The following is a 72089-nucleotide window of genomic DNA, read 5'->3' on the forward strand; positions in this document are numbered from 1 at the left end:
AACATATGCATGCATCATTGGACTATGTGAATTGTGTGTTTGTGCATCCCCATCCCCTCACTGGCTCAGTGGAGAGCTAACCCCCTCGTGTACATAATTTTTAGATTATGATGCAGGTACGGAGGAGTCAGAAACTGTGTTAGAGGAACATGGCAACGGGTGTCCTTGTGACAATTGTGCCTACGGGCCGTGAGAATTCTAGGGACTTGTTCCCCTTTTGTTTATTTTAGGGCGTAGGCCCATGTATAAACATTTACTGTTATACCCTTGTTGGTCATTATTAGATGGTAATGAAAAATGGATTAACTACAGTATTTATCATCTAGGCTTTGATCATCTTGTAACTATTTGATTTTATACGCTTCCGCAAAACTATTGATCTTTTGGAATGTAATATTTCCCTTTTCGCACTCTGATATTATATTGTTTTCATATTGATTATGACTGTGCGTTTGGACACTGTGTCAGTGATCCTGGCAGATTAGTAGGATGACACGCGTCGTTCTAGTCACCCCTTATAATGTATTTTATCCCTTGTCTGGGATGGGGGCGTGACAATAGCACTTATAAAATATGGAGATTTTAATTATTTATTTTTGTTATTAGTGGCCACTAACACCAAACCCATCACTTACGCTTCAAATTGCATCATCTTATTAATTTCTAGTAAAATTTTTACTAAAACATTCATTTTAGGTTAACCTAAACTTGAACAATTTTAGTGGGCTTGTCCAACAATAAAGACTTTGGATATTTATAGCCAGGCCTTTGGATTGAAGGAAATGCTTACCTGATGCTCCTGTGATTCATAGAGAATAGCATTCCCCTTGGTATGGGTGTCAATCGGTTGGTTTGAATTGGTTTTGGTTGAGCTTAATTGGTCTTTCAGTTTCAATTCGACTAAATAAAATCCATTATTATTTGAAAAGGAGCAATTTCAGTCTGTTAACTGAACCCAGGATGGACCCGGGTTCGAGGTGCCCACATGGGGCTGCCACGCACTAGGTGTGACCTGCTGGGAGGTCGGCCACTTTAAGTGGCCTTCCTCCTCCTGTGTCCTACTTTGAATAGGATACTGCATGGGGTCGAATTATTTAAAGACCTAATCCAACACCACCGAAACCCTGTCATAAAATTCTCTCTCTCATTCTTGTTGTCCAAGTCTTTTTGTTCTCTATTGGATTTCATCTCTTCTCAAGGATTTGAGGTGTTGATTTCTATGTGGAGAAGCTTTCCAAGATATTCAAGAAGTAGACAAATTATTCGTGGTCTAGTAATCAAAAGTTTGGTTCTTGATATCTTACATTGCCATCTCATCTCCGTTTAAGTAAGACCCGAACTGTATCTATGGGCTTCATTATTTCTTAACATTGGTATCAAAGCCAAAGGTTTTTTGTTCGCTCTAGTGATGGGAAGAGAGGTTTCTTTGTGAGGAATCAGAGTTTATTTTTTTAGGGCTTCCATTAATGGGAATTGAAAACAATGGCGGAGCATCGCTGCCACTACCACAAGGGCGTTGTCAAGGTTGTGCAGCTCCTGCCCCTTCCTCTCCTTCTTCCTCTCTCTCTTCCCTTCTCTCTCCCTCTCCTGCAGCGTTGCTACCTTAAGCAAAGCAGTGGCAACAGAAGGCCATGGACTTCGACTGCCACGGTTGTGCGCAGCTAGGCCGCGCGCAACAATAGGCCATGGCTTGCAGCTACAGTGACTGTGTGCAACTTGGCTGCAAGGGCAGTTGCGGGTATGGCCGCGGCCCGCGGTTGCTGCAGCTATACCATGATCAAAATAAAAAAAAATGGGGGAGGTAGAGAAAAGAAAAGTAAAACATAAAAAAAATAAAATGATTTGGTTAGGTTTGCATTATGTTTATTTTACAATATGTCTATGTTTGCAATATTAATATGTATGAATTGATGATTCTTGTTTGGGGGTTTCTTGAAACAACCCTTTCAAGAAGAAAATATCTCTTGTTTGGGGTTTCTTAAAACAACCACATTCCAGACACATGGTTGTTTTTTTCTTGTTATGGGTGCATCCCTTTTTCTTTTCTTTTTTTTTTTGGGATTTTTTCCTTTATGGTTTGATGTACATTAACAATGAAAAGTTTGACAAGAAGAAGTTTTCTTGCCATGGGAAAGAACATGAGAGATAGGGATTTATCAATCTCTTCCCATATTTTTTCCATATGTTTTAACAATGAAAGTAATACTGACAAGAAAAGATAAATAACTTATTACGAGAAATAAAATGAGAGAAAGGGATCTTTCCCATCTCATCCCATATTCTTCACATATGCTTTGGGGGATTTTATTGAGACGATCCCAAACAATTGAGATGTTAATAATACCTTTCCGTGCTGGTATTGATTTTACTTGAATCGTTCCATTAGGGATGGGTTGTCAATCTCCACCCATACAACCCATATTGTGAATTTGTATCTTTATGGGATGGAGATATTCTTTTTGGTACTTGTGTAAGAGATACTTTTTTTTTTTTTTTAATGTACGTGTGTTAGAGTTAATATTCGAGTGTGATGCAAAGTGCGACACTCCCTAGTAGTGATGTAGTAGGAATTTGAGATGAAAAATATTGTAATTTTAAATTTTACTTTTAGAAGCCTTGTAAAGGGAAGCCTCCGCATTGCATTTGACATTCTTATATTGACTCGATGTGTTACTTTAAGTACCAAAACTGGGTTCCTTCAATGGAATCCTTGCACAACCGTTGTATGACACATTCCTTTATGTTTGGTTTGGAGATGCCCTTTCCTCCATATGTATCATTTGAAATCGATTAAAATCATATGTCCCCACCCCACACACCAGTGAGATTTGATTACTAAGCATAGCAAAGTTCTTGATCTCACCATGTGGAATAAGGGACCATTAATTTTAATCAGGATTTCTTGAACGAGTCCTAGATGTGTATTAAATGTCCCCTTGTACATGTTGAATGTAGTGATGACCGCCAAGTCTATTGTTGTTGACCTTATCAATGGTTAAAAGTTGTATGGATCAAACATGTGGCATCTCAAAATACAATACTCGCTAAATGAATAGGATTACCTATATAATTTTTTTATTAATGAAATGACTAGACTTGAAAAGGGTACGACTGTCCGACACTGTCAAGAAAGATAAACTTATGATGCATAATTCAAAAACGATCGTAATACGTGCTTTTATCTTGTTAAAACGCATGCACGACGACCTGATTGGTACATAAGAAAAATGTATCACATCTAAGTCCTTGTGAGACTAGTTAAAGATAGACTTTGGAGGTACATCGACCATAAGGTTAGGGCCATGACCTTGAAATTTGAGACGTACCATAAAAACCCCAAGCACATCATGACTGAACACCTTAAGGTTGTGAAGAACATGATAAGAAAATTAGAGGATCCTAGGTGTAAACTTACTGATGAGCAGCAAGTCCAAATTGTCATAAGGACTCTCTGTCTGATTCCTGGGGCCCTGTAAAGCTCAATTTTACACATAACGAGGTATCAAAACTTTTGCTGATATCGTTCAACATGTGGAGTTGGAAGCAGAGCACTAAAAGGTGAACTAAGTATCTGCCTTTGTCGCTAAAACGGGGCAGCGCAAGACATCTGGGTCTAAGTGCAAAAGACGAGGCAAACTAGGAAATTGAGGTGGGGCTAAGAACTAGGCACCAACAAAAGGAAATTACTAAGCGCAAATGTGGCAAGTGTGGCGGAAAGAAAGATATATCCTACGTGAAATGCTACAACAGCTAGAACTTGGGACACTTCGCTCATGATTGCACTTAGCCGAAGAGGGTACCATATCTATCCCACTCTCCTAGTGCCTTAATGTGTACTCTTTTGTTTTGGTTACCCATACCCGGTCTGATTAGATTGTGGATTCTCTACATCTAGTTTTGCCTCGTTGTTGTCACCCTTTGTATGCTTCATATGTTGTAGCTTTTATTTTCTTTACTTTATGTACACTAACCCTTACCATGCAACCAAGCTTCCAAGTATGTCTCCTTATCTTCCCTTGAATTTTACTTTTATCTCTTTTTTTTTGTTCTGTAATTTACATTTACTCCCCAAAAGTATGTTATAATCCCACCCAACCAAGTAATAGAAGATCGGCAAGTCATTCACCCAAAAAAAGAAGATCAGCAAGTCCAGGAGGACTGGGGTGCCTAATACCTTCCCTGGATCGTAACTTGACCAGTACCAAAACCAATGGATCGATTAGCCCCCAAAAGGACGTTATAAGAGAGTCATTACATTTACACTTCGGGTCCTAAACCCTCATTTAGGTGGTAACTTCCAACATTCAATTCACCCCTTCTCTCTTCTCCCCAAAGAAGGATGACGTGGAGTATACATGGCGATCCCCTGCCATGAAGTCATATATCGTCACAATCGCTGCCCCTTTTCTCCTCCACTTGCGGGTCTTCAGTAGACCTGCAACCTTAAAAAGAAAAAAAAACCTTGAAACAAGGGTGGGCGATGGCTGTTGGGGAAGAAAGGGGCGGGAGGGCATGGTGGAGGTGATGTTGGGGGAGGGTAAGGTACAGAAGAGGGGCGGGTGTGGGGGAGAGGGGTGGAAGGAAGAAGAAGGGATGTGTTTGGTTCTTTTATTTGAAAGGGTAGTCCATACACTAATAATGGCAGAATTGTCTTTTAAAAAAATTAACCTGTTGACATCACTATTTAACAGTTCTTGACTAACGATAGGGGGTATGTGTGTAATTTTTTTTCTCTGAATCAGGGAACCATTAATAAGTTCTAGACTTTGTGTGGGTGCCTTAAAATATTGGCAAACCTCAAGGGGTGGCGCTGATAATTTTCAAAAATTAATGCGTAAGCAAAAATTAGGGCTGGATTGAAGGCACCAACTGGGCCAACAAAAATCCAGGTCCATGTTGAATCCATGTACAGCGAAGTATAGGCCCATTTACAAGACTCAATAAGATTTACTGGAAGGCCCAGGTCTCGATGAACCAAAATCGAATAGGCTGTTCCGTCCCAGAAGTAAGCCCCGGATGGATCATTGAATGCTGAAATAGAAATAGAAAAACCGTCAGATGAAGAAAGCGACACGCAGAGCCTGAGGGGTTTGCTCTGTTTGGTTGTAACTTTTAAGGCGAGGGATGACTGAGGAGAGCATTGTTTCTCTCAGGAGCAGAAGCTGCGGTGGAGTTTTATGGTCAGGATGAAGCCAGGAGGTGGAGGAGGAGCTCAAGAAACTCCTAAAACCCAGGAGGTATGCTTCCCTTACAATGTCTTCTCGTCCTTAGTATTCCTTACACAAATTTGTTAAATTTATGGCATAAAAGAAATCATGAAATTCCCCAAATTTAGGCCTTCAATCCATTTTCAACGTATGAACCTGATCTTGATATTCCCCAAATTTCAATTCTTGAGAGCATGTTTAAAATCAGAACTGCGTATGAAGAAACTTAGGAGTTCTACATGCATATCCTTATTCCTTCCCCATTTCTTTTCTAGGGATAAATCATTGGGCTGATTTAAACATATTTCTGTTTAAACAACTTAACTTGTAAAAACTTGACAATTTGAGTAAGTAGATACAAATCTCATTATTGTCTTGTGACACTACTAAGCGCTCCAAAACCATAATGATTAACAATCTCTATCCAAACCCACCTCCTACTTTTTCTGCTAATCTTAAGAACCGCCTCCCTTTCCCTTCCCCTTCCCCCTCCCAAGAGTCTGCATGTAAGTAATTCATGACAAAATGATTAAGGGTAGCAACAGTTGGACTATACTGACGGATAAATGATTATGGTAAAATTGGTTATGGTGTGGATGTATCTGTCTTGGTTATGGAGACTAGGTAGCCGACTGATGCCATTATGGAGAATGAATGGATAAACTTAGATGGCATTTCTAGTGTTTTTGCTACTAATATCAGCAATTAAAAAGTGACTGTTAGTGAACTTGATTGATAGAAGGACCCTTTTATTTCTGTAATTTTGCTGAAAAATGAGGACATTCACTTCCATAAAACTTTTACTGTTGAAGGATTCAAGCCCTTTTTCTGTTAGATATCATCGATATAAACTCTGAATGATTTCTAACAGTACCTCAGATAACTTGGAAATGGTACAAACCTTGCTTTATTTGTTCGTTCTCTATGATTTTATTTGAGGTATATATTTTAACTTGTTTCTATTTTTGTTTTCCTTTATGTAGTATTAAATTTTATTCTTTTGGCCTCATAACTTGGAAGTAATAAAAAAAAAAAAGAAGTATTTTATTTTGTAGTATCAAGGTATATATGTGATTTTCTTATTGACACCTCTAAGGTGTCAATAGATTTGGACGACTTCAAACTTTGGTATTTGGGAGATCTTAGTAATAGAAGCGGAGTGGGCATAATTATGACAAAGATCTAAAGAATGATGTAGTGGAGGTCAAAAGATTGGGAGATAGGATTATATCTACCAAATTGGTATTGGAGAAAAAGGTTGTCAATATTGTTTGCGCTTATGCACCCCAAGTAGGATTAGATGCAAGTAGTAAGCGCCAATTTTGGGAACACATGGACGAATTAGTGTAGAGTTTTGACCAAGATGAATCAATTATTATTGGAGGTGACCTGAACAGACATGTTGGGAGTGATCGTAGAGGATATGAAAGTGTCCATGACGGTTATGGGGTTGGGGAGAGGAATGAGGAGGGGAACTCAATCCTAGGCTTTGCTGTAGCTTATGATTTTTTTATTGTTAACACTTCCTTTGAAAAAAGAGAGGAGCACCTAATTACCTATAAAAGTGGGAATCATACTAGCCAAATAGATTTCTTCTTAACAAGAAGGGAAGACTTAATGTGTGTGTTAGGACTTTAAGGTTCTCTACCAAAAAAAAAAAAAAGAGTAAGGACTGTAAGGTTATCCTTGGGGAAAGCCTAACCACCCAACATAGACTAGTGGTCCTGGATATGTGCCTTAGTACACAAAAACGTAAGAGGAGGGAACCTAGGTATCCTAAGATATGGTGGTGGAGGTTAAAAGGTGAGTCCCTAAGGACATTTACTAATAATGTGGCCAAATAAGGAAAGTGGGACTTTGAGGGGGATACCAATGCGATGTGGATCAAGGTGATGACTTGTATTAAGAGGGTTGCCAAAGAGGTGCTAGGGGAAACGAAGGGTAGTCGTCAAGCTTCTAAGGAGACTTGGTGGTGGAACAATGAGGTCCAAGCAACCTTTAAGACCAAGAAAGATTGCTTTAAGACATGACAAATAACTAAAGAAACAAAGGAGAAAAAGAGGTATAATGATGCAAGAAACAAAGCTAGGAAGCTTGTGGGGATGGTTAGGGTGAAGAAATATGAGGATCTCTATTTCAACCTAAGCACCAAAGATGGCGAAAAAGCTATCTATAAGATAGCAAAGATGTGAGAAAGGAAGAGTATTGATTTCGATCAGGTGAGGTGTATTAAGGGTGATGATGGAAGAGTGTTGGTAAGGGATGAGGACATTGTGAAGAGATGGGATGACTATATTTGTGACCTATTAAATGCAGATAAGTTGAGTAGAAATGACCCGGATGAGTACATTATGCATCAAGACACCACACAGCATAGGTACGTATGAAAGGTTAGTGTGGCGGAAGTTAAAGAAGCCTTAAGAAAGATGAAAGCTGGCAAAACACCAGGCCCAAATGAGATCTCGATTGAAGTGTGGAAAACCCTAGGAGGTTGTGGGGTATATTGGTTAACCAATTTGTTTACCCGATGTACAAAATAAAGATGATATCTACAGCTACAATAATTATAGGAGCATAAAGCTAATGAGCTACACTATGAAACTTTGGGAGAAGGTTATTGAAACCCGTTTGAGAAGAGAGACCTATATGTCAGTGAACCAATTTGGCTTTATGTCAGGAAGATCCACGACATAAGCTATCTACTTATTGAGGAGGCTTATGGAAAGGTATAGAGATAGCAAGAAGGATCTCTGTAGTCCAAATGGCCTTTATTGACCTGGAAAAAGCCCATGACCGAGTTCCTAGAGATTTAATCCGGTATGTCCTAATGAAGTAATGCAGACCCGGGGTTTAGAAGACCCAAATTGGATCGCTTGTGAGCCCACTCAAACATGCAATAGCCCAATAGTAAGGTTTGATGGCAAATCTGTAATTATGTGGAAGTTTATATAACCAATTGCAGAATTGTAAATAAAGAGAAGTGTATAATAGGATGGCAGTATCGTAAGTTAAATGAAAGTCAAGTGAATGGGATACAACATATTAGTGAAAGGGTAAACTAGGAATTAAAAGAAAAATATGGACAAAGGAGAATATGGGAGAAAGGTAGGGGTATAAAGGTAAACTAAGGGATTAAAATAAGGAAGGAAGAAGAAATTGTGATGGAGGGATTATCTTCAACCTCCAAACTCAACCAGAACCCAGCAGAAAGGAGGGCTAGTTGCAGACTCAAGATCTTCTTCATGAGGAACGCAATCAACCTGAAACTGGGGGTGAAGAATCGCAACCTCTTTCTCTAATAGAAGCAAACGATATCAATCTCAACAGATGGCTAACTGAAGTCTAAATATTCTGCAACCCTTGGCCTGGTGGACAGATTCAGGGACTCCCTGGTTGCAGGTCTGATTCTCAAGGTTGGAGGAACTCTAGGGTCTGATTTTCTGGGGTTTGATTCTCTCTATTATGAGGAACAAACAAGCTAGATCTGAGAAGGAAAAGGGAAAGAACAGGGAGATCAAAACAGTCTTTCCAGGTTGCTGTTACCGCAAGAACAGAATAGGGAAAAAATGAGATAACAGAAATTGCAGGGACAGGGAGAGGAGGAAAAGAAGAAGAGAGAGAGGGAGAGATCACACAGGATGTGCGGGGGGGGGGGGGGAGATGGTCACACAACCATTGTTCGTACCAATCTGGTAGCAAAACAGCTCAAACATTCATTTATTCAAATCTGCCCAACGAATTGGGTTACAAGCACATTTATATAAAAAGGAAATTAAGTTTCCTAATTGAAGTCTAAAACAGAAATAGAATTAAAATCTACTTCCTAATTACTTCCTAAAACGTAGACTAACTAAAACAGAAGCTCGATAAAACTCAAATTGGTAAATCCCTAATTGCTACCCAAATTAAAAGATTACATGTATCTCCCGAATAAAATAATTCCTAAATATCCTACTGAACCTAAAATCCACTTGGACCCGTGATATAGATTCTGGCCAGAGGAAGAGACAAAAGACCAGGCCCCTTTTTGGGTCAGAGATGGGCCAGCTCGAGCCAGCTCAGCAGGGCCAACTCGAGCCAGCTCAGCAGGGCCAACTCGAGCCAGCTAGACAGGGGTCTATCTTACCCCACGATTGTGTTAAGGGTCCCCCTTGACCAGTCAAAGATGCTCCACGATTTTGCTAGGATCCTCCTTTGACTAGTCAGCTAGATTTGGTTTGGTGCACTTAAGTAGTTTCTATATTTATTAGTTTCTAATTTGTGGCTGAATTATAAAGCCAAGTAGTTTTAATTCAGTTAATTTCTCTCTAGTTAGGATTTAGTAGTTTCTATTTTAGATTAGTTTTATTTTTGGGAAGTTTCTATTCTATTGTAAGCTTGCCTAAGCTATTAAAAGGCATCACTTCTTAATGAAAATATAGAATTTTAGAGAAAAGAATCTTCTGGCCAATTTAGCCATCAAGTTTGGGAGTTCCTCCTTTGCTGCAACAGCTGAGATTGCCACTCCCCCTACCTCCTTCTTCTATCTCCTCTTTTCTCCTACCCCTGCTCAAACTCCATTACTGCTTCTGTTTGTGTTTACAACAACTCATTAAGAACTCAACTTAAAGATCAGAATCCATCCTCCATTGATCCCAAGACTGCTATTGCTGCCACCAATCGAACCAGGACTGTTGTTTGGTCATCCCTCTGCCCAGAGGGTCATTCAAGTGCTGCTGCTGCCATTGCTGGAGATCCCCTCTCAAGGCTGGAGTCATCTGCTACCTCAGTGTGATTGTGTTGCTGAGAAGACCATCGAGTGAAGCTGCTATTTACCTCTGGAACTTTTCTAACCGAACCTTCTATTTCCATATCACGTTTAAATCACCACCTACCTTGCTGGGATTTGAAACTCAGTTTCCCCCTCCCATTATCTCCACTTGATCCTCACTGCCTTCCCATTCCGCTGCCTGAATCTTCCCTGAATTCCATACTTTCTATTTTCATTCTCACCCTTCCATCTCCAGTTCTAACCATCAGAATTGACCCAAAGTTGCAGACCAGGCTTCATTTACCAAGCCTGACATTCGGCTGCTGCTGGAAGCCCAGAACAGCTTGTTTTGGGAGGTTTCTTCAAACCTTCTATTTTGGTAAATCCTTGATATCTCTACATCAGATCATCAGAATTTAATCTACTTTGGAGACAAGTTTTTCCCTACTGTTCTCTACACTCGATCCAAGCGTGGTTACCATCACTTGGCTGGTTTGATCATAAACCCTAGGTTTCTAATTCTGGTTCTATTCTTTATTTGGATTTTTGTGGGCTTTTGGGACTGGGATTTCAGTCATACATTAACCCGATTCATCTTCATATGGGTCCCCCAACGGGTTTAGCCTGGTCCAAGAAATTGCTCCTGCATCAACTTCCCCAATGTTGAGAAAAACTCGACCTCGAGTTTTATAAAATGAAAGGATCAGCACCACTCGATTAGCAAGTTAGAAACTAGGTATGGATCGATTCTACCAAAGGAACAAGGATTAACAACTAGGGAAAGAAGAAGAGGAAGGAAAAGAGAGAAAAAAGAAGAAAAAGAGAGAAAAAACAAGACGAGTTGAGAGAAATCGTGAGTTAGGAGAATAGACTCCACCCACCTATTTTTTTCATTAACAACTTCATGAAATTACATATGCCTCCTTGGGTAGTTAAAAGATAAAAAGAACAAAAGATAAAATTACAACTTAACATGACTTCTAATAAGCCAGTGATAAAAATACCCTTAACAGCATAAACTCTAACACTCCCCCTCAAGCTGGAGTATAAATGTCATGCATTCCCAGCTTGTACAAGAGGGTATTGAACTGGTTAGGAATGAGACCTTTGTTGAAGATATCTGCCACTTGATCACCTGTCTTCACAAAAAGGGTACAAATGTAACCAAAATCCAATTTTTCTTTGATGAAGTGCCTATCAACCTCAATGTGTTTTATTCGGTCATGTTGCACGGGATTATGAGCAATACTTATAACCTTGTTATCACAATAGAGCCGCATAGGTCGCTCAAAGTCAAAACCCAACTCTTGAATCTATCGCCTCAGCCATATGAGTTCACACGCTCCATGAGCCATGGCTCTAAATTCTGCCTCTGCGTTGGATCTAGCTACAACTGGTTGTTTCTTACTCCTCCATGTAACTAGATTACCACCCACAATGGTACAATAACCAGATGTAGATCGTCTGTTAGAAACAGGACCAATGCAATCGACATCAGTGTGGCCCTCTATCCTCAAATGATGATGCCTGCCTTTCCCTGGAGAAGATTTCAAGTACCTAATGATGTGATAAACAACATCCAAGTGCCTACTCTTGGGAGCATGCATTAATTGGCTCACCACTCCAACTGCATAAGTAATGTCTGCTGAGTCAAAGAGAGGTAGATTAGTTTTCCAACCAATCTCTGATATTTTCCTGCATCTGTAAGAGGAGGACCACAATCTTCGCTAAGTTTGTGATTTTGATCAATTAGAGAGTTTGCTGGTTTCAACTCGACATTCTTGTTTCTTTCAACAAGTCTAGCACAAACTTTCTTTGGCAAATATTGATTCCTTTCTTTGATCTAGACACTTCAATTCCCAAGAAGTACTTCAAGAGTCCAAGATCTTTAATCTCAAACTGTTGGGCCAAGTATGACTTCAATCTACTTATCTTGGCTTGGTCATTCCCAATTACTACAATGTCATCAACATAAACAATAAGGGCTGTAACAATACCATTACCTCTCTGGATAAATAAGGTCTGATCAGCCTGACTCTGGGAATACCCATTCCATAAAATGGCCTGCCTAAACCACTCAAACCAAGCCTTAGAAGACTGCTTGAGACCATAAAGTGCTTTTTTCAAGAGGCACACCTTTCCTTCAGCTGAGGAAAATTTAAAACCAGGTGGAGGCTGCATATACACTTCTTCTTCTAGGTCACCATGGAGAAAGGCATTCTTTACATCTAACTGATACAACGACTAGTGTCTATTGGCTGCCATTGATAGGAGAACTCTGATTGAGTTGTGCTTGGCCACAAGAGCAAATGTCTCTTGGTACCATAGTTATCAAGGCGGGAAGGCGACCATGGCGTTTTAGAGGGTAAAAAAACAAGGTGATACCGCCATGGCGGCAAGGCGCCCGCCATGGCCCAAGGCATCCAAGGTGACCAAGGAGTCTGGACGCTATGGCGACGCCTTGATAACTATGCTTGGTACTCAATGCCGTACACCTGATTGTACCCTTTGGCTACCAATTGAGCCTTATATCTTTCCACAGTACCATCTGATCAATACTTAATTGTATAGACCCACCAACATCCAACTGGAACTTTCCCTTTGGGAAGATCTACAAGTGTCCAAGTACCACTCTTCTCAAGAGCCATCATTTCCTTAGACATGGCCTCCTTCCACTTTGGGTAAAAAATAGCCTCACTGCATCAGTGACATTTTTAGGAATGGAAGAAGAAGCAAGAGCAGTAGAAAAGCCAATACCTGTAGGAGAAATAGCATAATAGGAAACAAACTTGGCTATGGGATTAGTACAAGCTCTCCTCCCCTTTCGAGTAGCAATGGGAAGATCTAACTCAGAGGGAGGAGAAAAAGTGTTACCTGATTAAGGAAAATGGAGTTTAGGATGTTGATCCAAAGAGGGCTCTTGGCAGGTCTTCTTTCCCTTTCCCTTCAAGCATTCACCTCTTTTGTACACAACTAACTCTTTTTCATTGCTAGCATCAACACCTGCTTGAGTATCAATGTCAACAACATCCACTTCCTTGTGTTTCCCAATATCAAACAAGAATGGGGAGATAGGTAAAGGGGAAAGAAAGGGAATGACATCAGCAGCCTGTTCATTCCCATTAGTCTCTCCTTGAAGAGGATGCTGACGAGGAGAGAAGAAAGGAATAGACTCAAAGAAGGTGACATCGTTGGAGAGGTCACCTTCGGGAGGAAGGGTGGTAGCATTTATACCCTTTAGTAGAGGAGCAATAGCCAAGGAAAAGACATTTGAGTGCTTTGGGGTCAAGCTTTGTTTGAGCTGATTTATTGACATGGACATAGCAGACACATCCAAACACTTTAGGAGGTAGAGAAAATGTAGGAGCTTGAGGTGAAAGGATTTCCAGAGGGGATTTGGAGCCAAGGAGTTGAGTTGGCATCCGATTGAATAGGAAGGCAACAGAAGAAGGGCATTAGACCAAAAGGTCTTAGGGACATGCATGCTAAAGAGGAGACTCCTAGTGACCTCCAACAAATGGCGATTTTTCCTCTCCACCACCTCATTCTGTTGGGGGGTGTCTACATAAGCAACTTGATGAATGGTGCCATTTATCAATAAAATACTGTTGCAGCTCCCCATACATGTACTCTCCCCCCTTATCAGAACGAACTATTTGAATGTGCGTATCAAATCGAGTACAAATCAACTTATATAAATTTTTGCAAGCATTATAAACATCACTCTTTTGTTTCACCAAAAAATTCCAAGTGGATCGGGAATAGTTATCAACAAAAGAAACAAAATAACGATATCTAGACAAAGAGGTAGTGGGAGCAAGTCCCCAAACATCAGAATGTACAATAATGAAAGGAACAGTGGATCTATTACCATGATAAGGATAAGATGAACGACAATGTTAAGCAAAAGTACATGGTTCACACTGAAAAACATAAGAAGAAGAAAAAGAAGTGTACAAATGGGGTAATTGTTTTCTCATGACAACAAAAGATGGATGGCCTATACGTTGATGCCAAAGCATCACATAATTCATAGTACTATTGTCACTCCGGCCACAAACATAGGACTGAGCAGTAGGCAAAACAGGTGTCCGAGGCTCAAGAAGGTAGAGTCCTTTCTCCTCATGTCCTCTGCCAATAATCTTCTTCGTCACCAAATCCTGAAAAAGACAATAGGAAGGAAAGAAGGTGACACAAAAATTTAAGGATTTGGTTAGATGACTTGCAAATAATAGGTTGGTGGCAAAATTAGGCACATGAAGAACATAATCAACAGAGATAGAAGTGACTCGAACATTACCCTTACCAGAAATAGAGGAAAGGGAACCATCGACAACTCTAACCTTATCCCTACTTGAGCAAATAGTATAAGAATCATAACACTGAGACATTCCACTCATGTGATCTGTGGCAACAGAGTCAATGACCCAAGAGGGAGCAGTGGAGGATGCAAATATAGAGGCTTGCAAGGCTGAGGCTGAAGAATCTGACTATGCAATAACAGTAGAAGAGTGGCCTAGTCGAGACATCATCTTGCGTAGTATTGCAATATCCTCCCTAGTCAGGGAGTCAGGATCTGCCTGTAGTCCAGGTGACTCAGTCTCAGCTGTCACAGTATGAGCTCGAGCTCCCCCTCTCCTACCACCACGCATGCCAGGGGATCCACCACGTATGCCAAGGGGTTGGCCATGAAGTACCCAACATTTATCTTTGGTGTGCCCCAGTTTCCCGCAATGATCTCATTTAAACCTTTCTCTGTTATCTCCACGGGATGGCCCTTGGCCTCTCCCCCTTCCATGCCAATCTCTGTGAGAACTAGATGCAAGAGCAGATCTCTCCAGGGATGGTGCAGTGTTCATGGATACTCCCTAGTCCATAGTTGTCATGGCGTCCTGGCGCTGGAGAGGGCTGCATGGCGACCTACGCCATGGCGACCTACGCCATGGCGACCCTCTTTGATTTCTTCTTCCTGACTCTCTTTCCCTCTTCGATTTCTTCTTCCTGTCTTCGATTTCTTCTTCCCTCTTCGATTTCTTCTTTCCCTCTTCAATTTCTTTCGATTTCTTGTTCGATTTCTTCTTCCTGTCTTCTTTCCCTCTTCGATTTCTTCTTCTTGTCTTCTTTCCCTCTTCGATTTCTTTCTATTTCTTCTTTCCCTCTTCGATTTCTTCTTCGATTTCTGAATTTTCTTCTTAAAACATGAGAAACAATAGAGAAAAAATAAAACATGGCTTGAGTATACATCTATTAACACATTAAAAATAGAGAAAATAAAAAATAAAACATGGTCGACATGCTCGCCATGTCGATATATCGACGTGACACCCCTCCACCGACTTGGATCGCCGTGACGCCGTGACAACTATGCCCTAGTCTCCTCACTCTGCAAGTCGCTACACACTGATGAAGGATGGAAGAGGTGACCGCCCCAAAATTTGCAATCGGATTGGCCCAAATTTTGGGTTAAGCCCACCAAGTAATATAAGGACACATTCCTTCTCAAGTGTCCTATACACCTTTGCCTCATCTTCAGGGTTGGACAACTGGAGGTCCCTATAGTGGTCATACTCTTCCCAGAGACCAATGACAGTGTTGTAATATTCAGAAATGCTTCGGTCATCTTGCTTCATAGTGATGACTCTTTGAAGAATTTGGTAGACCTTTGCCGAGTCACCCACTCGGTTAAATGTCTTAGAGACATTGCCCCAAATCTCTTTTGCAGTCTCCTTTCTCATAAATCTCCTACCTATCTCAGGTTTCATGGAGAAAATCAGCCAAGTCATGACAGTGGAGATTTCAGTCTCCCATTTCAAATATGTTGGATCAGTCGTCGCAGGGGCCTTAATGGAACTAGTAATGTAGCCCAGTTTCTCTCTGCTTCGCAAATACAACTTCACAGAGTTAGCCCAATCCAAATAGTTGGTATTGTCCAACTTCACAAGAGATATTTGGGCATTGGGGTTATCAAATAGAGTCATACTGGGGTATGTACCACCCAAACTGCTAGCTGAAGCTTCCACAGGTCTGCTAACCTCAGACCCAGATCTAGTCATGATGTGAGTACATTCAACAAACAAACCAAAGTGATATCTCGAGCAAATGGGGAGTATACTCTACCCAAAGAACAAATCATCAAGCAAATACACCATCAACAAGCAAATGAACATCAGTTTCTTGAAGATAGCCAAGTCAAAGACACCTTCTACACCTTAGCTTCATTCTATAACAACTAATAATATTTCAAATAACAACAATTATTCAACACATTATAAGGCTGCAAAGCTGAAACAGGGAAGCAAACCAAAAGCTGGCGGTACTTGTGAGACTGTAAAGGAATGAGTTATACTCTTCAACCCTTCCATATTACCAACTGAGTCCTTAGGGGTTTGAAAGAGGACCCCTGGGCAATTCTAACTGTCCTGGTCTCTCTCCAAATGGTGATGAGATGAGAGAGAAACAAAGCGAACAAGACAGGAGCTGGCGGTAACTTTGGCAGGCCTGCTAGGGCTTCAATCCACTTTGACAGTACCAAAAAACTTCTCCATTAGGGCTTAGTTTGGAAGATATAACCCCATTGAATCTTCTATGTATAATATCTTACATCGTATTGCCTCTATTGGAACCCTCTACTTTTCTAGGGTTCCAAAAGGAGGTATGGAGAACAAATGAGCTTGGTCGACTCTCAGACCAGCTCTGATACCAAGTGAGAAACTAGGTATGGATCGATTCAACCAAGGGAACAAGAATTAACAACTAGGGAAAGAGGGAGGAGAAGAGAAGGAGGAAGAAGAAGAGAGAAAGAAGAAGAAGAGTTGAGGGAAATCGTGAGTTAGGAGAATAGACTCCACTCACCTATTTTCTTCATTAACAACTTCATGAAATTGCATATGCCTCCTCGGGGAGGTAAAAGATAAAAAGAACAAAAGATAAATTACAACTTAACATGAATTCTAACAAGCCAGTGACAAAAATACTCCTAACAGCATAAACTCTAACACTACATCCACAATCAACAACTTTGATGGGGCGATGATCCAGCGCATCTCACAATCAACCGTCATGATCTTTTGATAGCCATTAGAAAACGACATCTCTTCGATGGGAATCTGATTGTGGGGCTTCAGAACAAAAAATTGAACCGTCGATTAATTCTTCAATTGCAGCTTTGATCGAACCGTGCACTTCCACTTGATCGCCACTCTTGTTGTCCACCTTTTTTATCACCACTGACTCATCCTCTAAGGCTTTCTAGTACGCTGCACACTTTGTCACAACAATGTTTGTCTGTAAGCTTTCAAAAATCCGATTGAAAACCTAATCGAAGATCCCGAAAATCCGATTTGATAACGAATAATCCATCCCAAAATTCCTTCGCTAAATTCAGGGTCGGTCGTCATCGAGGATTTCGGCTCTGTTACCAAATAATGCAAATCTGGGGTTCAAAAGATCCAAATCGGATCGCTTGTGGGCCTACTAAAATATGCAATAGCCCAATAGTAATGTGTGATGGCAAATCTGTAATTATGTAGAAGTTTATATAACCAATGGCAGAATTGTAAAGAAGAGAAGTTTATAATAGGATGCAGTATCTTAATTTAAATGGAAGTGAAGTGAATGGGATGCAACGTATTAGTGAAGGGGTAAACTAGGAATTAAAAGCAAAATAAGGACAAAAGAGAATATGGGAGAAAGGTAGTGATGCAGATTCATCACCGAAATGGGCTTATTTTATTAGGAATAAGTCTAGGGTTGGGTTATATGCATGTTGGGCCTTTGATCCCATGGGTTTTCTATGTAATAGGCCACTTTTATGGGCCTAAAATATGGGTAATTAGATTGCATACGGGATTAGCTGTTTTAATTCCTTAGTCTTTATTTTTATGTAATTAGTGGTCATGTGATCACTTAAGTGATCAAGTGACTTGGTTAAGTGGTCATGTGATGTAAGTTGGGTTGGATTAGGACTCTATAAGTCATGTTTTGAGTCTATTTCTTTAAGTATTTTAGTTTCCCTAGTCAGTTTAAGTTACCTAATAGGTTAAGGATTGGTTTAAGCCTTTCCTTTTTAGTGTAGGAGTCCATTTATGAGCCTTTTATATAAGTTTGTAAGGGGGGCAAACATTGAATACGAAGAGTGCACACACACCACACAGGCACAAGCAAACTCGGTTTTCAATTCATCTTTTCAATCTCCTTCAATCGGTGGTTATACATCTATTTATAAAACACATAAATAAAGACTCTTAATTACTTTCTAAAACTTAGACTAACTAAAATAGAAACTCAATAAAACTCAAATTGGAAATTTCCCCAAGTCTAGGGAAAAAGATCTCTGTCCGGGAGTGTGGCCTACGCTAGCACTCCCATGAGTCTATCTCTCTCCTCCCCATGTGAAAAGACACCTCTGTCCCCTTGTTTTAAGGAGGAGAGAGATACACACATGGGAGTGCTGGCATAGGCCACTCTCCCGGACAGAAAACTGTTTCCCTAAAAGATTACATATCTATCCCAAATAAAATAAATCCTCAATATCCTACTGAACCAGAACAAGGTTGGGACCCAGTTCATCTTGGTTTGGGTTCTCAAACGGATTGGGGTTGATCCATGGGAGTGCACCTGCATCATTCTCTCTAATAGAAGCAAGCGATATCAATCTAAATAGATGGCTAACTGAAGTCTAAATATTTTGCAACCCTTGGCCTGGCGGACAGATTCAGGGACTCCCTGGTTGCAGGTCTGATTCTCAAGGTTGGAGGAACTCTAGGGTCTGATTTTCTGGGGTTTGATTCTTTCTATTATGAGGAACAAACAAGCTAGATGTGAGAAGAAAATGGGAAAAAACAGGGAGATCAAAACAGTCTTTCCAGGATGCTGTTACTGCAAGAACAGAATAGAAAAAACAGGGAGATCAAAACAGTCTTTCTTGGTCTTGATGGCTCCTTGGACCTCATCATCCCACCAACAAATCTCCCTAGGGTCCTGACAACTACCCTTCGCTTCCCCTAGGACTTCCTTGGTGATGCAAGTCATCATCTTGTTCCACATCACATTGGTGTTTCCCTCAAGGTCCCATTTTAAACATGTTAACTTCTAAAAACTTGACAACTTGGGGAAGTGGATGCAAATCCCATAATTGTCTTGTGTCTTTACTAAGCGCTTCAAAACCGTAAGGATTAACAATTTCTGTCCAACCCCATTTCCTACTTTTACTGCTAATCTTAAGAATCACCTCCCTTTCCCTACCCCTTCCCCCTCCCAAGAGTCTGCCTGTAAGTAATTCATGACAAAATGATTGAGGGTACAGAAGTGTGGCATGACTGTACAGAAGTGGACCACTTACTTCCAGAACCGGCCTCAACACCTTGGCCCCGGCATCTGATTCCAAAACTAATCAACATCACAGATACCTCTAATGAAATTTTGTTTAAATGATTGCCTAACCAGAACATTCCCCCTTTTTTGTATGGCTTTGCTAACAAAGCCCTAAAAGACTCTGCTTGTTTTGAGATCACTGAAAATGATGTACAGTTGTTTCTTTAGTTAATGAATTCTATTGTCTATCAAAAAAAAAAAAAAAAATGATTGAGGGTAGCAACAGATGGACTTATACTGACCGATATATTATTATGGTAAAATTGGTTATGGTGTGGATGAATCTGGCTTGGTTACGGAGAGTCAGAGACTAGGTAGCCAATTGGTGCCATCATGGAGAATGAATGCGTAAACTTAGATGGCATTTCTAGTGTTTTTGCTCCTAATATCTGCAATTAAAAAGTGACTGTTAGTGAACTTGATTGATAGAAGGACTCTTTTATTTCTGTGATTTTGCTGACAAATGAGGACATTCACTTCCAGAAAACTTTTACTGTTCAAGGATTCAAGCCTTATTTTCTGTTAGATATCATCGTTATAAACTCAGAATAATTTCCATCAGTACTTCAGATAACTTAGAAATGGTGGAAACCGTGCTTTAAGTGTTCATTCTCTATGATTTTATTTGAGGTATATATGTGATTTTCTTATTGACACCCCCTGGAATTGTATCTTTTGGGGTACTTCACGTTCCATAAATATGATGTTTGAGGTACTTCACGTTTCAATAATGCTCGTTTGAGGTTCATTATTCAATTTTACCCTTGGTGTCTTCTCAAATGATGGAAATGAATGGGGAAAGCGAGCAGGGGAGGAAAGGTCTGTGGCAGGTTCGCTGGGGGTGGGGGAGACAGGGGAGGACAAGCAGGGGGTGACACTGTATTTTGGTTCAAATCGAAAAAGGGTGAAGGCGACAGTGTTTGGGATGGAAGGTGCAGAGGAGGTAGGGGGTGGAGGGTTGGGGGGGGGGGGGGAACAGGGCAGCGGGTGGTAGGTGTTGAGCGATTGAGCAGCAGGAGAGAGAGAGGGTTGGGCAGAGGAGATGGGGCGGGGTTGCAGGTGGAGGCAGGGGCAACTGACAATGAATGTTGCTGGGGTTGTCAATGATTGGCTTTTGATTACTTTCTCGTGGTCGGTCACCAGGGATACGGTCATTCTGATCAATCTGTTCAGTATAGGTATGGGCTCGCGTTCTTGGGGGATTGCTTACTATAACCCCTCGAGTTTCAGGCGCTCAGAAGACGTTGCTCAGGCAGGTGAGAATTCTAGAAGGATTTTAGAGGTGAGGCCATGAGAGAGTAGGAGGGTCAGCCAAGGAAGCCTGTGAATTCACAGGCTTGATGTTGATTCGATTATTGTTTATTATTATTTATTAGGTCGGATAAATTATATAAGCCGAACTTCAAGATTTGGGAGTGGGCAGCTCAGATGACGTAGGTTCTGTTGTCCGACTGGTTTCGAATTGGGTTATTGATCAGGCTATGTTCTTTTTTCTTTTAGACATTCGTTTGAATACTAGTAGTTCATGGAGGGAGAATGAGGCACGTCTTAGTTTTGACATTTCTGTCTGAATAGAAGAAATGAGGTAGATGTAATAGATTTAACTTCTTCTATTTAATAGGTTCTTCGTTTTCTTCTGAAGCCTTAGCTTCTCTCCATTTCTATTTTTTGATATCTTAGAGGAGGGGGTTGGGCCGTGGGGGTGCGGGGTGGGTGTTGTGTTGCTGAGTGGGCGGGGCGAGGTTGTATTTGTAGGGGAGGATGGGCTGGGTTGCAGGGGGTTTTGGGGGGGTGGGGTTGGGAGAGGAACAGAGGGGTGGGTGGGTGGGGGCCAGTGGTTGTGCGGGGAAGAGGATGGTGTGGGGTGGGGCTGTCTGGCAGTGGTGGTGGTGGCGGCGGCAGTGTAAAATTATGTTTGGGGTATAACTGGGAATATCAAAATAGGTATCTCAAATACAATGTCACACACAGTTGTCAAGGCGTCGCCTAGGCGTCCATGTGCCTTGGTCGCCTAGGCAGACACCTTGGCGGCCTTGTTGGTGCCACCTTGCTTTTTGACCCTCTCCACCGCCTTGGGTCGCCTAGACGCCGTGAAAACTATGATGTCACAAACGTTGGGGATCTTAGGTATATTTTTTTTCAAACATTGGGTACCCCAAGTGTCATTTACTCATTTTTTTTGGGTAAAGTGTGAATAGATTTGTAACCTTACCTTTTTACCCTTGGTTCATTCCCAAAATTTATTTAATGCAGTACATAATGCATGAGTGAAAAAGGGAGTTTCCAAAAAGTTGAAAGTCATTTAAGACAACATTTAATGCAGTTCCTTGTGAAATGACAGATTTACCCGTGTTTGATAAAACTGCATTAAATGCTTTTGGGAATAAGACAAGGGGGAATTAAATGAAGGTGCCAAGTTCTAAACACACCTGTAGAAGTCATTCAGACACTCCCTATACATATATAGGAAGAAAGAATGCTACCTAGTCGTGTGCGGCGCGCGGCCCCTTCGGCCACACAAGGACATGCAAAATGACCGCCGTGCCCCCCATAAAGGCAGAAATATCTGAGGCTGTGGCGGTCATTTCACGCGGCCCTGTGTCTGGGCGCAGGGGTCGTGCGCTGCTTGCAACCTTGTAGCGTTATATATATATATATATATATATATATATATATATATATATATATATATATATATATATATATATATATATATATATATATATATATATATATATATATATGATAAGGATTGAAGTGTTAGCAAATGGTTTATTTAATGATAAGAACAGAGAGACTTCCAAACTTTTCTTTCAATGATCCTCTGCATTGGATCATGTTTCCACTAATGTGGTTGGATTTTGTATTTGGCTCATATCATTTGTCTACTGTAGTTTAAATTTGCTGATGAGTTCCATGTCACCATATGATTCTTACTACAATAAGTTGGTTTAAGTTCATTCTAGTGGCTAGGCTAACCCATAGAAGCAAGTATAACATAGGAGAAACAAACCATCTTGAAGCCAAGTATTTGTTTAGCATCAGTAGATGTTTTACAGTTTTCTTACCAGCTCAACTTTGTGTTGTGCATGTAGAAATCATCGACTGAATTTGCTGTACAGTGTGGTGAATGCTTCAAATGGAGGTTGGTTCCCACAAAAGAAGAGTTTGAAGACATCAGAAGCAAATTCATAGAGGAACCGTGGGTCTGCAACAACAAAAATGGTGTCTCCTGTGAGGATCCTGAAGATATCAAGTATGACAGCAGCAAGATTTGGGCCATTGACAAACCAAACATTCCAAAGACCCCAGCTGGTTTTGAGAGAATCTTGGTACTTAGAAAAGATTTTTCTAAGTTCGATGCCTATTATGTTACCCCAACTGGAAAGAGAGTGCGAGCAATTACTGAGATAGGGAAGTATCTTGAGGCACATCCTGAGTACAACAATGTGTCTGTTTCAGATTTCAGTTTTGCGTCGCCAAAGGTAATGGAAGACACAATCCCTAGAAACGTGGATGGCAAGAATGGTGGAAGTAGCGGTAAGAAAAGGAAAACATCGATGATGAATGATGATGATGATGATGATTGAGAACTAGTGGGTTGACAGACAGTGGTGCTGGCTAAACTTTTCATGATTTGAATTCTATGTGCAATGGAACTTCTTGGCCAGTAGTTTAATAATTCTCATGGTTTTATTTGGATTCATTAGATAGTAGTTCTTTGCGAAATTAGTTTATCTTGCCTTTGACAAATGTATCAGATGCATGGTATGTGCTGATATTGTCACTCATTTTTTGGCTTTCTGAGGCTATAGCATATCTCCTTCCTACTGGAGGTAGAGATCAGCTAATAGGCAGATAAGGTAGCCAAAGCCAGGGTGGTGGTTAATGGCTTGTCGGAAATTGTTTTCAGCATTGTATGTTGGTATGGCATGTTAGATTCCTCCACACTGGTGGTTTTAGAAATCCTCTCTCCAAATGAAATAACATAACCTCCTCTTACCTCTTCCTCTCCACAGCATTTCAAAGCAACCTCCCACTCCGTCCGTCTTCCACTCTCCCTCGTTTCTCTTTTTTCTCATTTTCCTTCCCTCCCCCTTTTCTCTCTCCTCTCTTTTATTCCCATTTAGGGTTTTTTTTTTTTTTTCTTCTTTTCAATTTCAAATTATATACATCACTTTGATAAGCTTATTAAAGTAGCATGCCTTCGTTATGCCGCATAGACAGATGATGTGGTTATTTCAACCATTGGATAGAGAGGATATGGTTGTATTACAATATGTCATGTTTAATTTTAGACTTAAAATTCCCCATGTATGCCCACCCGAAAAGATATTTTTCATTTGAGGATAGAGATAGAGACTTTGTGAGGAGGGAAAAAAATCAATATTTTTCATTTGAGGTGAAAAAATCACTTTTCAATTTGGACCGTTGGATCCACATAAGCTACATGTCGTCCACTAGGCTATGCATTGGTATTGCACTTGAGACGCTAAAAATCTTAGATGCAGATGACCCATAAGATTTTTTCTTTTTTCTTTCTTAAAGTTTTAGAGAAGGGTTTTTTTCACTGTGACTATTTCTATTGAAGTATAATACTTCACTATTTGTTACATGGCAACACATAGGTTAATCCATGTGATAGAGGACCAGGCAAGCATCTCATGGGTACAATTTCAGCTTAAAATGAGTAGAGGAAGTAGCTAAAATTACAAAAGATGCCATTCTGTATGTTATATTCATCTCCATTTGATGACATTTTGGTAACTAAACCTATGAATGAGAGAGTTTATGCAACTTTCATTGCTTACTTTATACTAAAATTTGGCCATTGAGATGTATGTGGGATCCTCTATCACATGGATTAACCATGAATTGGCAAATGACACATAATGAAGCGTTATGCTTCACTAGACATAGTGACACCTAGAAGGACACTTTAGGGAAAAGGAAACATGTGCCACCTTTGTGCAATTTTCAATATACCCCTTTCACATAGTACACCAACACTCTTTTTGTGGATCCCATATAGATAGTATCATTCTCTAGACCCTCATTGGTATAGTGTGTAAATTCCTTCTTAAACTGGCGAAGTGGTAAACCCTTCCCCTTAGTTTTATTACAAACATTTTGTTTGAGTGCCTTTAACCTTTTTCACTTGGCTTTAGCATCCCCCACCCCCACCACCAACAACGTTGAGTGCTTTTATTTGCCTAGTTGTTAGTACCCAAAAAAAAAGGAGAGAGGGGGGGGGGATCTTTGTGCATCTTTAATACGAGGAGAAGTTCCTATAGCCTCACAATTCCTCTCTCTCTCTCTCTCTCTCTCTCTGACTCTCTCAATCGACCTGAATCATAGAAAAATCCAATTTTTTTTCTGAATATTTTTCAATACTTAAAATTTTACATCTGAAATTTTTGGAGTGACCGACAAAATTTTACGTTGAAACAAAAAAGAGCTGAAGTGATTGAATTGAGCTCCTCTCCAGGGAGCCCAGCATGCCCAAGGGGCATCTGGGGGGATCTTTGTGCATCTTTAATACGAGGAGAAGTTCCTATAGCCTCACAATTCCTATCTATCTCTCTCTCTCTCAATCGACCTGAACCATAGAAAAACCCGATTTTTTTTCTGAACATTTTTCAATACTTAAAATTTTACATCTGAAATTTTTGAAGTGACAGACAAAATTTTACGTTGAAACAAACAGAGTTGAAGTGATTGGATTGAGCTCCTCTAGAGGGAGCCCAGCATGCCCAGGGGGCATCTAGCCATTGGACTGTGCCGCATACATCTCTAGGCGTGAGCCGAGATGTGTGCGGCGCGAGTTGAGCTCGTCTCCAGGGAGCCCAGCATGCACAGGGAGCATCCAGCCATTGGGCTGTGCCACACACATCCCTAGGCATGCACCGAGATGTGTGCAGCACAACCCCACCCTGGGCGTTTAGCTCCCTGAAGAGGAATCGAATCCGTTCCACACAATCCAACTCTTGGATGCCCCTGAGCACTCCCTGAACTCTGAGCTCCCTGGAGAGGAGCCGGATCCGAAGTGATTCGAGTGGAACCATGGCGCTGACAGACCATGTTCCCTGCCTGCCTATACGGCTATACTCAACATTTCAGTCAATCACCAGACTTACCGTTTTTCAAAATTACAGATTCACCCATAAGTAAGTTCTTTGCAATTCAAGTCAATCTTAGCTTCTTGTGTCCATGGATTCTTCAATTTTTTTTTTTTTGTTTTTGGTATATGCCATGGATACATCACAGTAGCAGAGATACCCACTAGTGGGGTAAGCCCCTAACAAGTTGCGAGCTTCTTGACTTGCTTCAGAACCGAAGAACGAATCGAACCCAAGTGAGTCTCTCTCTCTCTCTTCTTTGGGTTCCTCTACAATACGTATGGTGACTCTGTTTGGCTTTTTCTCTCTCATTTTATCGATTGCGTATGCCTTGGTGGAAATTTTGAGTCAATACTTTATATGGACTTCTTTCATGTTTGTGTAGCACAATTTATAGCGATTAAGATCTAAGGCCTTTTCACGGATTATCAATTCAAGCAAAAGTAACCCTCTTGCCACCGCATGTGCAGTCTCTGTTAACCCAAAATAAATGAAGATTTAATCAGTTTATATAGTATGTTTTTAGGTTTGTGATGCTTTTGATTGGCAGGGTTATTTTGGATTGGTTACTCGATTTGATCTCAGTATTTATGAGTTCTTGTTCCTACCTACAGATAGTATTAGTAAATCAGATAACATGTATTGGTTATTTTTGTTAATTCATGATTTCTTAAGCAAGGATAAATCTCTTTCTTCTTTGTGCAGTCTCTGTTAACCCAAAATAAATCAAGATTTAATTAGTTTATATAGTATGTTTTTAGGTTTGTGATGCTTTTGATTGGCAGGGTTATTTTGGATTGGTTACTCGATTTGATCTCAGTAGTTATGAGTTCTTGTTCCTACCTAAAGATAGTATTAGTAAATCAGATAACATGTATTGGTTATTTTTGTTAATTCATGATTTCTTAAGCAAGGATAAATCTCTTTCTTCTTTAATGTTGTGTTTATTTATGGTGATTATTTCATTTGCATTTGTGGTTCCTGATTCTGAAATTACTTTAATTAGATTGAATTAAGTGGTTGCTACACTAATAGAACAGTGGTAGCGGCAAAACCCTTACCATTTCTTCCCCCCAAAACTCTCAAGACGCCAGACTTCAGTCCGATTTCATATTTTGGTTTGCAGATTCATTTTATCATGACAGTTCATTTGTATTAATATTTGGGTTTAACCAAACTGCTGTCATGGCTAGGCTCCCACCTTGGCAACCATATATCTTCTTGTCAGTGTTTCAAGCTTTTTTTTTTTTTTTTTTTTTTTTTTTTTGAGGGATTCTTTTTTCTCTTTATTTGCAGCATTGTTTCATTTGAAATTTTTTGTTGATGATTTAATGTTTTATTTAGTTAAGTTAGCAGTAAGTTATGATTGTCTTGCCAACCAGATATTGTTTAATATGAGTCAAAAAGGTTGCACACGAACTGTTTGATATAATTGCCCAAAAACTTCAGTTAACAATTATGTTGCTAATTTTGTATTTATGGGTAGGATCTTGAAATGGAGAATGGTAATGGAGGCAACCTGCAAAAACTGTTTCAGAGGCTGGTAGCAATGATCTGTGATATCTTGCAAAAGCTGTTTTTTATGGTGCTCTCAGTAGGTCCCATCCCCAACCATATTGCCTTCATTATGGATGGGAACCGAAGGTATGCCAAGGGTAGAAAACTTGGTCCAGGTGCTGGTCACAAGGCTGGATTTTCTTCTCTCATTCGCGTTCTTGAATGTTGTTATAAGGCCGGGGTGAAGTATGTAACTGTCTATGCTTTCAGTATAGACAACTTCAAGAGGGACCGTAGTGAAGTTCAGTCGATTATGGATTTGATGATGGAAAAAATTGATGAGTTGCTTAGGGAAGAAAGCATTGTGAATAGTCATGGGATTAGAATTAATTTCTTTGGGGATTTGAAGCTCCTAAGCGAGCCTGTGAGGATGGCAGCTGAAAAAGCAATGGCGGCAACTTGTAAGAACACCAAAGTAGTGCTCTCAGTTTGTGTAGCCTATACTTCTACTAATGAAATTGTCCATGCTGTTCAAGAATCGTGTAAGGAAAAGTTGGCACGAGACCAAGTAAATTCAAATGTCAATGGTGGAATAAGTGGTTCTTTCAGGGGATACACTAAGCCTTCAGAGGAAGCATATTCCATTACTCTGGAAGATTTGGAGAGGCACATGTATTCAGCTGAGTGTCCAGATCCTGACCTCTTGATTCGGACGTCTGGGGAGACTCGCCTGAGCAATTTCCTTCTTTGGCAGACTACTTTCTGCTACCTGCATGTTCTAGATGCTCTTTGGCCAGAGATCTCACCATGGTGGCTGGGATGGGTGATCTTGCATTACCAAAGAGCAAAGCCGTACATAGATAAAAAGAAGGCAGCATTGTAAATTCTGTTTCTCTTCATATATGTGCACCTGTTGTACCATTAAGCTCCAATAATTATTTGATGCCAATATTTGAGAAACTGAATGACATTTACCATATCCTAATAGTGAACATAAGTTTTTTATCAGAAGATAATGCTTCTCTTTTATTTCTTTTCTATTTTTTTTTTAACTATGTTGTAGCTATATTTTTTTCTATTATTTTCCTTTTACTTCAGTATTATCTGGATTTCTAGAGGTGGATCCTACCCCCATTCTTTTGGTTAGGCACTTAGAAAATATATAAGAATTGTTGGATTTTGGCAAAACCTTATCAGTAGGCTTGAGCTTGAATCATTTTTATTCTATGGCTTCTAATAAAAGGAATGGGTCAACTCATCTGTATACTATATACTTCGATAAAATATAAAAGGCTAGAACTATTACAGACTATGATCAAGTGGTTGATGAGCAAAGAGTTATCAGATTCTGTTAAAGGAAAGTGGGATCCACACCATGGTTTGAGGAATCGGTATCGGATTGGTCGATTCGTTTTGGTATCGGTGGAGACCAATTCTTGGCCGATAAACCTGACAGATCTGGATCGGACAAGGATAAAAATATAAAAAAAATTCTATTTTTGAAGAAAACATAGATAAATCTGACCGATCCGGATAGATATAGGCAGAGACTAATACCGATTACTAAAACCCTGATCCACACTGAATGGAAAACGTGGGACTACGTTTACCATAGCTGTACACATTATTATCTTGGATGAAGCTCAAAATATTTTCCATCAATCTCACAACAGTTGATTTGTGTCTCCACATTGACCAGAGTATCCCTCCCCAATTTTTATAGAGAGAAACTTAGGCCAGATTTAATATGATTTTTAGTCAAGAAATTAAAATTGTTTTGGTTGCATAAATCCGAAATATTTCAAGAATAAGAAATCTATTTGGTAATCAATTTTTAAGAACAGATTTTCTATGTTTTTTTTTTTTTTTTTTTGGGGGGGGGGGGAATGGGTGGGGGTGGTGGTGGTTTGGGGGGGGGAGGCAAAGATGGGGGTTAGGGCTAGGGTGGGGATGATGGTATGGTGGCAATGGTGGTGGTGGTGGCGGTGATAGCGGTGGTGGTAATGATGGTATTGGTGGTGGTTGTTGGGAAATGATGGTGATGTGACCATTAGGAGAAGAAAAAGAGATGTTTTATTTTTAACTTGAAATTACTGTTTTGCACATCAAATTAATCATGTACTCATTTAAGAGATAGAATAAAGAAATTGAAATAAATGACTATGGGGCTGATTTGGTATGATTTCTATTTCAATTTCAAATTGGTTTCATGAAATAATCAACAAATAAATTTGTGGTCAAGAAACTGAAGTTGTTTTGGTTACATTAATCTGAAAGATTTTAAAAATAAGAAATCTATTTGATTGATCAATTTTTGAGAATAGATTTTCTCTCTTAATTGATTATATTTCTTTGGGAGAGGGTTCTCCACACCTCTGGTGTGAAAGAATCGCCGACACCACATCATAGGTGGCATGAAAAAATAGTATCATCCACATGGGACCTGCAAGGTCAAGAAAGCGAGAGAAAAAATTTGTTTAAATAGTTCATCTATGATAATATTTAATAAAATATACCAAAAAGTTACATGACAATAAAATATACAATAGATACACTGTGTTCATCCTCAATCGTGATAATGTTGTTTGCAAATTCAAACGGATCATTTATAGAGTACAAGGTAAGTTTAATACATGCTTATTCCAAATTAGAAATGCATCTTCAGTATTGTAAAGTCATATATGTCCTAAATATAGCCCCAAAAGGCCATCTATGTCTTGAATATTCCCAAAAGACATCTAATTGCAAGATCACAACACAAAAGGACAAAAAGACATCCAATTGCAAGATCATGACACACACAAAAGGAGAAACTAGTGGATCAGATGAGGAGTCAAAAGTATGATTATATTGAAGAAGACAAAATACACTGTCCAGTCTAGAGAATGTGTTGCAAGGCTTAAAGAGAGCCCAACCCAAAAGTTGGCTTGAGAAGAGGTAGAGCCCAAAGTGTTATAAGCACACGTCAAGGCACCAAGACAACCGATGTGGGACTCAAGAGTATAATAGATACATATTTCACAAATTTTCCAAAGCACACAAAGGGCTCATAAGATCGGATTTTAATCCTCTCCAATTCCTAAAGTCGTGCATTGCAACAGTGCTAGGTGGAGATGTCGACACCTAGCAGCTCGGACATCCAACGGTCTGAGCTCAACATGTTGAGCTCAGACCGTTGGATGTCCGATCTGCCACGTGTCGACAACTCCACCTAGCACTGCCACAGAGGATTATTTTCCCATAAGATCTAGAACAATATTCAAAAATATGATCGAATAGTTGTGTTTCCCATTTAAGATTTCATGATATGGCTTTCTCTTGGGTTTTGGTTACTTGAATAATACTTAGTAGTTTTCCAACATGTTTTTTTTTTATGAGAAAATAAAAGAAAATATATTACCGAAAAGATAGGAGAGTCTGTACAATATTGTGATGAAGAACAACTTGTTCTTTGTGGACTGCTACATATTTAGTCATAAAGTTTGCAAAACTAGAAATGTATATGTTCTGAGGACAATTGATTGGAATGCCTCTGGTTCCATTGGCTGCTTCAAACAAAAGAGAAATTAATCTCCATGGCCGTACCACTAAAGTTGGGTCTTGAAGCAAAGGAGGGATTTCCATGTTCGAGTAATAGATTTCCTTGATGTTGTAACCTAGCCAAGATGCATATTGAAGACCCTTTACAAGACAAAAAATTTTTGTCTCCAAAAAGTCATTAGTACCCAAAAAACCAGAGGTTGTTAGTAAAATTTGTCCTTCTAACAAAATAGAACATATCCACCCTGATCACTTCATGGAAGATTGAGTTGTTCCTACACAAATCAAAAGATTATAGTTTAGTGTGGGGAAAGATTTCAAGCATAAATCTATAGGTTGGTCACTATTATCAGGATAATGCATAGGAGAAGATGAAGTATGGATTGGGGGAGGGATGTTTAAGTCTATCAACCATATGTGGATGTTTGAAATAACTCCGACAGGGTCAGGTTTAATAGAATTATGGACCACCTGGTTGACTGGTTCCTGATATGCCAAAGAAAGTAACAGGTAATAATAAAGACCGAAAAGAACCACTTGGAGAGCAGCTTATCCCGAAGTTTTTCAACTAGCAAATAATTACAAAAATGAATTAAATATTGATGGGAGAGGTATTCCGTTCTCAACCCCAGAGGGCCAGCCATCCAGATATGCTTAGGCCAGTCACATGAAAGGAAGAGATGCCATATGGATTCTGGACAATATCCACATAAAACACAATGAGAATCGATCTTGATCCATTTCGAGAGAGATGCTTGAACAGGGATTCCTGCATGTAATACATGCCGAAAGAAATGTTTAAATTTAGGATGAATGGGTAACTTCCAGAGAAAGCGCCACCAACTAGCGAACCTAGGATGAAAAGACTATCTCAACGGAGAAGTAGGAAATTTGGTTGCAATCCGAGTAGAAAAGTTAACACTTTTTTAGACAGAACATATCCAAGAATCAGAGTTATTAGTGAGAGACACAAATGCACAAGCAGTAGTAAAAGTAATAGGGAAACGCGGGGGGGGGGGGGGAGTAACTCAGCATTAAATCTATTCTAAGCGAAATACTTACAGACCAGATCCCCCTTGAAAAAATCTTGCATAACGTCAGTAAGACAAAAACCTGGAATTGATTTAACCTATGGATCAGTCTAGAAAAAAGAATTCTTCCCATTACCAATAATACGAAAGGACATCAATTTTAAAATGGGGAGTAAATGGGCAATGCTGTTTCAAAACCAAGAACCTCTTTTAATGATAATTTTTGAATAAAAAACAGAGGAATTGGGAAAATATTTTGCTTTTAAAACCTTTGTCCATAATTCATTAGGATTATTAATGAGTCTCCAACCAAGTTTAAGAATTAAGGATTTATTTTAAATTTTAGCCTTCCTAAGTCCTAATCCACCAGAAGCTAAAGGTAAGCAGATTCTATCCCAGGCAATAGGATGGTGATGTTTACTAGAATCAAAGTTATCATTCAAAAAATTGAGATAAATCGAGTCAATGGTTTTACAGACTTTTAAAGGAAATAAAAAAGAGGACATTAAATATGCAGGTATGGAGCTAAGAACAGATTGGATGAGCACCTTTCGACGTACATAAGAGAGATGGTTAGCTTTCTAAGTTGAGAGTCTAGATTTGATCTTCTTGACAATACCGGTTAATTCCTTTGTCTTGGATCTTGAGTGAATTAGAGTGATGCCTAGATAAGAATTCTTATAGATGAATCTTTAGAGATTCCAATAAGAGAGCAGAGTTTATATCTCTCAAGCAAGAACATTCTTACTAAAAAAAGACCATTTTTGTCAAAATTGATTTCTGATCCTGATCTGTCAGCAAACAAATCCAAAATGGCTTTTATAATAAGAATATAATCATCTGTAGCACAAGAGTATCATCTGCAAACAACAAGTGTGTGATTTCAGGTCCAAACAACATGTTAGACAGATCTCAAGTCGAAGTCCGGCAGTCCTTCCCATGGATTCGTGAAAACTTATTTCTTACACAAGTCGTTTCTTTTCTTATTTCTGAAGAAAAGAGAGAGAGAGAGAGCGCCAGGATGACTGAGGAGAAAGAGACTAGTTAGCAGCTAGGGTTTCTAGAAGGAGGGGGAGGAGAAAGAGGTTCAAGGGAAGATGTCGTGGCTCTCTGATTCGTGAGACGGAAGACTGTAGAAGGGAAGAAATGAGAATGAAAGAAATGAGAATGAAAGAGAGGGGAACATCTTTTTACCGACTGAGAATCATGTAGTTCACCATCAGCGGGGCTGCTTGTTATTGAGCCAGGCTTTGAACATCTTGGCAATGCCATTGTAGTAGTTCACCATCCTCTGGTTTGCTTCCTGAGAGTAGTGAACGCCGTCCCAAATAATGTAGCTTGAAGTTTTTTTACAAGAAGCACCATGGACCTCTCTACCATTGACGTTCCCCTTCATCCCACACCACACATGGTATCCACAATATATCTTCAGAGGATCAACGAACCCTGTAAGCCCTGAAATGGTTTCAGTTTCACTACAATTTTCAAGACCTGAAGAATTAATTCAATACTACTCGGTAGGGTTCATTACTTTCCCTTCCCTCCCTTCGTTGTCTTCATCTTCGCTCCGCGCCCTCTTTTTCTGGATTGAAGGCCCCAAACCTGATCTGGGCAAAAAAAAATTCCAGGACCATGTTGAATCCATCAATGAGATATGAAATTGTACTGCAAAGCATAGGCCCATTTACAAGACTCAATAAGATTTACTGGAAGGGCAAGGTCTGGTAAAGAAACAAATCGGATTGGTTGTTCCAGAAAGCCCGGATGGATCATTGTAACTTGAAATACAAAAAACATTCGGAGGAAGAAAGTGATCATGCAGAGGCCGAGGGGTTTGCTCTGTTTGGTTTTAACTTTTAAGGCGAGGGAGGACTGAGGAGAACGTTGTTTCTCTCTGGAGCAGAAGCTGCGGTGGAGTTTTATGGAGAGGATGAAACCAGGAGGAGGAGGAGGAGGTCAAGAAACTCCTAAAACCCTGGAGGTATGCTTCCCTTACAATCTCTTCTCTTCCTTAGTATTCCTTACACAAATTTTCTTTCCGGTTAAATTTATGGCATAAAAGAAATCATGGAAATTGATATAGGCCTTCGATCCATATTCATCGTATGAACCTGATCTTGATATTCCCCAAATTTTAATTCTTGAGAGCATGTTTAAAATCAGAATTGCGTATGAAGCAATTTAGTTGTTCTACATACATATCCTTATTCCTTTCCCATTTATTTTCTAGGGATAAATGATTGGGTTGAGTTAAACACATTTCTGTTTAAACAACTTAACTTCTAAAAACTTAACAATTTGGGTAAGTAGATGCAAATCCTATAATTGTCATGTGACCCTACTAAGCGCTTCAAAACCGTAAGGATTAACAATCTCTATCCAAACCCACCTACTACTTTTTCTGCTAATCTTATGAACCACCTCCCTTTCCCTTCCCTTCCCCCTCCCAAGGCTCTGCCTGTAAGTAATTCATGACAAAATGATTGAGGGTAGCAATGGTATACTGACCGATAAATGATTATGATAAAATTGGTTATGGTGTGCATGTATCTGTCTTGGTAGCGGAGACTAGGTAGCCAACTGATGCCATTATGGTGAATGAATGCATAAACTTAGATGGCATTTCTAGTGTTTTTGCTACTAATATCAGCAATTAAAAAGTGACTGTTAGTGAACTTGATTGATAGAAGGACCATTTTATTTCTGTTATTTTGCTGAAAAATGAGGACTTTCAATTCCATAAAACTTCTACTGTTCAAGGATTCAAGCCCTTTTTTCTGTTAGATCTCATCATTATAAACCCATAATGATTTCCATCAGCACCTCAGATAACTTAGAAATGGTAGAAACCTTGCTTTATTTGTTTGTTCTCTATGATTTTATTTGAGGTATGTATTCTAATTTGTTTCTGTTTATATTTTCCTTTATGTAGTATTAAATTTTATTCTTTTGGCCTCATGACTGGAAGTATAAAAAAAGAAGTATTTTATTTTACAGTACCAAGGTATATATGTGATTTTCTTATTAACAAGCCTAAGGTTGATGTAGATCCAAGCCTCCTCGAGTTGAAGAAACCACCCTAGGCATAGGGTCATAGTAGGAGCCTTAGATTAGTTCTATACTTAGTTTTATTTTTAAGTTTTTAATTGAACCGGTTCAAATTGGTTGCATCCAGTTGGTTCAATTTAAGTTGGTCTAATTTAAGTGATTTATTTAAGTGTCTTTTATTTTAAGTTATTAGGGGTAGATAGGTCCTTTAACCCTTTTAAAATTGTAAGTTGTTTTAATTAGGTCCACCCTTCCACGATTTAGTGAGAGAGTGTTTTGTTTAAATTAGGATTTGTCCTATGGCCTTCTATTATTGATATTGAAATCATGGGAGGCTCCCCAATAGTTTAGTTTTAAAAAAATATTTGTTTTGCTGCTGCCATTGCTGCTGCTGTTGAGCTCTACATGAGTTTGCCTTGTGAGTAACATCAAGGTGAAGGGCTGGTAGATCTCCAGTGACTCCTTGCATCTTGTAGATCGGGACGTCCTCATTTAGGTCTTCTTCAATCAACTTTCAAGCTACTATTGCTGTTGATCTTCATCCCAGTAAGTTATTTACTGTTTCAACATTCCCATCTTCTTCTTAATCCTCCCAACTAACCCTAATCGATATTAATAAACCCTAACTCTTCTAAAATCTGTCCAGCATCATTTCCTCATTAGAACACCACCAGAATTGGACCACAGCCCTCTCTCATCTCCTCCTCCACTCGACCTAGCTTGCAGTCCCTTCCTAACACCCAAAACCCTAATTCCCCCTCATCTCTGTAAAACCCCAAAACCCTAAAATATAGATCCTATACTTCCAGCCATCAAAACCCAACCAAACTTCAGTCGAACCACCCTCTCATGACCTAGGACACTCGATCCAAAGCCCCTCTCCAAATTGTCATCCTAAACCCTAAATTCTCCACTTTTCCTAATTTCCAAAACCTGAAACCCTAACCCTAATTTTTGAAATTTTAATTTTAATTCAAACCTTGTTCAAACCTACACTATTAGCTTCTCTTAGACCTGCTTATTAAGACCATATCAGATTATTCCCTTTCTCATAAACCTAACCCTAGTTTTAACCTAAAACTCTCAATTTTGCCCAATCGGCCAGCACCTTTTGTGAGGATCTGAACTACCTGGCTCCTAGTACGTCTCCTACCTATCTAGGACTGCATTAAGTGGTATCAGAGCCATGGATCACCATGGCAATCTAGTGCTGAATCCAGATCTGCCACCCCAACCTGATCCCCTTGCTGCAATCATGGAGGTGCTCCAGAAGCTTTCGGCAGATCAGCAATCTATCAGTGATCGATTACTAGTTATGGAACAAAGGCAGACTGCACCTCTTAGGGACAACAACATTCCCTTAGAAGAGGACAGATTCCAAGTCAATTCTGAAATACATGGAACCCTAGGAAGGACTAGAAATCACAGGAATAGATCCATGGATTATAGAGATCACTCCAGGAATCACAGAGAATATGGAGATCATAGAGATAAGCGCAGACATGACAGGGATGGATGCAGAGAAGACAGGGACAGAATTAGAGAAGACCCTCAAAGGCCTAATTTTGAGGAGTATTTGTGATCCTACTTCACTTCAGATGAAGCTTCCAATCGAAGGTACGACACACAGAAGGTGAAGCTTGAGCTGAAGGAGTTCGATGGGAACCATGATCCTCAGGTATTCTATGACTGCCTTGCTGCCCTTGATGATTATTTTGATTGGTATGATTTGCCTGAAGATAGAAAGATGAGATTGGCACGTACCTAGCTGATTGGCCCTGCCCGAGAATGGTGGCGCACTGCAGAGAGGGACATGGAACTTGGCCACACACCTACTACCTGGGAAGACATGAGGTATGACTTGAAGGAGAAATATCTACCTAGACACTTCAGAGCTCAGCTCCAAGATCAATTCAACTCCCTATGCCAAGGGACTATAACTGTAGCTGAGTACATGCAGCAGTTTGATGCTCTTGCTTCTCGTACTGGCACTAGAGAAGGAGCCACTCAGATGTTATCTTGGTTTCGACTGGGATTGAGAGTAGATATTGTTAGGGCTATTGGAGTAGCTGATGTTAGAGACATCAAGGATGTTTTGAGAAGGCATTGAAGGCTGAAGAATTATTGGCAGGAAATAGAAGGTTTGATTCCTCTACTGAAGACACCGACAAAGCTTTTCCAGCATTCAAGTCTACTACCAATGGTCACACTCAAGCTGGAAATTCTGCTGCTGGTTCTACCCGTTCAGGCTATTCTGTTGGTAGTTCTTCCCGCCCTACAACTCCTCCACGTGTTGATCATAAGGGTAAAGCCCCCATGGACAATAGTGATCCTTACAAGTGTTTCCATTGCAATGAGATTGGACACTATGCCAGGGAGTGCCCACAAAAGCATAAATCTGTCAATGTGGCTAAGAAGAAAGATGAAACCCCTGATGATGACAATGAACCTGGTTTACATGCTTATCCCCCATCTGATGATGATGATTTATCTAGGTACTATGACGTTTTGGGTGGTGATACTCGAGGTGCTCATCTTATTACTCAAGGATGTGGCAAAAGATGGAGGAGTGGTTGTGAACAATCCACAGGAAGACATTCAAGTTGCTGCTCTTGAAGAGGTGGAGCTCGATGAGAAGGTTAGGAACATTGAAGACCCTATGGAGGTTGAACACAGAGAATTTGTGATGCCCCCTTGGTTATTTGAAGAGAAGGCTCCGCGACTTGAAGACTTTGTTCCTAATATTCCTGCCTCACCAGAATTCTGTCCGGGAAGTGTTAGAGCTACTGTCCACATGTTGCTTCCCCCTCATCATCACAAAATTCGTGGACGGGTTTCTTCCAAATAGCATAGCACTTGGACTCCTACTAATGATGTCAAGAAGCTTAGCCGCAAGTTGCAAGAGTGTCGCATGGATTTCACCCATTCATCGGAGATGAATGTTTCTAAGTTGAGGAGAGTTGATGTAGATCCAGGCCTCCTCGAGTTGAAGAAACCACCCTAGGCATAGGGTCATAGTAGGAGCCTTAGATTAGTTCTATACTTAGTTTTATTTTTAAGTTTTTAATTGAACCGGTTCAAATTGGTTGCATCCAATTGGTTCAATTTAAGTTGGTCTAATTTAAGTGATTTAATTAAGTGTCTTTTATTTTAAGTTACTAGGGATAGAAAGGTCTTTTAACCCTTTTAAAATTTTAAGTTGTTTTAATTAGGTCCACCCCTCCACGATTTAGTGAGGGAGTGTTTTGTTTAAATTAGGATTTGGCCTATGGCCTTCTATTATTAATATTGAAATCGTGGGAGGCTCCCCCACAGTTTAGTTTTAAAAAAATATTTGTTTTGTTGCTGCCATTGCTGCTGCTGTTGAGCTCTACATGAGTTTGCTTACTGAGTAACATCAAGGTTGCCTTGTGAGTAACATCAAGGTGAAGGGCTGGTGGATCTCCAGTGACTCCTTGCATCTTGTAGATCGGGAGGTCCTCTTTTAGGTCTTCTTCAATCAACTTTCAAGCTATTGTTGTTGCTGATCTTCATCCCAGTAAGTTATTTACTGTTTCAGCATTTCCATCTTCTTCTTAATCCTCCCACCTAACCCTAATCGATATTCTTAGACCCTAACTCTTCTAAAATCTGTCCAGCACAATTCCCTCATTAGAACACCACCAGAATTGGACCACAACCCCCTCTCATCTCCTCCTCCACTCGACCTAGCTTGCAGTCCCTTCCTAACACCTAAAACCCTAATTCCCCCTCATCTCTGTAAAACCCCAAAACCCTAAAGTATAGATCCTATACTTCCAGCCATCAAAACCCAACCAAACTTCAGTCGAACCACCCCCACACCGCCTAGGACACTCGATTCAAAGCCCCTCTCCAAATTGTCATCCTAAACCCTAAATTCTCCACTTTGCCTAATTTCCAAAACCCGAAACCTTAACCCTAATTTCTGAAATTTTAATTTTAATTCAAACCTTGTTCAAACCTACACTATTAGCTTCTCCTAGACCTGCCTATTAAAACCATATAAGATTTAACCCCTTTCTCATAAACCTAACCCTAGTTTTAACCTAAAACTCTCAATTCTGCCCAATCGGCCAGCACCTTTTGTGAGGGTCTGATCTACCTAGCTCCTAGTAGGTCCCCTACCTATCTAGGACTACATTAGGTGTCAATAGATTTGTAACCTTACTTTTTTACCATTGTTTTATTTCCAAAAATTTATATTATGAAGTACTTAATGCATGGGTAAAAAGGAGTTTCTAAAAAGTAGAAATTCATTTAAGGAAACATTTAATGTAGTTCCTATGTGAAATGACAGATTTACCCTCATTGAAAAAACTGCATTAAATGCTTTGTTAATGATAAGGAGAACAAAGAGACATCCAAAGTTTTCTTAATATATATATATATATATTTATATATGTGGGGCAAGAGAAAGTTGCCTGGGCTTCTAGAGTCTGCACACACGCCCTCCTACTTTCCATGGGGCAAGGCGGTATTGTGTCTAAGCGCAGGAGCCACGCGACCAAGTAGCCTTTTTTTTTCCCCTTATATATATATTATATAATAAATCTATTTTATTATACAATATATATTATACTATAATATATTGTATAATGTTGTTCCCAGGGTGACATTGAGGGGTGAATCTGGGTCAAAATTTTCTCACAAGTTTTGCTCCTACAACTATTCCCTAACTTACACTGATGATACCCAAAATAATGGCATTGAAAACACATACATTGACACTCACTCAAACTTGCTGCCACGAGCTGATGCTGCCTTGAGCTGATGTTCTAGCACTGTCCCACTAGTAACCACTATATCTGAAAACACTCCCCTCACTGACAGTAGACTTTTGTAACTGTCTTGGTACAAGCAACTGTAACTGGCTGGGGCACTCCCAATTTTACTAGTTGGCACACAGTCGTGTGATACAGCTTTCCTCTCAACCACAGACAAGTATACAATTCTGTGGCAAGGTCCACCTGGTGTGCATACCCATCCTATAGTCATAGTACTAATCGCAGCGAGATTTCGGAAATTTTGACTCTATCGAGACCATATGCAACTTCGAAATGGAAAAATACAAAATTTTGGTCATTTCGTCTCCAAAATTTTGCTAATTTCGGCATTTTGTACCCCCAAATGGCCAAGCAAAACTCGTAGAAAAAATACAATGTTTCGGCTAAATTTCGATATCTCGGATTTGGCCAAAATGGCCCTCCGAGACGAGATTTAGTACTATGCCTGCAGTAGATCACTCCAATATTCCACATACAATAATTACATCCACAACACAAAGATATACGTGCTTCGGCAAGCTGCCTACGTGCACGAAGTTTTGGTCACACAATCTCGGACGTGGACCATGGGGTTCATAGGGTCCTGGAATTCCGAGAGCCGCACGATGAGAACAAGCTTATGTGATGCGATAATTGTCGTCAGATTTTGCGTCAGACATGTTAGTCTGATCGTGTCAGACCAAAAAGTATGGACCAATCAGATCGGAGCTTTTAAAATCAATAAGAGATGCGTGGGCGGGCGTTGCACACGAGTAGAAAGCTAGTGACACACAGTTCGTCCCCAAACAGAGTGGCAGGCGATGTTTCAGTCGTTCATTGGACCGTACTGCTCGAATTGTGCTGGACCACTGATCCTGTCAGTTCAGGCGGGAAAGATCCTCCGCCTTATGATAAGAATCCTGAAAAGAAGCACTTTATTGCAGTGAACTAGATGAGGGAGTTTAGAATCTTGGAAGTCATTCTGGTGCACGTGCGTTGCACGTAATCACAATACAACTCGGGGCTTGAGATACTGTGTAAGACTGCGCACGAAATGACGACTTACCTAACCAATAAGATTCCCACTATTGGAATCTCGTTAAAAAGCAAAGCTCCATTTACTTCTGTCCGTGGATCTAGATACTTTTCATAATTGCACTTAAAACCCTTGACTCCACTATTTTTGCCCTTATAGCAGATCTTTTAATGAATTACAAATCAAAACCCCTGTTGGTTAATTCGGTCACAGTAGCATCATAAGAGTTTCACCTCAAAAATATGACTTAGTATGGGAAACTTATTCCCAATGGTTTGAAGACTGTCGCATATAATGATGCCATAAGGACTTGGCCATCTATGCTATGCCCATGCGGCCTCATCACTGCAACCCCGCACACATGGCTGCCACATCAGCTACCTAACTTGCTCAGATGCCATGTCAGCCTCATGTGGGACCACTAGGGTGCCACGTGTCACTTGTGGGCCCCACCAAATTTCTCTCTCCTTGGGGAGGCTATTAAACTACGCGACTGCACGAAAACAACTGTATCTCCTCCGTCCGACGTCGAAACGACACGGAACCAAAAAGCACAGGAACATAGACTCGATAAACTATGATTATCTCCTCCGTCCGATGTCAAAAGAACTATATCTTCTTCAGTGTTTACCTCCTTCCAAATATGCCATCTGGACTTTTGAAATTGCCCTCAAACACGCTGCCTTCGCGTGAACATATAATAACAGAATTCCATTAGCATATGACCTTCCCCCAAGGATGCCGAAGGCTGCCAAACATTGTAAGACACTGAGGTGAGGTGTCCCATGCCGCCATATAGCCCGGATGCTCTTGCATCATTGCCAACATGTCACATCACTGCCAAATGTCCAAAATACCCCTGTGAGCTGTGTCAACACTCCATAGATTTCTGTGACTGACATAATCATGAAAATACTACTGGATGCTCATTGTCAACTTTCTAGGCCATTAGTACTTTGTAATATTGCAGAAATACCCCTGCAATGCTGTCCATGCCCATAAATGACAGAATTGCCCTTGGTGATTTCCAATCTCTGTGGGACCTCTATGTATACCGCCAGAACTATTGGGGATGCTAGAAGCTCTATCTGCACTCCCAAAAGTCTACCAACTCATCCAGAAAGCTACCTGAACTGTTCCAACCACTGAAATTGCCTGGACTACCACTACTATCACTGTGATCCTTGTCACATTACTGTAAGTGTCCTGCTACACCAGTACACTGTTGTACTTGCTTGTACACACTCTGCCATCAATCACTACTCTTCTATTGACTGTACTCCGCTAGGATGCATTATGTTAACAACAGTGACAACACACATGCACCTATGCACTGTGTGTACAACATATTATATATAATATGGGAAAGAGATCTCTACTTGGTCGCATGGTCTCTACACAAGCGTCTGGGCCAATGGGGGAGCACGTCTGGGTATCTACCCATGGGATAGAGACGTCATCTCATGGTGCCCTGTGAGAGGGCGTAGGAAACACCACCAAGTAGAGATCTTTTCCCCATATAATATATAATATAGAATTTATTTATATATTTATACATAGGGGAAAGGAACACTACCTGTTCGAGTGCGGCATGCGATGCGCGGCTCTTGCGCCTAGACACAATGTCACGCGAAATGACCGCTGCACCCCCATTGGAAGGCGAAAATCCGTCAGTCTAGACGTAGGAGCCGCGTCTCTTTCCCTTATGTATATTATATTAGATATATTATATATGATGTTAGAAGTGTCGTCTGGGGCCCAGTCTTGCATCTCTGGATTAGTGTCTGGCGCTAATACCGAGAGCCCTTATGGGTCTCAATATTTGTTCTTTTCTCTTTTGGTTTTTCCATATTTGCCCCTAGCCCTATATATTTGTATCTCCTTCATTCATTAGTGAATTAACAACTTATGGCTGCAAGTTTTTCTTCTCCTTCTCTTCTCAGTTTTTCGCAGGGTACATGTTATATGATATATATCCAATTGTAAATTTATATTAGATATATTATGTATGTATAACAAAAGCCTTCCTTTATCTTATATTATATAATATTATAATATATATAGTAGTACATATATTATATTATATATTTTATATTATATAATGTATATATGTATTATATAATATGATATATGTTAAAAGAGAGGGTGAGGGTGGGGCAGGGGTTGGAGAGAGAGAGAGAAAGAGAGAGGCTTTGTTCTAACTTTTGTTAAATTTACCATTTAACCTCCACTTAAGTAGCAGTTCTGCACATGTTCATTTATGGTACATGTTAATAAACAAACATTAATAGTTTATGGTTATAAATGACAAACCACTCTCATGCTGTTTACGAATTTATGCTTATATTGATTTATTTTATGAGAAATAGGGGTCATAAATCATACCAAACACATCTATTTATGTTTTTGTATCAGATAAACATAAATTTAAACCATACCAAAGAGAGTCTAGGAGTGCATGGAGGGGCATTTATGAAAGAAAAAAAAGGGACAAATATCATTACCTAATTGTACATGTAGCATACATATAAGGGTAGGTGATCTAAAATCTTATTTGGGCTTAGTCTAGAACAAGGCAATACCACTTGGTAAATGCTATTTCTTAGATCCAAAAAGGCAAAAATATATGTATATGTATATATATATATAGGGGGAGGTTTTCATCTATGATCACATGAGGGGTGGGGAATACGATGCATCAAATAGGGGGTTTTATCTTCTCGATCTCTTCTTGTCCGGGGGGGGGGGAACAGGTCCATGCGCGGCCGTTCACGGAACCTTTTGGCATATTAATTTATACTAGGTTATACCATTGTTCTCATTGTCCCTCACATACAACTCAACTAAAAAACTATGGGCTTTGGTTTGGGTTCTCAAAGGATCAGTGTTTGTGTAGAAAGGTTTTAAAAAAAGGGCAAGAGAATGCTGCCTGGTCGCATGGCTCCCTCCAGTGTGGGGGCCAGTGAGAGCACGCAGTGGCATCCACATGGATGGGAGTTTTGATTTCATGGGGGACAGGGTAGTAATTTTGAGCACTCCTGTGTTTGGCGCAAGTTCCATGTGACCAGGTAATGTTCTTTTTCCCTAAAACGTAATAAATTAGCAAGGATTTCAAGTGATTGGAATCCCTTGGCTGAGTCGATGGTTCAAAGAATCGGATTGGAATCAATTCAATTGGCATTATAATAAACCGAACTTAATTCCAATTATGCTCGGTTCTCAAACCCCTATTTTGATACGTCCAAGAATGCGTTTAGATCTTCATTTTTAGTCATTTTTTTTTTCTTGTAATTATTAAAATAATATAATATCAATGAAATTTACATCTAAGATCTACAAGGCTTATAAAAAAAAAAAAATCCAAAACATCAAATATCTATGTAATGTTTGCTTCTTCATATTGATTTCATTTTCTAGGTCTAATCTATTAAAATCCAATTTGAATCAAACTCGAGGAGGCCGATCCTGTGTCTAATTCTAGGTTTTTAAACCTTGGCTGACCGTGTTTTTCATGCATTGTAAAGTGGTAATGAGCTGTAAAGAATAAAAAAGAACATTCCAGTGCACGAGGCTCTCGCTACTGTAGGACATTGTACAGTGGTAATGAGCTGTAAAGACTAAAAATGAGCATCCAACAGGTTGCAATAGCGTAACTTAACTGTTACGCCAAAACTCGTCCACAAATGAGCTGTAAAGAATGGATTGATTAATTACCAAAAAATAATAATAATAAGATTACGATTGGTTTTCTACCAAAAAAGAGTCATGAGTCAGTTGGGGAGCAATCTTGGAGTACTGAAGCAAATATATAACAATTAGGCTTCCTATTGCAATTACTTTCTAATCCTTCCACCATAGGGGGTAAAGCAAAAGTGAGCTGTGCCTTGAAGAGTTGAAGTGAAACACAAAACTTGAGTCAAAAGGCTTGGTGAGAATTAACAAAATTATAAGACCAAGTCATTGCAAAGAAACTTGAAAATATGAATCCTCTTTCTTTTATTTTAGTTCAGAGTGATATATTCAAATTCAAAAATTGACTATACATATAAAGAAATAGAAAGGCACAGACTAGAAATGGCATCTCGTATGTCAATGACATCAGAGGGGGGTTACTTTCGGCCGTTACGGACTATCTTTACCCAAGCTCGGCAGTTCTTGATAAAGTTCTAGCTCTCAGACTGGGAATGAAGACAGTTTTTCTAGCTGGCCTATGACATGTTGCTTTCAAATTCAAAATTTGACTATACATATAAAGAAATAGAAAGGGATAGACTAGAAATGGCATCTCATATGTGAATGACATCAGAGGGGGGTTACTTTCGGCCGTTACGGACTATCTTTACCCAAGCTCGGCAGTTCTTGATAAAGTTCTAGCTCTCAGACTGGGAATGAAGACAGTTTTTCTAGCTGGCCTATGACATGTTGCTTTCAAATTCAAAATTTGACTATACATATAAAGAAATAGAAAGGGATAGACTAGAAATGGCATCTCATATGTGAATGACATCAGAGGGGGGTTACTTTCGGCCGTTACGGACCATCTTTACCCAAGCTCGGAGGAATAAAGTGCTCACGTGGAGCACGAGGTGTTTGTTCTGTTTGGTTTTAACTTTTAAGGCGAGGGAGGTGATCGTTGTTTCTCTCAGGAGCAGAAGCTGCAGTGGAGTTTTGTGGAAACGATGAAGCCAGGGGGAGGAGGAGGAGGTGAAGAAACTTCTAAAACCCTAGAGGTATGCTTCCCTTGCATTCTCTTCTCTTCCTTAGTATCCCCTTACAAAAATTTCCTTTCCGATTTATTTTATGGCATAAAGAAATCTTGAAAACTGATATAGGTCTTTAATCCATTTTCGACGTATGAATCTGATCTTGATATTCCCCAAAATCAGAACTGTGTATGAAGAAATTTAGGAGTTCTGCATGCGTATCCTTATTCCTTCCCCATTGGAATGAAATTTTCTAGGGCTAAATGATTGGGTTGATGTAAACACATTTCCTTTTAAACAACTAAACTTCTAAAAACTTGACAACTAGGGGAAGTAGATACAAATCCCATAATTGTCTTGTGACCCTACTAAACGCTTCAGAACCGTTAGGATTAACAATTTCTGTCCAACCCCACCTCCTACTTTTACTGACAATCTTAAGAATCGCCTCCTATGAACCTGATCCTGATATTCCCCAAATTTTAATTCTTGAGAGCATGTTTAAAATCAGAACTGCGTATGAAGAAATTTAGGAGTTTTATTCCTTCCCCATTGGAATGAAATTTTCTAGGGCTAAATGATTGGGTTGATGTAAACACATTTCCTTTTAAACAACTAAACTTCTGAAAACTTGACAACTTGGGGAAGTAGATACAAATCCCATAATTGTCTTGTGACCCTACTAAGCGCTTCAAAACCGTAAGGATTAACAATTTCTGTCCAACCCTACCTCCTACTTTTACTGCTAATCTTAGGAGTCACCTCCCTTTCCCTACCCTTTTCCCCACCCAAGAGTCTGCCTGTAAGTAATTCATGACAAAATAATCGAGGGTAGCAACAGATGGACTTATACTGACAGATGAATGATTATGGTAAAATTTGTTATGGTGTGGATGCAGCTGGCTTAGTTACGGAGACTAGATAGTCAGCTGGTGCCATCATGGCGAATGAATGCGTAAACTTAGATGGCATATCTAGTGTTTTTGCTACTAATATCAGCAATTAAAAAGTGTCTGGTAGTGAACTTGATTGATAGAAGGACTTTTATTTCTGTGATTTTGCTGAAAAATGAGGACATTCACTTCCAGAAAACTTTTACTGCTCAAGGAGTCAATCCCTTTTTCTGTTTGATATCATCGTTATAAACTCAGAATGATTTCCATCAGTACCTCAGATAACTTTGAAGTGGTGGAAACCATGCTTTATTTGTTCGTTATCTATGATTTTATTTGAGTTATACATGTGATTTTCTTGACACCCCCTAAAGTGTCAATAGATTTTTTTTTTTTGGGTAAATGACATTGAAGATACCCAATGTTTGGAGAAATTACACGTAGGGTACCTAATGTTTGGAATTGTATCTTTTTGGGTAATTCACATTCCATAAATATGATGTTTGAGGTACTTCATGTTTCAATAATGCTTGTTTGAAGTTCCTTATTTTTTTAGGATCCCAATTTTACCCTCCTTATCTTCTCAAATGATGGAAATGAATGGGGGAAAGAGTGCAGGGGAGGGAAGGGCTGTTGCAGGTTCGCTGGTGGTGGGGGAGACGGGGGAGGACAAGAAAGTGAGGGGTGGGGTGACAGTGTATTTTGGTTCGAATCAAAGAAAGGTGAAGGCCACAGTTTTTGTGACAGAAGGTGCAGAGGGGTTAAAGGGGGGGCGGGAACAGGGCAGCGGGTGGTGGGTATTGTTGAGCTATTGAGCAGCAGGAGTGAGAGGGTCGGGCAGGGGGTGCGGGACAGGGTGGGGTTAGGGAGGAAGAATAGATGAGGGCGGTAGGGGAGATGGGAGCTCTTCGTTTCAGGGTTAAGGGTGGGGTTGGAGGCGGAGGCAGGGGCAGCTGACAATTAATGTCGCTGGGGTTGTCAAATATTGGCTTTTGATTGCTTTGTCGTGGTCAGTCACCAGGGATACGGTCATTCTAATCAATCTGTTCGGTATGGGTATGGGCTCGTGTTCTTGGGGGATTGCTTACTATAACCCATCGAGTTTCAGGCGCTCAAGGATATGGATGCTCAGAAGACATTGCTCAGGCAGATGAGGAGTCTAGAAGGATTTTAGAGGTGAGAGAGTAGGAGGGTCAGCCAAGGAAGCCTGATTCACAAGCTTGATGTTGATTATTATTATTTAGACAGGATAAATTACATAAGCCGAACTTCAAGATTTGGGAGTGGGCAGCTCAGATGACGTAGGTTCTGTTGTCCGACTGGTTTCGAGTTTGGTTATTGATCAGGCTATTTTCTTTTTCTTGTAGACATTCGTTTGAATGGTAGTAGTTCATGGAGGGAGAACGAGGCATGTCTTAGTTTGACATTTCTGTATGAGTAGAAGAAACAAGGTAGATGTAACAGATTTAACTTCTTCTATTTGATAGGTTCTTCGTCTTCTTCTGAAGCCTTAGCTTCTCTCTGTTTTTATTTTTTGATATCTTAGAGGAGGAGGTTGGGCCGTTGGGGGCGCGGGGTGTGTGCTGTGTTGCAGGACTGGGTGGGGCAAGGTTGTAGGGGAAGGTGGGCTAAGTTGCAGGGGGTGGGAGAACAAAGAGACTTTCAAACTTTTCTTTCAATGATCCTCTTCATTGGATCATGTTTCACTATTGTGGTTGGATGTTGTATTTGACTTGAATCATTTGTGTACTGTAGTTTAAATTTGCTAGTGCCATGTTACCATATGATTCTTACTGCATTAAGTTGGTTTAAGTTCATTCTAGTGGCTAGGCTAACTCATAGAAGCAAGTATAACATGGGAGAAACAAATCACCTTGTGGCCAAGTATTTGTGTAGCATCAGTAGATGTTTTACAGTTTTCTAACCACCTCAACTTTGTGTTGTGCATGTAGAAATCATCGACTGAATTTGCTGTACAGTGTGGTAAATGCTTCAAATGGAGGTTGATTCCCACAAAAGAAGAGTTTGAGGACATCAGAAGCAAATTCATAGAGGATCCGTGGTTCTGCGACAAAAAAAATGATGCGTCTTGTGAGGATCCTGCAGATATTGAGTATGACAGCAGCAAGATTTGGGCCATTGAGGAACCAAACATTCCGAAGACTCCAGTTGGTTATGAGAGAAACTTGGTACTTAGAAAAGATTTTTCTAAGTTCGATGCCTATTATATTACCCCAACTGGAAAGAGAGTGCGAAGCATTACTGAGATAAGGAAGTTTCTTGAGGCAAATCCTGAGTACAACAATGTGTCTGTTTTAGATTTCAGTTTTGCAGTGCCAAAGGTAGTGGAAAACACAATCCCTAGAAACGTGGATGGGAAGAATGGTGCAAGTAGCAGTAAGAAAAAGAAAAAATCGATGATCGATGATGGAGAAGTGGTGGATTGACAATGGTATTGGCTAAACTTTTATCTGTGTTGCATTGGCTAAACTTTTCATGATTTGAATTCTCTGTGCAATGGAACTTCTTGGCCAGTGTAGTTAATAAATCTCATGGTTTTATTTGGATTCATTAGATAGTAATTCTCTGTGAAATTAGTTTATCTTGCCTTTGACAAATGTATCAGATGCATGGTATGTGTTGATATTGTCACTCATTTTTGGCTCTCTGCTGCTATAACTTATTAAAGTAGCATCCCTTCGTTATGCCACATAGACAGATGATGTGGCTATTTCAACCATTGGATAGAGAGGATATGGTTGTATTACAATATGTCATGTTTAATTTTAGACTTAAAATTCCCCATGAAGTTCCATTCCCTCCCTCCAGCTCCACCGCCCCCTCCCCCTCCGTTACTTTCTCGTCCCCCTATGGCAGCTCCTTCCATTCACTCCAACCGTGCTGCTACCTGCAATTTACCACCAAAAACTCAGTGGAATGATTTGTTGCCGATTGCCAAGCGGTTGTTGCAGCGTTTAAGGGGATGCTTCTTCTATTCTTCATTTTCTACATGCTTGGTTCTGTTCTGTCCATTATGGATGGTCTTAGATCATGATTTGGTGGGGCTCTAAATCCTTCATTTTTCCTGCAAGTTAATCATTGTTCTCTCTTGCGATTGCTGAAACAGGCATTGTTCTGAAATCAGATCAATAACAGTTTGTTTCATACCATTTGCAATATCAGATTCTTCATTTGGAATTATCAGGTAAGTTTTCTTCTCTGATTGTTCCTCATTCACGAAGCTCAATTTTGCCATTGGGGGTTCCTTCAGCGAATGGTTCTTGAGGTAGTTTTGATTCTAAGGTCCAATCAAAACCCAGTGTCCAGTTCTGGCCATGTATGGTAGTTTCCTCCCTTTTCCACTATAAATTCTTTCCGGTAGCTTCCGGTAGCTTCCTTCTGGTTCTAATAGGCTCTAAAATGGGTTCTGTTGGGCCATTTATGATTTGAATACCATTTGAATCTGGTATTGGTCTCTCTTGCGAAACCAGTCATTGTTCTCCGTTACACAATTTGGAGGATCTGTGATATAGAATCTCCTTGCGCTTCAGGGAAATCCCAATACGTACAGTGTTCCAATATTTTGCCAAAAAAAAAAAAGCAATATATATTTTATACCAAATCAACAGATTAATGTGTTTTGATCGTGCGGTCCGAAAAGTATTTCCAAAACATTAATAGTGACATTGAACCCTAACGCTCCCTTGTTTTGGTAAAAACTAGGGATGTAAACGGATTGAATTCGGTCGGATAGTGGCATTATCATATTCGTATCCGATTATATTCGGACGGATTCGGATAATATTCTATCGGTTTTCGGACGGATTCGGATAATTTCCGGATAGTGATTTTTTGAATACAGGTTCTCCTAAATGGATATGAATACGATTTTTCGACTATCCGTTGACATATTTAGTGTTTTTATGATGAGGGTTAAGATTGAGACTTGAGAGTTCAGTAATTACCCTTTCTTCTACTCTTCTTAGTCTTTTATTCTCTTATATTTTTTACTTTTGATTTTTTAATAGATATGTAATTCCATGTATTACATTGCATAAAACAATATATATAAACCAATAACAAATCTAGAAAAAGAATGACATTATCTTAACTTATAAATTTATAAAAATAAGATAACAAAATCCAATAAGGTAACTTAAACGAATAGACAAACACAGAGTTATATTTCAGATATTTTATTACCGTCGGACTGCTAAACGAATTGGATAATAATCGGTCGGATAGGGGGATTATCATATTTGTATCCGATTAGTTTCTGACGGATTCGGATTCTCTTGAACGGATACGAACGCGGATCGAATACGAATTTACGAATATCCATTTACATCCCTAATAAAAACCCTAAACGCTCCCTTTAAAAACCATATCTTTGAACCCTAATGCTCCCTTTAAAAACCCGAACTCATTAGATTCATGTGTCAGTTCTCGTATTGTTGTGCCGTCGTAGGTTTTTTCTTCCCATCTGGAGGTTTCACAATTTTACTTTGATTTTTTTGGGTTTTGAGGCGATTTCTATATTTGTATGGTTTCACAATTTCGCTTTGATTTTTTCTAGGTTTTGAGGCGATCTCTGTATTATATTACTTTCATCGTTTCCTATCCTTAGTTTTTTCTTCCAATCTGGAGGTTTCTTTCATTGTTTTCTATCCTTGGTTTTTTCTTCCAATCTGGAGGTTTCTTTCATCGTTTCCCGTCCTAGTTTTTTTTTACGATCCGGAGGTTTCACAATTTCGCTTTGATTTTTCTGGGCTTTGATCGCAAGTTCGACCAGAGAACCTTAATTCCATTTAAAAATCTTATCTTTGACCTTGGTGTCGTTCTATCAGACTGTCTTTAGTTCTCTGTATTGTAGTTTAGTTTCTAAATGGATTCCTGTCGCAATATTATTAATTCTATTTCAGTTTTTGATCGAAGCACATACTGGAGAAGGACGGACGGTGCCACCTGATTCACCAATCATCAACGGTCATGCAAGAACCAGCCTATCCGAGTTCGGTTCGGGTTCTTTGGTGACCCTTCGTTTAGCTTGAACCGAAATCGGACCTTATTTTAAAGGGGATGGGGTACTTACCTTATTTTGATAAAAAGGGGTTTATCCTACTACATTTAAAAAAAAAGAAGTTTTTTTTACCATTGTCAAAAGACTCAAAACCCTATAACCACCCGACTTTCACTATGGCGTAAATTCTCTTAGCTGTAAATTCTTCGCCTTCTTTTTCGAGATACATGGCAGTGGCGGTGGATTAGGTATGGGACCTTACCTGTGCACTCTTACATGTCATTTTCTGTTAGCATTAGGTTTCTTTTCAATACGATAAGAGAGAATGGGTGGGGGCTTTGATCAAAAGGGGTTTATCCTACTACATTTTAAAAAAAGGTTTTTTTTTTTTTCAACACCCTAAACCACCCGATTTTCACTATCTGCCATTTTTTTTCTTTGATACATGGCGGTGGCGGTACATTCTTACATGTCATTTTCTGTTAGCATTAGGTTTCTTTTTAATATGACAGGGGAGAATGGGTGGGGCATTACCAACATCCGTATAAATGTGGATAACCCCACGGAACAGAGAAATGGGTTGTACTTAAATTTTATTGTTGTTTTTGTAGATTTACTATGTGGAGAATTTGTTAGTTCGTTTTTTTTTTCAATCATCATCGGCGGATTACGTTTGGAATATTTAATGGTAAAGTCAGCTACAGGGATAATAACGTGGCCAGACGAACATCCTCGATTATAAAGTAATAAATTGGTATACAATAGAGTTATTCAAACTTAAATAAGTATTTGGACTTTCTTTATCTCTGCAATGACGAATATGTTAATCATCCTATCAGTGGTTTTGATTTTGAAGGAAATAGGATGATATGTTGAGTCAGTGAGTTCGTTACAAAACTATTTGAGACATAATAGTAATAATTTTTATTTATTAATGATTTGAATGGAGGACCCCCTTTTTGCCTCTCCTAAACTGAAGAACATTCTGAAGGGAATATTTACTGCTTTAAGATATGTTTTACAATCAGCTACGGTGAAAGATATATTTGGTTCGGTTGTACTCACTGATTCGAGTTCTACATTCAAATTCATAAGGCTAGGGGCTAAATATAATATATTAATTTTGTAGTTTAAACTTTTAATTAAATATTTTGATATGAACTCATTTATTTATTTTTTATTTTTTTATTTTAAGATTTCGATGTAAAAATGGATATTGAAATCGATTCAAACTATAGTTTTGTAACGAAGTCATTGATTTATAACATATCATCCCATTCGTTTCAAAATCAAAACCACTGATAAGATGAAGAACATACTCGTCATTGCAGAGGTAAAGAAAGTTCAAATACTTATTTAAGTTTGAATAACTCGCTGTATACCAATTTGTTACTTTATAATCATCATAGGATGCTTTGAATGGAGACCCCCTTTTTGCCTCTCCCAAACTAAAGAACATTTTGAAGGAAATATTTACTACTTTAAGATATATTTTACAATCAGTGTTCGGTTGTACTTACTGATTCGAGTTCTACATTCAAATTCATAAGGCTAGGGACTAAAGGTAATATATTAATTTTGTAGTTTAAATTTTTAATTAAATATTTTGATAAGAACTATATATATATATTTTTAAGATTTCGATACAAAGATGGATATTGAAATCAATTTTTTTGATGAATTGAAAAATGTTATTCCAATGTTGGGGAGACTGACAGTTTATTGATATTTTTAAAGTAATTTTTTAATTGAAAAAATTGGATAATTCTGGCATCATCCAATTTTCTGGGACACTAAACTTATGTTTGACTATTGGATACTACAAGGTCAAGTTCTGGACAACAATTCTATTAATACGAAGATTGTTCAAGGAGTGAACAATTTCCTATGCACTTTACGAGGGATGCGAAATTTTAGTTATCAAAGTAATTGGTATCAGAGGTTTTTTTAGACTAATACCATCTACGTTAGAGTTCTTGCAGGTTTGATTTTCTTATTTTCTTTTGTATTTTTAACTTCTTATGATATGATTATGTTTAAAAAAAAAAAAATGAAAAGATATAAAAGAAAAATTTAACGCCATTGAGATAAAAGAATAATATCTTTCGGACTAAAAAAAAAATTCTAAGACAAAAATGATTGAGTTTAAGATGTGTTATGTGGATAGCATTGATATGGAAGGAGCAATAGACTTGTTTAATTTTATGTGATTTTGATAAAATTTTACTATAACCATCAATTGGGATTCTTAACATATGTTAAAGGATAATTTATTAGAATGTAAAAGTCTATTTTGCTGCTTTTATTCTTTATTTGTTTATTTTTCATGTATGTCTATATTGTTATTAATAATAGAATTTCTTTGAGTACTTTTCGTAAGATTATTTTCATGGTTGTAATAAAATCCTATCTGATTGATAGTATCAGTAATTGGATAATCGATGTTGGTAATTTGATATTAGGTTCTCGGATATTCAATATTCATTTGGTAATCGAATCAGATCAATATATTGAATCCTACTAGATAATCACATTTGGTTAGGGCTTTTACATATCTGGTGGATATATATCTGATTTGATAAATGTATCTTCAGCTGTAAATTCTCCACCTTTTTTTTCGAGATACATAGCGGTGGCAGTAGATCACGTATGGGACCTTACCTGTGCACTCTTACATGTCATTTTCTGTTAGCATTAGATTTCTTTTCAATATGACGAGAGAATGGGTGGGGGCTTTGATCAAAAGGGTTTATCCTATCATATTTAAAAAAAAGATTTTTTAACCGTTTTTCAAAATCCTAAATCATCCGATTTTCACTATTCACCATTTTCTTTCTCTGATACATGACGGTGGTGGTGCACTCTTACGTGTCATTTTTTATTAGCATTAAGTTTCTTTTCAATACGACATGGGAGACTGGGTGAGGCATTAACAACATCCGTACTAATGTGGATAACCTCACGGAATAGAGAAATAAGTTGTACTTAAATTTTATTTTTATTTTTGTAAATTTACTATGTGAAAAATTTATTATTTCTTTTTTCTTTCATTCATTATCGGCGGACTACTTCTGGAATGTTTAATGGTGAAGTCAGCTACAGAGATAATAACGTGACCAGATGGACATAAGTATTTGGACTTTCTTTATTTTTGCAATGACGAGTATATTCTTCATCTTATCGATGGTTTTGATTTTGAAGGGAATTGGATGATATGTTATGAGTCAGAGACTTTGTTACAAAACTATTTAAGACATTAGTAATGATTTGAATGGAGACCCGTTTTTTGTATCTCCCAAACTGAATAATATTCTGAAGAAAATATTTTCTGCTTTAAGGTATGTATTACAATTAACTACGGTGAAAGATATCTTTGGTTTGGTTGTACTCACTGATTTAAATTCTACATTCAAAGTCATAAAGCTAGGAGCTAAAGTTAATATATTAAGTTTGTGATTTAAATTTTTAATTAAATATTTTGATAAGAACTAATTTGTTTTGATTTTTTATTTTTTTTAAGATTTCGATGCAAAGATGGATATTGAAATCGATTCAAACTATTATGTCTCAAATAGTTTTGTAACGAAGTCATTGACTCATAATATATCATCTTATTCCTTTCAAAATCAAAACCACTGATAGAATGAAGAACATACTCGTTATTGCAGAGATAAAGAAAATCCAAATACTTATTTAAGTTTGAATAACTTATTGTATACAAATTTATTATTTTATAATTGTCATATGATATTTTGAATGGAGACCCCCTTTTTGCCTCTTTCAAACTGAAGAACATTCTAAAGGAAATATTTACTACTTTAATATATGTTTTACTATCACTATGGTGAAAGATATCTTTGGTTCGGTTGTACTCACTGATTTGAGTTCTACATTCAAATTCATAAAACTAAGGACTAAAGGTAATATATTAATTTTGTAGTTTAAGTTCTTAATTAAATATTTTGATAAGAACTAATTTGTTTTTGTTTTTTAAGATTTCGATGCAAAGATGGATATTGAAATCGATTCATTTTTTGATTAATCGGAAAATGCTATTCCAATGTTGGGGAGATTAGCAGTTTATACACATTTTCAAAGTAATTTATCAATTGAAAATTTTAGAAATTCCAGCGTCATCTAATTTTCTGGGACACTAAACTTAGGTCTGACTATTGGATGCTACTGGGTTAAGTTCTGGACAACAATTCTATTGATCCATAGATTGTTCAAGGAATGAATAATTCTCTACGCACTATACGAGGGTTGCGAAATTTTAATTATCAAATTAATTGGTATCAGAGGTTTCCTCAGACTAATACCATATACGTTAGAGCTCTTGCAAGTTTGTTTTTCTTCTTTTCTTTTGTGTTTTTAACTTCTTATGATATGATTACGTTTAAAAAAAAATCAAAAGAAATGGAAAGATACAAAAGAAAAATTTAACGTCATTAAGATAAAAGAATAATATATTTAAGACTTAAAAGGGAATTTCAAAATAAAAGTGATTGGGTTTAGGATTTGTTATGTGGGTAGCATTGATATGGAAGGAATAATAGACTTGTTTAATTTTGTATGATTTTGATAAAATTTTACCATAACCATCAACTGGGATCCTTAACATGCGTTAAAGGATAATTTATTAGGTTGTAGAAGTCTTATTTTGCTAGTTTTATTCTTTATTTGTTTATTTTCATGTATGTCTATATTGCTATTAATAATAGATATTTTTTGAGTCACTTTCGTAAGATTACTTTCATGGTTGTAGTAAAATCCTGTCTGATCGATAGTATCAGTAATTGGATAATCGGTGCTGGTAATTTGATATTAGGTTCTCAGATATTCATGATTCATTTGGTAATCGAATCAGATCAATATATTGAATCCTACTAGATAATCACATTTGGTTAGAGCTTTTATATAACTGATTTGATAGTTGTATCCTCAACTATAAATTCTTCGTCTTCTTTTTCGAGATATATGGCAATGACGGTGGATCAAGTATGGGACCTTACTTGTAAACTCTTACATGTCATTTTCTATTAGCATTAGGTTTCTTTTTAATACGACAGGGGAGAATGGGTGGGAGTTTTGATAAAAAAGGGTTTATCCTACCACATTTAAAAAAAAATAATTTTAAACCGTTTTTCAAAACCCTAAATCGTCCGATTTTCACTATCCGCTGTTTTCTTTCTCTGATACATGACGGTAGCGGTGCACTCTTACATGTCATTTTCTGTTAGCATTAGGTTTCTTCTTAATATGACAGGGAAGAATGGGTGGGACATTACCAACATCTATACTAATGTGGATAACCCCTCAGAATAGAGAAATGTGTTTTACTTAAATTTTATTATTATTTTTATAGATTTATTATGTGAAAAATTTGTATTTCGTTTTTTTTTCATTCATCATCAGCGGACTACCTCTGTAATGTTTAATCGTGAAGTCAGCTACATGGATACTAACGTGATCAGACGGGCATAAATATTTAGACTTTCTTTATCTCTACAATGATGAGTATATTCTTCATCTTATCAGTGATTTTGATTTTGAAGGGAATGAGATGATATGTTATGAATCAGAGACTTCGTTACAAAACTATTTGAGACATAATAGTAATAATTTTTATTTATTAATGATTTGAATGAAGATCTCCTTTTTGCCTCTCTCAAACTGAAGAACATTTTGAAGGGAATATTTACTGCTTTAAGATATGTTTTACAATCAGTTATGGTGAAAGATATCTTTGGTTCGGTTGTACTAACTGATTCGAGTTCTACATTTAAATTTATAAGGATATGAGCCAAAGATAATATATTAATTTTAAGTTTAAATCTTTAATTAAATATTTTGATAAGAATTAATTTGTTTTGTTCTTTTTTATTTAAGATTTCGATGCAAAGATGGATATTGAAATCGATTCAAGCTATTATGTCTCAAATAGTTTTGTAATAAAGTCACTGTCTTATAACATATCATCCCATTCCCTTCAAAATTAAAATCACTAATAAGATGAAGAACATACTCGTCAGTATAGAGATAAAGAAAGTCCAAATACTTATTTAAGTTTGAATAATTCGCTGTATACCAATTTATTACTTTATAATCGTTATAGGATGCTTTGAATGGAGACTTCATTTTCGTCTCTCCTAAACTGAAGAACAATCTGAAAGGAATATTTACTGTTTTAAGATATGTTTTACAATCAGCTACGGTGAAAGATATCTTTGGTTCAGTTGTACTCACTGATTCGAATTCTACATTCAAATTCATAAGGTTAGGGGCTAAAGGTAATATAGTAATTTTGTAGTTTAAATTTTTAATTAAATATTTTGATAAGAACTAATTTATTTTTTTTATTTTTTTAAGATTTCGATACAAAGATGAATATTGAAATCGATTCGTTTTTTGATGCATTGAAAAATGTTATTCCAATGTTGGGGAGATTGGCAGTTTATAGACATTTTCAAAGTAATTTTTCAATTGAAAAAATTGGACAATTCCAATGTCATCCAATTTTCTGGGACACAAAACTTAGGTCTGACTATTAGATGCTACTGTGTCAAGTTCTGGATAACAATTCTATTGATCCGAATGTTGTTCAAGGAATGAATAATTTTTTACGCACTATACGAGGGTTGCAAAATTTTAACTATCAAATTAATTGGTATCAAAGGTTTCCTCAGACTAATACCATCCACGTTAGAGCTCTTGCAATTTTATTTTATTTTATTTTATTTTTTGTATTTTTAACTTCTTATGATATAATTATGTTTAAAAAAATAAAAGAAATGAAAAGATAAAAAAAAAATAAAAATTTAACACTATTAAGATAAAAGAATAATATGTTTCAGACTCAAAAAAGAATTTCAAGACAAAAGTGGTTGGGTTTAGGATGTGTTATGTGGATAACATTGATATGGAAGGAGCAATAGACTTATTTAATTTTGTGTGATTTTGATAAAATCTTACTATAACCATCAATTAGGATCCTTAGCGTATGTTAAAAGATAATTTATTAGGATGTAGAAGTCTTATTTTGCTACTTTTATTCTTTATTTGTTTATTTTTCATGTATGTCTATATTGTTATTAATAATAGAATTTCTTTGAGTCATTTTCATAAGATTACTTTTGTGGTTGTGGTAAAATTCTGTCTGATTGATAGTATTAATAATTGGATAATCGGTGCTGGTAATTTTGTATTAGATTCTCGGATATTCAGTATTCATTTGGTAATCGAATCAGATCAATATATTGAATCCTACTAGATAATCACTTTTATTTAGGGCTTTTACATATATTTGATTTGGTAGATGTATCCTCTGCTGTAAATTCTTCGCTTTCTTTTTTGAGATACATTGTTGTGGCGGTGGATCATGTGCACTTTTACATGTCATTTTCTGCTAGCATTAGGTTTCTTTTCAATACAACAGGGGAGAATTGGTGGGGGCTTTGATAAAAAAGGTTTATCCTACCACATTTAAAAAAAGATTTTTTTTATCGTTTTTCAAAACCCTAAACCACTCGATTGTCACTTTCCACCATTTTCTTTCTCTGATACATGGCGGTGGCGGTGCACTTTTACATGTCATTTTTTGTTAATATTAGGTTTCTTTTCAATACAATAGGACAGAATGGGTGGGACATTACCAACATCAGTACTAATGTGGATAACCCCACGAAATAGAGAAATGAGTTGTACTTAAATTTTATTATTGGTTTTGTAGATTTACTATGTGAAAAATTTGTTATTTCGTTTTTTTTTTATTCATCATCGACGAACTACCTTTGGAATGTTTAATGGTAAAGTCAGCTACATGGTTAATAACGTGGCCAGACGAGCATAAGTATTTTGACTTTATTTATTTCTGTAATGACGAGTATGTTCTTCATCCTATCAGTGGTTTTGATTTTTAAGGGGATGGGATGATATGTTATGAGTCAGAGACTTTGTTACAAAACTATTTGAAACATAATAGTAACAATTTTTGTTTATTAATGATTTGAATGGAGACCCCCTTTTTGGCTATCCCAAACTGAAGAACATTTTGAAAGAAATATTTACTGCTTTAAGATATGTTTTACAATCAGCTACAGTGAAGGATATCTTTGGTTCGGTGGTACTCATTGATTCGAGTTCTATATTCAAATTCATAAGGCCAGGGGCTAAAGGTAATATATTAATTTTATAGTTTAAATTTTTAATTAAATATTTTGATAAGAACTAATTTGTTTTTTTTTTGGGAAAATATCACCCCCTCCCCTCTAAGTTTCTTTAATATTAATCCAATACCTAAGTTTTGAAAAATGATAATGCCCTCCCCTACTTTTTAAAGATTATATCAACCGTACCCTAACCGTTAAAAAACGCCATTAAGTGATATCTAATTTTTCTAAAACCCCAGATTACCCTTAGTAATTTTATTCCAATTTTACCTTCTTCAACCCAAAACCCCATTTCCTCTTCTTCTTCTGCCAGCACCACCATCATCGCCACCGCTGCCGCCATAGATCCTCTTCCACCACCACCACCACCACCACCACCACCGTTGAATCCCATTTCCATCTTTTAACCCAGCTCCTCCATCCCTCTCTTGGACTGGATATTACCCATCTCTTTCTCCATACGAAACTGAAACTCAAGCCCTCATTTCCATCTCCAATCTTCTTCCCGCCTTTCTTCTTCTTCTTCTCCAAACACCCTAACCGAACCCATCTCTCTTTTCCTTCGATTAGCCAAACTTATCATCACACTGTGACCCACTCCCTTTACAAAACCCCAAAAAATGATACCCAAAATTCTGAAATCCAAAATTTGCAGGTTTTGGGTGATTTCAGATAGCAACCAAGATATTGATCTGATGCCCACCAAACTAAGGCCAAAGGTTACCTAGGAGATGCTCTTTAATGGCCCAAAAGTTGGGGCTGAACAGGTTACAAAATCAGATTTAAGTATCAAATCAAACCATGTTGAAATAAATAGAAAAACAGAGAATCTGTTGGTTTGTTAAAACTGATATTAAGCTTTGGAGATTTGATTTCTGTTATCTTTTATCATTCAACCATCCACAATCACCCCAACTTCCGCCTTTCACCTTCCACCCTCCACCCAACTTCTATTTGGCTTCTCCATTCCATCTCATTACCTTATCTCTTCCCTACCTTCTTCCTTATTTTCTTTCAACCCGGACCCTTGTACATATCAGTGTGTCACTTTAACAAAATTGAATTAGGATTTGAACTCAGGATTCAAGAGATTTACTTTAACACACTCAAAGAGACATGGATGAGCTTAAGAATCCCATCAAGTGGAGATAATATATCAAGGGATAAATTCTAAAAATTTCAAGTTAAAGAGATGAATATATTCTAAGATATGCCAATTCTTGATATAAGGATCAGATGTAGAGATTTATTAGCATAGACCAAACCTAATCTCAGACCAGCCTTCAACTACTGTCGAGTAGCCCTTCTAGTTTGATCTCCAAAATAGCAGCAGCAGTTGTCGTTCACACATGATTTTGGAGGCTATCGGCCCTCCTTTTAGCCACCACAAGGGACAGCGGTGGGTGAATTGAAACCCTAATAGGGTTTTTTCCCTGTTTGTCGATTTGGGGAAGGCGATGGGGAATATTCTCCGTCTGATTCCCTCAATATAATTTAAAAAAAAAAGGCTTTCTTTAAGTTAAGTAATTGGAATTTGCTAACGTGCATTGCTAAGAAGGTGCTAATGTGCGCCAGGGTCGGGTTGATGGATCCACCCATTAACTCTAATTTAAAAAGGGTAATATTGACTTTGCATATGCTATTTTAACAGAGTTAGTCGCTTAGGGAACAGTTGATAGAATCTTTAAAAAGTAGGGGAGGGCATTGTCATTTTTCAAAACTTGGGTATTGAATTGATATTAAGGAAACTTAGAGGGGAGGAGGATGATATTTTCCCTTTTTTTTTTTTTTTTTTTTTTTAAGATTTCGATGCAAATATGGATATTGAAATCGATTCAAACTATTATGTCTCAAATAGTTTTATAACGAAGTCACTGACTCATAATATATCATCACAGTCCCTTCAAAATCAAAACCACTGATAGAATGAAGAACATACTCGTCATTGCAGAGATAAAAAAAGTCCAAATACTTATTTAAGTTGAATAACTCGCTGTTTACCAATTTGGTACTTTATAATCGTTATAAGATGCTTTGAATGAAGACCCCCTTATTGCCTCTCCCAAATTGAAGCATATTCTGAAGGAAAAATTTACTGTTTTAAGATATATTTTACAATTAGCTACGGTGAAAGATATCTTTTGTTTGATTGTACTCACTGATTCGAGTTCTACATTCAAATTCATAAAGTTAGGGACTAAAGGTAATATATTAATTTTGTAGTTTAAATTTTTAATTAAATATTTTGATAAAAATTAAAATTTTTTTTTTTAAAAAGATTCCGATGCACAGATGGATATTGAAATCGATTCATTTTTTGGTGCATTGGAAAATGCTATTCCAATGTTGGGGAGACTGACAGTTTATAGACATTTTTGAAGTAATTTTTTAATTGAAAAAATTGGGCAATTCCAGCGTCATCCAATTTTCTGGGATATTAACTTAGGTCTGACTATTAGATGCTACTAGGTCAAGTTCTGGACAACAATTCTATTGATCCGAAGGTTGTTCAAGTAGTGAACAATTCACTACATACTATACGAGGGTTGCAAAATTTTAACTATCAAATTAATTGGTATCAGAGGTTTCCTCAGACTAATACCATTCACGTTAGAGCTCTTGCAAGTTTGTTTTTCTTCTTTTCTTTTGTGTTTTTAACTTCTTATGATATGGTTATGTTTAAATAAAAAGACAAAAGAAATGGAAAGATACGAAAGAAAAATTTAAAGCCATTGAGATAAAAGAATAATATATTCAGACTTAAAAAAGAATTCCAAAACAAAAGTGATTGGGTTTAAGATGTGTTATGTGGGTAGCATTGATATGGAGGAGCAATAAACATGTTATATTTTGTGTGATTTTGATAAAATCTTACTATAACCATCAACTGAAATCTTTAGCATGTGTTAGGATAATTTATTAGGATGTAGAAGTCTTATTTTGTTGATTTTATTATTTATTTGTTTATTTTTTATGTATATCTATATTGTTATTAATAATAGAATTTGTTTGAGTCATTTTCGTAAGATTACTTTGATGGTTGTAGTAAAATCCTGTATGGTTGATAGTATCAGTAATTGGATAATCGGTGCTGGTAATTTGGTATTAGATTCTCGAATATTCAGTATTCATTTGGTAATCACATTAGATCAATATCTTGAATCCTACTAGATAATGACATTTGGTTAGGATTTTTACATATCTGATGGATATATATTTGATTTGATAGATGTATTGGTTTTGATTACATCCTTGCTATCAGATTTAGTTGCCATTGCATAAGATATGTATTTAAAATTTGGAATATCTTAGATAAGGGCAAGGTGAAAACAGTCACAGGTGCTGTGAAATGCTTTGAGATTTGGATAATAAAGTCCCTTTGGAATAATAAAATTTCGGAAAGTAAGTTCTCTGTGGGGTTTGAAATGACCGCTCCACCCCATGAAAGGTAGAGTAAATGTAACAATTGTAGGAAATTCACTGTCTTAGGCCTTTGTTTCATAAAAATTTTTGTGTATAAAGAAACTAATGGGCTTGTGGTGTCATCTAGGCAAGTCTTCCTCCTAAGCCATTAGGTCAAAGCTAACACTACAATATTGAAAAACTACAGAAAGTTAAGCAATTGTGTCGTGCCTCATTAATACATTTTAGTCACAATGTAATGTTGGAAATTAGTTCAATACAATGAGAAGATTCTTACGAATTAGCATAGGTTCAAATCACTTTGACCATTTTTCTGAAATATTATACTAGAAGAAACATAACTCTATTTTACAGTAAAGAGCAAGAGAATTCCACATGTTTTATGGCATAATGACCTTTGAGTGGCCTACCTAAGCCTTTTCCGCATAATGCATCCTCAAGGGGGATTACTAAACTAGATGAGGAATAGGAGGTCTCAAATTTTAAACTTCCTAGGGGCTGGGTTCAACTGCACTAGTCCTTACCCAGCTAAACATAAGATTTCGACAGCAGCACTTGTTCCCAAAATTAGAAAAAGAAATGTATCATTATAGGAAGAGAAAATCGAGCCTCGAGGGGAGTCATCTCACTCTCATAGTGTAGTTGATAATCACCATCACCACTAATTTCCTTTGTGTTTGATCCTAATATTTTGAGTCGATACTTATTTATGGATTATAATCTAGGTTTAATTTTCTTCCATCTTAGGGAAAAGGAAAATTTTCTTGATATTTCATAGCAAGGGTTTAGGACAGGCCAGCCCGGCCTGTTGGCAACCCTAATTTTTTAATTCTTAAAATATTTCATATTAGTACAATCAAAACAATATCAATTTTTTTGACCAGAAATACATTTGTATACTATATTTCATGAAATCAATTTGAAATTAATTTTTTTAATGGCAGGTTACTATTATTCCCATTGTGTAAGTGTTGTAAAAGTTATTCGAAATATTTGTGGGCACAACCTCCTTAATGTAAGTAATTTAATATTATTTTAGATTTAATATGTATTTTTTTTGTAGTACGAACATTGTGAGAGGGATTTGCTGACTTACTTTTCAAATCTCTTATTCTATATTTTCCAACAAGTTGGACAACAAAATACCATTAATAATTTTTGCTTTTTATCTAACATTATTTCAATCATGTGCAGGTGATCGATGTCGGGAACTAAAAGAGCTGAAACAACCAAAGCGCCATTACACTATTATCTTGAATCACACACCCACATCATTCTCGCATTATTAGAACTACATCTACAGAAGCAAAATGCCAAGTATGCTATATCTCGGCATCATTGGAGTCGGAAGAATTTTCTATATATTGAATCTTCTTTACACTGTTTCAACATTTGTAGATCAATTAATCGATTGGACTTCTTTATGCAGAATATATAAACAATGTAGAGCCTTCTAAGAGTATACAAAAGCCTCAGTTGCTAATACGGAAGAAAAAGATCGCAAAGTTTAGTTTGGATTGAAAATCAGCAACTCTAGTCATCTGCTAAACAAAATTGCTAAAGCAGATCCAGTTATCAAGCTCAAACATCCTTGAACTCATTCTCCCAATGTTCAAAGAAATAGATGGATCAGTGAGACCATTTGAGTATAACATAAACATCCCTCCCACATTTTTCAATGATGTATCACCAATCCTAGAGTAAGTAGTTGTCAACCCCAAGCGGGTAGTCGAGTTGGCATGGGTGCTGGTCTAAATTAGGCGACTTGTGTTCGACTCCTCTTACTTGCTTGGGGCCACTCACCTTGGATTTAATTTGCTTTCCACTTAAAACCTTGAATGACCCGGTCCGGTGAGTATGGGGCTTGCATGGGCCCGGGGGAATAATTTGGCCTAGATACCCTTGTTAATGAAAAAAAAAAAAGGTCATTTAGTTAGGATGTCTTTATGTGGTTGCATAAGTGGTTAACAATTTGTATGCAAAAGTTGTTATAATAAGGGTTCTTTAGGCTTCTCTCATTAATCGAGAAGTGAGAAAGCCTGTCTTCTAAACCTCTTTATGGTATTAGAGCTGTCCGAGCCACAATTCATAATCTCAATTAGATTTTTGGGAAAATTTCACGGATACCCCCTGTAAGTATACAATATATCATGAACATCCCAAACTTTGGTAAAATATCAATCTTCCCCTTGACGTTAAGCACATTTAGCACCCAAAATTAAAATATCCATTTTACCCCCTTAATAATTTCTATAAAAAACTCTTATAATTCCAGCATCTTCCCCATTAGCATTTTTTTTAATCAAATAAGTCGGACCCACCTACTATTTATTCTTCTTCTTCTTCTTCTTTCTTCTTCCTCTTCCTCTTCCTCTTCCTCTTCTTCTTCTTCTTCTCGGTACAGAGCTCGCAGAAGGGGTGGGCAGAAGGTGCTAGGTACAGAGCTCACAGAAGGGGGTTTGCAACTGCTAGGGTAGATAGGGTTACAACGATAGGGTCTAGGGTTGGGGTTGGTTGCAGAGGGGGTGGGTGTGGGGGTGGTCGCACGAGAAGAGGAGACGGTGGGGTCGTGGGGTTGCAGGCTTGCAGCAAGAGTGGTCAAACGGGGTAGAGGCTGGTGTGAGGTGGGGATTTGCTAACAGAACACGGTGAGCTGGGCAAGGGTAGGGTTGCAGGGAGGGAGCAGGGAATGGGTAGGGGAGGGGTAAATTTGGGTTTACCAAAAATAAGGAATCTCAAAGGTAATATCATTAAAACATGAGTATTTGTGTATTACCCTTGAGGGTATGATGGGAAGTTCACCCTGTGGTAAGGGTAATTTTGTCATTATAAAAGAACTAACAACAACTTAATTGCACAGACCTAACGGAGTAGACTAAGTTAAAATAAAATCATAAAATAAGGGGTGTCTGATATTTTAACAACGTTTGGGATGTCCGGATATTTGACATACTTACAGGCAGATGTCTGTGAAATTTTCCCTAGATTTTTTTACAAGAAAACAGGGGTAAAAATGTCATAGCTCGAGTTTGGTCGATCCCGATCTGATCTAACCGATCCAGCCAATAGCAGAGGATACTTCAGCGCACAAAGAAGAAGACGATGGTGACTTCATAAATCTAAAATCTAATTTCATCGTTTCCATATCCGAGCAACTTGAATGTGGCAAACTTCGTCACGATCAAGCTCACTTAAAAAATTTTTCTTCTGTGGAAGACACAGATGGTAGCTTTGATTGAGAGTCGAGACCTACTCGGGTTCATCAATGGCGAATGCAAGATGCCAGATTCGGAAATCTTGACTGACGAGGGAAAGAAAGTCCTGAATCCAGACTTCACGTCTTTTGGATTCGAACCAATCGCCTAGTTAAGGCCTAGATCACGGGAACCGTTATATTGACAAAAATATGTAGGACCATTGTAAATATACCTAAGACGATAAGAGTGAAAATTTGAAATACACCAAAACAATGCAATTTTTCACCAAACGATTAGCGACAATAGCTTCCTAAGGTAACCGGCTCAAGCTAGTTGGCAACTGGTCAGACCGATTAGCCCACATAGTCTTAAAAGTCCGATTGGTATCGAGCCAGTTGGTCAAGCCCGTTCCTTAACGGCTATATTGTTCCCAACGGGACAGTTTACCGATCCAACTGGTTCTTTGAACTAGTCGATTTGTTGACCAAAAATAAAGTTTTTTTTTTTAATGACCGGTAGAGCTCTTCTACCAATATTTTGAACTATAAATAGGGATCCAGATCCTCTACAGCACACTGCCTGTAGCAGCCCGAGCGGCGCAGATTGAGTCACGTGTGCAAAGACCGCCTTATCCCCTGCCCAAACACCTTACCCGAACGGGAGAAAGGCGATCATTACACGCGCGGCCCAATCTGCACCGCACAGACCCCTAGATAGACCCCCATACTATCTATCATTCAGAGCAATTCATCCCGTCTAGGATGACTCATTCTATACCACTAGATCGAGCACCAGTGATTTCGTATCCGATTAAAATCTTGGCTAATTGATGGAAATGGATAACACCAATAGAATCATAGATTATGAAACAATTTATCCTGACCCTTTGTAGTATTGTACATGCAATTCTCACCGCATACGCACTTACTAAGACTCAACAATTTATCCTAACCGACCCTTTTCTTCTACCTCTCCTCTCCAATCCTCGACCAAACTTGCGTTCCCAACGATTAACTGTTGATGTAAATTAGGGCTGTAAATGGAAAATCGAATATTTGAATTCGATCCGCATCCGTATCCTTTTAAGGATATTCGTATTTGTGTAGAGGTATCCAGAAAAAATCTGTCCAGAATTTTTTTTTTTTTTTGAATACTTAATAGTAAAAAATTAAGTAAATTATGGTTTTGAGGGTTTTTGAAGATTCTACATGTTCTAGAATATGAGGAAAAGAGAATCATAATCTAAGAGAGATTGGGTTGAGATTGAATTGTATCTGGTGGTAGGGGGAGGAAGGTCTCGGGTTACTATACAAGGCAGAGATGTAAACGGATGGTCGAAAGAAAATCCGAATTCGATCCACATATGAAACCATCTGAATCTGTTTAGAAGTATCTATCTATATTCGGCTAGAGAATATCCGGATCGATTTGATCACATCTGATCCCCGTATCTGAGCCGAATCCAATCCATGTACATGCCTAGATGTAATTGGCTGATACCACTGCTAGTACCATAATAGGTCCCACAAATGCAAAAATAAAACAAAAAAAATTGAGAAAACCATCCATTGGATGTACTCCACATGTCATCAGTGGGTCCCAACCTCCACAGAGTTGGGGTGTGGGACCGTATGTTTGATGATGCATAGAAGCCCACTTGATCAACAACTGAACGGGCGAAGATGAGTGACCCACATTGATTATAAGTGGCGGTCGGTAAATGGGCCAACAATAACATTAACTCTAGAGTCAAGGTCTTCAAAACCGAGGCTTGGGGTATAGTGAAAAAACAAACACGGGTGGCTGGACTTCCTGCGCGATGGCCAAGGCGGGCGTCAACATATTAGAGAGAGAGAGACAGACATAAACATAGTTAGAAACATAACTATGTTTTGTGGAAGTGCCAATTCATTCTTCATCCAAAAGCCCATGATTTGTACGTTTATGTCATTGGTACTTTCCCATGCCCTCTTCAACTCCTCCCCATCCCCACTTCATAGAAAAAAAAATCCTCTGTAGTGTTCTAATCTAGCCGTGCACTGCAGTGCGGGTCTGAGAGCTCAACATGTGGAAGATGTGACATCCAACAGTGTCGAGCTCGAGAAGAAAGATAAGAGAAAAAAAAAAAATGCCTTGCATCAAGCTCGCACCATTGGATGAAGCTTCATCCACGTGTTGAGCTCTCAGGACCGCACTGCATAGGATTTTAATCCCACCTCATCTCATTCTGATGCCTTGGACACCACTTCAACCCCTAATCTAGATTACCTCATGGCATAAGTAAGATCAATCATTCTCGCTTGGCTTATTTCGTCTCATAGCAAGCAGGCCTCAGTGCAAGTCGTCGGTCTCTCCAATTCTCACTTCATCCAATCAACTCTTGAACGAATTTATGCATCCCAATCACAAGCTCGAGTGATGCAACTGAAGTACAGTTTCTTCAAATCAAGAAAGGTCCTTTATTTATCCTAATCACACTCATCCCAATCACACACTAGAGTGTTACCTTAAATAATGTTTTCAAATGTTTCCTATATATAGATAGTATCCCCAAAGAAAAAAGCGGAAAAATTAATTATCCTCTAATCTCTTGAAGCCCAAAATCTATAACTTATTTTTGTTTTTTCTTCTCCTTTCCCCATCATCATTTTTGTCTTGTAGGAGCTGCATTCTAGGGTCTCACGCCATTCAAGTAAAATTTCAAGTAAAATTTCAAGTAAAATTTTTGTCTTGTGCCCGTGTATCTTTTGCTATGGCTCCGTTTGTTTCAAGTAAAATTTTATTTAAAAATTTTCACTTCAAAAAATTTTAGATGTAAAATTTTAAATGTTGAAAAGTGTTCCAATGTTTTTTTTTTTTTTTTGAAAACAAACATTAGAAAATTTTTCAACATGTAAAATTTTACATTTGCGAAGTAAAATTTATCATGTAAAAATTTTTAGGTAATAATTCATTCATCTTATGGTTGCATAAGCTATATCCTCCACGTCTCCATGCATGAACGAATCTGTCTTCCACCTTCTCATTGCTACATTTTTCCACTCTAACGCCATGGAAACGTCTATCTTTAGATCATTGTTTACTTAAACGTCTCTCACTAACTATTTTCTCAAGTATAATAATTGGATTTTTTTCCACTTACCCCCCCGAGGTTTGACGTAATTATGAAAAAATTCCTCAATTTTGAAAAATTCTGCATGCCCCCCTGAGATTCTTAATAGTTAACAGACACCCCCATTCCGTTAGTCTAGGTCTAACATTGTTAAAATCAAGAGGTAAACTGACAAAAATGCCCTTACAAGAAGAAGAAAAAAAACCTGCAACTCATCTTCCTCAAACGATTTGGAGAAGATGAGTTGCAGGTATGAACACCATTGGATTCTTGAGGTTTTGGGCCTGGATTCCAACAATTTTGCAAGGAAAAAAATCTAATGAAATGGTCCTTAACATCCTTGCCAGAATCATAAGCCCTGATGAAATGGTCCTCAAGCATCTCAATTCTCAAACTTACATCTTTTTCTTTGTCTCTCTGCAATACAATCAAAATTTAGGAGAAACACAAATGGAGGGCTGGATTCATGGCATCTCTTTCTAAAAAGATTCAAACTTCTGCAACAACAAGAAAATGAGAGCACGCACTCATCATCACGCCTGCCAACGAAGAAGAGAAAAGATTCATGGGATCCCAATTTGGATCCTCTACTGCCGAGTTGACCGGTAGGACCCTACTGCCAAGACACAGCAAGGCGGTAAATGACCGCCTTACCCCCACTCTGGCAAGGCGCTCCGGCAGGGGTATGTCTTGGTAGTAGGGTCCTGCTAGGCAGCTCGGCAGTAGAGGATCAGGGTCCCATGGGATCCTCCCATTCTACCCTCTATTACATTAGATCATTTATTTATCACGAATTGAAGGCTGATAAAATTCCAAAAAGGGTATGCAAACAGATAAAAAGAAGAAGCATGACATCCATCGCTTTAGGCTAGTGGCAGCGGAAAATCTTTAATCTAAACTCTCTCTTCTTTATTTTTTTCAGTCAGGCTTTTGAGAAAAACAAATTTCTCATAGAATCGGTTGCGGGCGAAGAAGAAAGTTCAAAACCCTTTCAAATTGGGTGCAACTCTTATGTGTTTATAGATGAATGTCCTCTCATTCTAATTGCTTTTCTCGGAGATCACCAAGCGTGCACTTAAAACCCTAAAACCATTGTTATACTTTGCATTGCGGCCTCTGGGTTGAACTATTCGTAAGGCTTTGCCGCAGGATGAATAATTGGTTAAATTAGGGTTTCTATCCACAAAGAAGAAAGTAGGGGACAAAAAAATGAAAGAAATCATTTTACACTGTCGAATATAAGCCATCTCCCGAGAAGAAACCATCCACAGTCGTTACGGAATCTGAAGAAAATACAGCAAAAGATGATAACCAAGAAGATACATACCAGGTCACCCACGACGAAGAAGAAGATGATGGGATTGTGTGCGACATTTGCCTGAGCACCACCGACGGAGATCCTTCAGATCCAATCGTCTTATGTGATGGTTGCGATCTTATGATCCACGCTGTCTGCTACGGAAAACCCATCATTCAGGGTATCCCAGAAGGGGAGTGGTCCTGTTCCAGGTGCGAAATTTGTTCGCCTTCTCAAAAGCTTGTAGCTGATGAGAGAAATGCTAATTACTGTTGCCGTCTTTGTCCCATTAAAAGAGGAGCCATGAAACCCACAACCCCAAATCTAAGGCTGCGGATTTTTTTTTCTTGTAAAATTGTTGGAATTCAGGTCCAAAACCTCAAGAATCCAATGGTGTTCATACTTGCAACTCATCTTCTCCAAATTGTTTGGGGAAGATGAGTTGTAGGGTATTTTTACATTTTTCTTGTAAGGATATTTTTGTTAGTTTACCCTTTGATTTTAACACTGTTAGACTAAGACTAATGGGATGGGATATCTGTTAATTGTTAAGAACCTGAACCTGAGGGGAACACGTAGAATTTTTTAAAATTAAGGGATTTTTTCATAATTACGTTAAACCTCAGGGACTGTGTGTTGAGGAGTAAAGATAAGTCAAGGCCTTTGCAGTTTGTAGAGCTATCTGTAATCTTCTTTTTCAGTCCATAAATGTGCCATCCTTACCCCATGGGTTGGTACTTAAAGGATATGGGACTTCCATGGAGCCACAATTTGGGCAAATCCAAGAGATATTAGAAGTTACAAAGTGTTCCAATTAATAATTAGATGACATTCCATCTATCAATCATCATGAATCCAATCCGAGTTAGCATATTATATGATAAATAAAACAGAGGAGGGCTGTGTCAAAGAGCAATCAATAAGAAAATGTGTTTCTCCATGAACCAGCAGAAATCCAACTGGGTATTCAATATGCGGGGGTGGGGCTTGTCATTAGGGCATAATCGAGGGGAGGGGGGAGTAATTTACTCAAAAAAAAAAAAAAATTAACCATGTCAATTACCAAAATTTTTTTTACATCAATTCCAATTGCCAACTTAAAAAAAAAAGTGTAACATCTCATGAGTTTAACCTAAAAAAAAAAAATACAGAACTTAGAGAGCATAATGTGTTTCTCCATGAACCCATTTGAAACATGGAGTTACCAGTTCGTGGAAGTCAATATTCACAATTACAAATTACAACCTAGCTTCAAATTCCCACTGTTAAAGAGTATTTAGTAATTAGTACAACTTGTTCCTGTAACGTACTAAATTATTAAAAACTATCTGCAATTCTATATCTCTGAACACACCAGAAACTAGAGATTTACTCCGTGATTGAAATTTTGGCGAATGGACAACTTTCAGAAGTGCCAATTAGATCACAATCATATAATTAAATACCAAACAATAACCAATTACTCACCCTAATAACATGAATCGATTCAGGCCTAGCAACACTGAAAGAAAGCATTGCACCAAATCTTCCTCGCTCAAAACCCCACAAAAAAAAAACACTAAATCTGGGGGAGGTAGGGTCTAATAACAAAAATAATGGAGGATACTTGAAAGGACAACAATGGAGAGCAAAAGAAATAAATCGAACGAACCTTTACAGTTCTCTGCTAAGGGAGGTTGAAACTCTTGAGTCTTAAAGCAATAAGATCTCTGTTGATTTCCAATCTCAAATCTTCTTAGCGACTTGCTTTACGCTTCTTCCTCTGTGGAGAATTCTCTCTTAAGCGTGAGAGAAACAGAGTAAAAACAAGCCCTAGCCTTCAATCCGAGATACACTCTTCAGAACAAAAGTGAGAATGAAGCATTCGACAAGAGAGAGAGGGAGAGAGAGGA

At 38.2% G+C, this 72089-nt stretch overlaps 3 protein-coding genes across 5 annotated transcripts; all 3 read left to right on the forward strand.

Annotated features, from left to right (window-relative positions):
* Nucleotides 1-5123: 5123 nt before the first annotated feature.
* Nucleotides 5124-23108, forward strand: LOC122657856 (methyl-CpG-binding domain-containing protein 4-like). The gene is made up of 2 exons (XM_043852650.1): nt 5124-5237; nt 22425-23108. Exons 1-2 carry the CDS (start codon nt 5178-5180, stop codon nt 22917-22919), a joined length of 555 nt encoding a protein of 184 aa, XP_043708585.1. The 5' UTR covers nt 5124-5177; the 3' UTR covers nt 22920-23108.
* Nucleotides 23109-25581: 2473 nt separating this feature from the next.
* On the forward strand, nt 25582-27983 carry LOC122657484 (dehydrodolichyl diphosphate synthase CPT3-like). Of its 3 annotated transcripts, none has more exons than XM_043852196.1 (2): nt 25582-25684; nt 26935-27983. In XM_043852196.1, exon 2 carries the CDS (start codon nt 26944-26946, stop codon nt 27826-27828), a length of 885 nt encoding a protein of 294 aa, XP_043708131.1. In that variant the 5' UTR covers nt 25582-25684; nt 26935-26943; the 3' UTR covers nt 27829-27983. The 3 variants fall into 3 exon arrangements, with proteins under 3 accessions (XP_043708131.1, XP_043708132.1, XP_043708133.1); XM_043852197.1 differs by lacking the exon at nt 25582-25684 and adding an exon at nt 25818-25891; XM_043852198.1 differs by lacking the exon at nt 25582-25684 and adding an exon at nt 25834-25953.
* Nucleotides 27984-44993: 17010 nt separating this feature from the next.
* On the forward strand, nt 44994-48427 carry LOC122659487 (methyl-CpG-binding domain-containing protein 4-like). Its single transcript, XM_043854591.1, has 2 exons — nt 44994-45114; nt 47933-48427. Exons 1-2 carry the CDS (start codon nt 45064-45066, stop codon nt 48425-48427), a joined length of 546 nt encoding a protein of 181 aa, XP_043710526.1. The 5' UTR covers nt 44994-45063.
* Nucleotides 48428-72089: the final 23662 nt, after the last annotated feature.

Source organism: Telopea speciosissima, chromosome 4, assembly GCF_018873765.1.
Source record: "Telopea speciosissima isolate NSW1024214 ecotype Mountain lineage chromosome 4, Tspe_v1, whole genome shotgun sequence".
Classification (NCBI taxonomy): domain Eukaryota; kingdom Viridiplantae; phylum Streptophyta; class Magnoliopsida; order Proteales; family Proteaceae; genus Telopea; species Telopea speciosissima.

Bases quoted from the DNA above. Each gene is read 5' to 3' on its own strand.
- LOC122657856 (XM_043852650.1), top strand. From the start codon at position 5,178: ATGGTCAGGATGAAGCCAGGAGGTGGAGGAGGAGCTCAAGAAACTCCT. The intron at 5,238-22,424 runs GTATGCTTCCCT...TTGTGCATGTAG, and splicing joins AAACTCCTAAAACCCAGGAG to AAATCATCGACTGAATTTGC.
- LOC122657484 (XM_043852196.1), top strand. From the start codon at position 26,944: ATGGAGAATGGTAATGGAGGCAACCTGCAAAAACTGTTTCAGAGGCTG.
- LOC122659487 (XM_043854591.1), top strand. From the start codon at position 45,064: ATGAAGCCAGGGGGAGGAGGAGGAGGTGAAGAAACTTCTAAAACCCTA. The intron at 45,115-47,932 runs GTATGCTTCCCT...TTGTGCATGTAG, and splicing joins AAACTTCTAAAACCCTAGAG to AAATCATCGACTGAATTTGC.